This window comes from Neolamprologus brichardi, chromosome 1, assembly GCF_056152115.1.
Source record: "Neolamprologus brichardi isolate AB-2024 chromosome 1, ASM5615211v1, whole genome shotgun sequence".
Lineage (NCBI taxonomy): Eukaryota > Metazoa > Chordata > Actinopteri > Cichliformes > Cichlidae > Neolamprologus > Neolamprologus brichardi.
The window spans coordinates 31,077,962-31,150,050 of NC_142104.1; the positions used below are offsets into that span (position 1 = coordinate 31,077,962).

General features: G+C 38.7%; 4 protein-coding genes across 4 annotated transcripts; 1 reads left to right on the forward strand and 3 right to left on the reverse strand.

Annotated features, from left to right (window-relative positions):
- The first annotated feature begins 6,585 nt into the window (after positions 1–6,585).
- cd44a (CD44 molecule (IN blood group) a) lies at positions 6,586–10,329 on the forward strand. Its single transcript, XM_035909149.2, has 5 exons — positions 6,586–6,768; positions 8,015–8,815; positions 8,909–8,971; positions 9,061–9,139; positions 9,229–10,329. Exons 1-5 carry the CDS (start codon positions 6,696–6,698, stop codon positions 9,404–9,406), a joined length of 1,194 nt encoding a protein of 397 aa, XP_035765042.2. The 5' UTR covers positions 6,586–6,695; the 3' UTR covers positions 9,407–10,329.
- Positions 10,330–11,663: 1,334 nt separating this feature from the next.
- slc1a2a (solute carrier family 1 member 2a) lies at positions 11,664–26,161 on the reverse strand. The gene is made up of 11 exons (XM_006793777.2): positions 26,127–26,161; positions 23,256–23,395; positions 21,349–21,501; positions 19,271–19,521; positions 19,067–19,175; positions 18,334–18,460; positions 17,452–17,685; positions 16,565–16,759; positions 15,985–16,119; positions 13,427–13,637; positions 11,664–12,519 (listed from the first exon to the last, which is right to left on the reverse strand). The coding sequence occupies exons 2-11, from the start codon at positions 23,383–23,385 to the stop codon at positions 12,448–12,450; spliced, it is 1,617 nt and encodes a 538-aa protein (XP_006793840.1). The 5' UTR covers positions 23,386–23,395; positions 26,127–26,161; the 3' UTR covers positions 11,664–12,447.
- Positions 26,162–36,921: 10,760 nt separating this feature from the next.
- On the reverse strand, positions 36,922–48,271 carry pamr1a (peptidase domain containing associated with muscle regeneration 1a). Its single transcript, XM_087844769.1, has 11 exons — positions 48,187–48,271; positions 46,975–47,145; positions 46,681–46,806; positions 43,127–43,241; positions 42,390–42,607; positions 41,173–41,370; positions 40,858–41,052; positions 40,533–40,599; positions 39,537–39,802; positions 38,148–38,488; positions 36,922–37,497 (listed from the first exon to the last, which is right to left on the reverse strand). The coding sequence occupies exons 1-11, from the start codon at positions 48,269–48,271 to the stop codon at positions 36,922–36,924; spliced, it is 2,358 nt and encodes a 785-aa protein (XP_087700895.1).
- Positions 48,272–61,567: 13,296 nt separating this feature from the next.
- On the reverse strand, positions 61,568–66,242 carry slc35c1 (solute carrier family 35 member C1). Its single transcript, XM_006793776.3, has 2 exons — positions 65,586–66,242; positions 61,568–64,026 (listed from the first exon to the last, which is right to left on the reverse strand). The coding sequence occupies exons 1-2, from the start codon at positions 66,103–66,105 to the stop codon at positions 63,446–63,448; spliced, it is 1,101 nt and encodes a 366-aa protein (XP_006793839.1). The 5' UTR covers positions 66,106–66,242; the 3' UTR covers positions 61,568–63,445.
- Between the last annotated feature and the right edge of the window lie 5,847 nt (positions 66,243–72,089).

Genomic DNA, 72,089 nt, shown 5'->3' on the forward strand with positions numbered 1-72,089 from the left:
AGAGGCTGGGTGAATTGCATGCTCAACCTTTGGTTGAGCCATTGGTTGCTTGCACTACTTGCACTTGGTTGCCAGATGTGAAAAAGTGCAAACCAATCATTAAGATGATGCCACCTATTTTTACTCTTGTGTGACTTTGCCACGAATAGCAGAGTTTTAGACAGTATCATACACAACATGCATTTAATCATTAGCATGTCTCTTTATAAGAAGTACTTTCACCCGTTCCTTTTCCAAAAGGGTCATCACAGTGGCATAAACTTTACACCAAATGTTCCTGATGCTGTTTTCCCAATTCCCAGGTTTGGGTCTCTGTCCATAATCAAACAAAGGCTTGTTCACTCGTAAAGCAAATGTGTTAACCACTACACCACAGAGCCATAGTGTTTGTATGTTTTACTGAAAAGCATTGCTTAAAAACATAATCTGCCCTGTCTTTAAAGGGGAAAAAAAGATAATCTCTTACAAGAAAATACATATGATGAAAACACCTCAATAGTTTTTAGGGAATTCTGCTGATTAAGAAAACATGAGGAAAAATTTCTGCCGCATTTTAAAAAGCCTGAGCCAGTGGAGCAGAGGTTTGGAAACAGGGTTCCTACGTGAGACCATAATAAACAAGCTTTTTACGCCAAGATCGAAATATCTTTCAAATGCAGATAAATAAAGCAGCAAAAGAGCGGACAACTTCAGATTTGTCCAGACTTGGCTCCCTCACCAAGCTATGAGAATCTGAAAATTTCATCATGCATGGCCCCCGCAGTCTTTGCAGTCCAAAAAGAATATTAGACTAAAACACAGTTTGCCAATAAACCTCATACCAACTGTGAAGCATGGTGTTAGAAATTCTATGAGTTGGAGTCTCTTTGATTTCACACAAACTCCTGGCGATGTTGGGACAATCAGTTGAGGATCTTGTCAGCAGCTGTCCTTTCTCACATGTAGCTCACAGCTCACAGATAGTCTGCTTTACACGCCTGGATAGAACCCGCAGGAGGCAGGACACATGACGCCCACTCGCTCGCTGTGAATTTACTAAATGGACAATTACCTGGACTATTTTTACATGGGTTCAATTAGACATCACACAGACTTTGAAGTTGTGAGCTGGCGGGGGGAAAGACCGTTTAATGTCTGAACCAACTGAGTCTGACATTTGCATTCTAACATACAGCTCTGCTGGGTAATGTCTGCAAAAGTTCAAGGCTGCAGTGCATGTGTGAAAGTGGTTTCAGGTACTGGTCCGTCATTGATTCATCTATAAATTAGGCCTCATATCAAAGAGAGCTTGAAGATAATGCGAGGCCATATTTTTAAAGTATTTGACTGGAACTTTCAGCAGAATAATGACCCTGAGCACACCAGCAAACAAGCTACAACAAGAAACATTTTTGAATCACACTGAAATGTCGTGGGATATTTAAAACCTTTAGTACATGAAAGAAAAGAAAAAATAGGGAAGGAGGAATGGCTGAAGATGTCAAAGTCAAAGGTCATATTAAAGATCTATAAGATAGTATGTTTGGTAAAGGGCCTGTCTCTTGATTTTATTTATTTATTAATCAAATATTCCTTTTGGTGTACCGACAGTAACAAAGTAGACTGGCAGTTTGTTTGTGCAGTTTCCATGATGTGATGACTTTTCCCATGTTACTTCACAACTTAAAGGAGTGGCACCCTACCTGCCATTTTTTGTTTCATGCCAGGTAATGTTTCATCACATGTTCAGTGAAGCACATAGTCGGCCAATTGCATGTTCAGCACAAAAAAATAAAAATAAAAATGCCTGCCTAAACAGAAACAAAAACACGATGTACTAATTTAGAACAGGTTATATACATGTTCCTTTTTCTGAAACATTTCTGTACATCCCTACACAGCAAAATCTCCAGTGTTAAATTAACACTGATTTTCTAACACTGGAAAATAACTCAAAATGTTAGAAATATTCCAGTGTTAGAAAATCAGCACTGCTCAGTGTTAGTCATTGTAAATCTTGAAAACTGACTAGGTTACTTTTAAAAATACAACACTGTCAAAAGTGTTCATTTAACACTCAACAGTGTAATATTTAACACTCAAAAGAGTGGACACATATAGACACTCTCTAGTGTTAATTTAACACTGGAGATTTTGCTGTGTACCTAAATAAAACTACTGGCTGGTTGATAAGGAAGAAAATTATTTGGCAGAGTCCCACTCTATCTGCCCTCCAGTTAAACTGCTTTCCTTCTTGTTGCTTCCAGGCAATATGGGGCATCTCTGAGGTTGGAATGTCATCCAGATAGGGTCACAACTCATAACTGTATACTTCCTCAGAATTGTTAGCAGGTCTGATCCGTTTTCCAGCGAAAATTAACCCATATAACAGAATTCCAGTCCGGAGCTGAACAAGGAAGTAATGGTTAGACAAAGCAATAGATTTTTTTGTTGCAAGAGAAATGTGAAACAGAAGAGGAGAATGTCATTGCCTTCAATATACGGCACTGTGCAAAAGTCTTGAGAAATCCATCATTTCTTTATGAGCAAAGCTTTAGTGAAACTTGCAAACATTCATGGAAGTACTGCGTTTGTGCAACTCTGCAGTAAGGTGAAAACTACAGATCTGTAGATCAATACTTGTAAACCTACAATAATTTGAACCAGCCAATCTGTGAGAGACACATGAACTGTTCACTCTGGTGTCTCAGAGACACTGCCCAGTGTTATATAAACAACACAGAAAAAGGTGATCTGCAGTGTGTCCAGTCTATGACATCAGCAGCAGAAGCTTGAAAGTCAATATTTGGTGTGATCAGTTTTATTCTTCAGCACAGTCTGAACTCTCTCAGGGAAGCTTTCTTGTCATTTCTCCATGCTTTCTGAAGAACATTCAAAGCTTTTCTTTTGATGTTGGCTACCTTTTGTTCCCTTCTCTAGGTAGATGTTCCCACACTGCTTCAGTAATGTTGAAGTCCGAGCTCTGGGGAAGCCAATCCATGGCTCATATTGTTTCACTGTGTGTGTTTCTATCGAGGTATGCTTTTACTGCATTGGATGTGTGTTTGGGACCATTGTCATGCAAAAAAAAACCCCATATTTTTCTATGTACAGAATTCCATTCATTTTGACAAGATCTCAAACCATGACAGAGCTGAGAAGACATTCACTGTAGTACCTCATTCCTGACCTCCTTGATACATGTTGCAGATGATATGAGCCAACAATTTTTAATTTGGATTCATCACACCATGGCTTTTTGAAAGCACCCTTCCACTGAGGCCACTTTCTGATGAGGCTGCAGTGAACAGTACATGGATCAACTGAAGAACCAGTGAAAACATTGTTCTGTTTTCATTTCCCTAAGGACATGACTTTTGCATCTACTGTATAGAAATTGGTTTTAGACCTGACACTTTTTCTTTTGTCATATGCTTCTCTAGTTACCTCAATTTTTTAGAGACAGTTGTAGAGACTCATACTCTGACTATAATAGGCAATTTAAAATCTCCTTTCTGTCACGGCTAACAGATGGATCCAAGTGCAGACGAATACGGGAGGTTCAACGTTCCAGCGCTGACTACTCTGTGCCGCAGCGCTAAATAGGCCAGAGGGACGCTGTCTGATCAGCAACAGGCACACTTTTTGGTGCATAAATCAACTATCAAATCAAAGTCGACTGAAAAAAATAGGAAAAATATTATTTTTTGAAAGATTACTTGTAATAAAGTGAAGTTTAAAATTTGTTCTTTGCTAGGCTTTCTGTTATGTGTAGAAACAACAGTTGTTCATCCATTTAGTTGTGTAACTTTTTTATGCATGAATGATTCACAGATCAGTCTTAAGTGGCTTGAAAACAAAAATGGTAAAAGGACTGTACAGAAAATGACTGAAATAGTAATGTCCAAAGAAAAACTTTGAAGCCTGGAGAATTATTTCTCATGGTCATTTTAAACAGTATTTTTTATTTTGATGAGCATGTACACATAAGCAAAGTTTTTTTAATTTTACAAATCTTAAATTCACAAAGTCAATTTTTATTTATTAGGGTTTTTGTTTTGTTTTGTTTTTTAGAGCTCTTCTTCAGTTGATCATATTGAGCATTATTGTTCTTTGTTTCGCACCATGGTATGTTAAATCCAAACACAGCGTTGAAAGCTTGACTTAAAATAAAAGTCATGCAATCATGGTTTTAATGTAAAATACAATCAGTAGTTATGTATAAGCGTGTAGTCATGTCTATACAGTGGAATTAAGTGCAGAGTTATTTATGCATAAAAGTTTTAGAAACATCCAGTAAATATAGTTATTCCATTTCAGTTAAACAAAAATGCTTATGGAAATGAATTCAAGAGTTGCAGTGTGTAGGTCACTGGGTTTGAATGCCTTGGGATTTTGAAGAGGGGAACAATGGTATGAAACATGATAACAGTAAGGCAGAGGGAACAAAGAATGGTTGCTAATTGGTCTGAACAAACCCAGTGAATATGCCACTTGAAAAAAAGCCATGCTGTTTTGTAATTGTGCTACTGTTTGTCCATTCATGTATCCCCACCCCAATATTAAGGGCTCCTTTAATATTGTCTTAAGGATGATGAAACCCATAGTTGGCTTTCATAGGTGTGCTTTAATGTTTTCCATATTTTGCCATTACTTCAACTTCTCCAGAATCCTTGGGCAAGATGCTAACTCCAAGTTGCACTCAGATGAATGCATATTTGTGTGACAGAAAGCACTTACATAGAAAGAGCATAGAAAAAAGTGCTGGTGTGAGTGGCTGAATGAGGTAAAGTGCTTTGAGTGCTCTGATAGAGTAGAAAAGCGCTATATAAGAACCAGTCCATTTACCATAGCTATAATCTGAAAGCTCAAATACTCTTAAAAGCTCAACTGAACAATTTAATCGTGACTATAGTTCTATCAAACTATGTGAAAGACTAAGGCTTCCATGCATTGTACCTCATTGTCAAAGGAGCTTGCAAAGAAAAGCGTCTGGACTTCTTTAAGTTACTTGAAGACGTTTCACCTCTCATCCGAGAAGCTTCTTCAGTTCTAAGGTCAAATGGTGGAGAGTCCCAGATATACACCTAGTGGGAGTATCCCCCCACAGAGGGACAAAAGGACCCCCTGATCAGGGGGGACGCTTTTCTTTGCAAGCTCCTTTGATGACGATGACCTGGATGACTGAGAACCTTCACAGACATTGTACCTCATTATTATTGAATCACTTGCACCGTCTGGTTTGTGTTTTAGCCTGGTGATTCTTCCTACTGTGCATCGTAGCTAATAAATTGTGAAATTCCATTCTTAACAGTAACAGAAACAAGCCTCTACTGGGTGTGGAATACGAGTCTGGACAAGAGCTCACCCACACATGCTGAGTAATTCATGACGAATGTCACAACTTCACGAATGCGCCAGAACACCTGAGGCAATAGTCTTGCTGTGACGCATGCATCAATTTCCGTCAGATACCAGCATATCATAAGTGCTATTATACACAGCACACACTGCCTGCAGGAAGGTGATATTCAGCTGAGATTGTAACAAAAATCTTCCTAGTGAAGTCAAAAATTGGATATTAAAACTATGAAACCATGCCAACAATGTATTGCCTTGTTTTGTTAAAATGCCAGGCTTCTTCTGTGACATGGGAATGGAAGATAGGATGATAAGAAAGTACTGATAAAAGATGATGTGTTGTCTCATGCATCTGTAGAACTGCACATAATGTATCATTTGTCTAACTGAGTCTTGAGCAGTTTCCAAGCCTCTCTTCTGTCATCAACAGATTTTTCCATTTCTGTGAAGGCTTTTTTACATGGTACCCAGAGTTTCACCTGAGTTTCCCTATTATTCACCTGCTGGTTGGATTGCATTACATAACACCCGAGCAATCAGTAATGATCCCTTGTATGTTTTTCTTTTCTCTTGCATGTTTCTCGCCTGCATTACCCGACATGGAGAGATGTAATCTTACACTCATACACTCCTTTCAAACAAAGGCAACAATGGCTAGCTTTATTAGGCTTTTAACAGATTCAAATGTATCAGATTAAGTATCTTTCTTGTTAAAAAAAAATCCACATGTCATACTTAAATGTAGGTAAATGAGAAAAAAATTGCACCTACCCCTTCAGTGACAAGCTCAGGTCCTTGCAAATATTTTATGCAAACTGTATTTTTCCATTTCTTATATAATCTTAGTAGGTTTATAGATTAGGATACTGATACTGTTTGACATTTGGTGCATATGTTTGTGCAGCACTTTCTTTAAACATTTTCTGGCCCCTTTAAAACACCACTGAATCTAACAGAAGTCCTACACACTAAAACATGTTCTTGTTTTGCCTTCATGTGATACAGCCCTGCAATAAATGATAACCGAATCCCATCATGCAACACATTTGTTATAACTTTCACTAGGCAAGGAAAATCCTGAGCAGGAACTTTGCATTGATGTAATTCTGACATGAGTGCTGTGCCTGAGGGAGAAAAAAACCGTGAGAAAGTGGATGAGGAAGAAGGCGTGTCAAAAGGTGTGTCTGAGCTCTTGTGTGTTTCTGTGACGCTAGCTTTTGTGCTGATATGACCTGCTGCTGTATAAAAAGGCAAAGGCATGATTTATCTGGCTCAAAGTATCAGTTCACTGTGCAATATAGTTCCAGCTGGCTCATAGTTACTTTCAGTCCTTGATTTTAGCACCTTTCTCTATTATGAAGATGAGGAATCTTCTTTTGGGACTTCTTCTGGGACTTCTTGCTGCTGTTCATTCAACACCTGTTAATAGTAGGTGATATTTTTTTAAATAAGTATTGTAGTAAATTGTTTTTAGCAGAATTTTCAGCTTTTTTATTTCAATGTGGATTTGTCTTTGACAGTTAAACTGTAAAAACAACCACATCAAAGCTATTTATTAATTGATGATGAATGATGCTGTATAAAAAAGATTCCATCGCAAGATTTAGGAGCAAAGGGTTCTCTTTACCCCGTGAATCAGCACCCTCCTGCTACTACCTAAATTTCTCTTTATATTTGAAGTATGGCGCTTCCGTAACGAGTCACATTTCATTGTTAGTGCACAGGTCTCACTGGCAGAGCTCGATTACACACAGAAGTCTTTGTGAAATGTTCTGTTCCAGGAGGTGCATTAATGAATTTGTCTTGAAACCAAAGATCAGCGAAGAGCTGTTGCACATGTAATCTCATAGGGTGTTCCCTATGAGATTACATGTGTAACAGCTGAATGTGACTGGGCAGAAATGTAGAGTGGAGATGTGTGATTTGAGCTGAGCCGCTTTCTTTTATTCATCCTTCCTTTCTTTCTATATAAATGTAAACTATACATAGTTTCATTGGTTTACTTACACTATTCCATCAGTGTATAAGTGGCATTTAACAACATAAAGCATTTTAAATATGGGCTACAAGGTTAAGGGGGACCTTTGGTAGTAGAACTGCTAACAACTCAATTCATGCTCCAAGATACTGCTAATGTAAATTCTACTTGAAAAATACCAAGTAGTTGTAGATGTCAGGTAAATATAAGAATGAATTAACTTATAAAGTATCTTAAAAAAGAAATATTTGAGAAAAGAACCAATTAAATAAAAAGTTAAATGTTTTCTATTCACCAGCAATTATAATGGTTTACCAGAAGATATGAGACTTCCTTCCTTTGTGACACAAAATCCTAACAATGGCTTAATACTTTTTGAAAGACAGAAAGCAGTTATGTTGGCCCGGTTTATTTGGCGTGGTATTAAAACTGATGCTTTGATGGAGCTGTTTCTCTTTTGTTAACACACTAATACACGAATAGTCACCTAGGTTAATTATTACTGTCTCTCACCACACCTTATCAAAGCGGGTCACATAACAAGCTAACACAAGACTTTGGGCTGAAGCAACATAAGCTCTGTGTGGTCCTTTTGTGTTTAACAAAGCTTGGTAACTTTCCTCCCTTCTCATGTCAGAGCCAGTAGGTAAACACTTAAGATGATACATGGATTTTTTTCCTTTTTCTTTGTCCTAGCTGTGACCCAGAACCCTGCCAACCCTGATGCAGGCTTTCTCAAGGATGCCATGACGGAGGGGTTCATTGTTGGTCCATCGCCTACGCTTACAACTGAAACACCCAAAATAAGTGCCACAGTTCAAGCATCACAAACACCGGTTTACAACTCTGAAGATATGACCGAAGGAAGTGCTGCTGGAAAGATCAGTGACATCTTAACAACGTCCATCTCACCGCATGAAACCACAACGCTGAGTATTTCAAATGCTCAGACCTCTGGATTCATAGAGAGTGCCGTGAATGATGGCAGTGGTTTAGGAGAGACCAGTGACGAATCACCGATCGCCTTCACACTCGATACCACGACAACGAATGCCACAAATGCGCCGACTTCTAACTCCACAGAGAGTTACATGTTTGAGGGGAGTGCTGTCGAATCAACAATCCCCATCGCATTTGATACCACAACAACAACGCATGCTCCGACGTCGGACTTCACAGAGCATTACATGTTAAAGGGGAGAGGTTCAGGATATACCTCACCTTCCCTCTTTAGCCATACCACCACAACATCGGTGACAAGTGAAGACCAGTCAAGCAACACTTCAAACAACAACGTCCTCTCGCAAACTACTGATCCTGCTGTCTCTACCAGTGACGTCACAACAAACGTGGATTCTGGTTCAGGGTCTGAACTGGTTTCTAAAAGCACCACTATGACATCTGGCTCGAGTGTAGAAACTAGCACTGTATCATCAGAACTATCAAAACAAAATCGAAATTTTCTGCATCGGGAGAATAATCAGTACAATATTAAAGGTAAATATTGTGTAATTAACAAAAAGTACCTGTATGTTAAATTGTTATGGTGTATATGGAGGGGTTTACAATTCTATTTTTATGTGCAATTAGCACCACAGACACAGACGCAGATGACAAACACTGAACCGACACACAAAGGACACGTTACACCCGGTGAGTCAGACAAAAACCACACTTCTGCACAATTAATACACAAACAACACTCATTCCACCTTTATAACACACCTCTCCCATATGACCAGATTGGATCATCATCCTTGGCTTTATCGTTGGTGTTGCAGCACTTGTAATACTCTGTGTTGCCATCGCAACCAGACACAAGTAAGACTCATATGTCAGAAAAACGAACAACATATCTGAGTAGATCTTCTCAAAGCACAGAATTTTAATTAATGTTTTTTATGTTGCAGGTGGAATGGACCAAACCAGGCAAATCTGACAGTGGCTTCAAATAACCTCTCGAACCAGAAGAGGGAGCGAGAGATGGAGACTTTCCTGCCTAATGAGAAACCCAAGGAGAATGGACATTCAGGGGAGTACACTGTCATTCCCCTGGAAGATGTTCCAGAATATGGTCCCACATACTGAGATCCAGAAACAAACCTTCAGAAAAACAGAACCATGAGACTGTGTTTCAAGCACAATAATTTAAAAGAGGAACAAAATTGTCCAAACTGCCGAGCAAAAGGGGATTTGTGGACTCTCACACCCCTGATTCTTGTCTGAATGACAACAATATGTCTTTTCTTTTTTTTCCCACTGACTTTGAAAAACTTTGATGACACCTTTAGTTGCAGTAAATTTTGATTAGTCTATTTATTGCATTATTAAGTTTTTTTTCTTTCTTTTTAAATTTTTAAATTATGTGTTGGTCAGGTAAAGTGTGGTAATGTCATTTATTTCAAATGGAGCTAAACTCTCTACAGTGTTTTTTTTTTCAGTTTTTCTTTGTAATTCATGTGGTTTCCTTTTTTCCAACTGGCCTTTTCTTTTTTTCTTTTTTTTTGTTAAAAGTGTCATTTGTTACAAAGTTATTGTTTCTGTAATAATCTTATTGAAGACTGTGTTGTGGACTGTAACTTATATTAAGCTGCTCTGTTGTTTTTGTTGTAGAATCTTGGAGTACTGAATGGTACTCAGCTCACTGAGTCTAGTTCCTCTTGAGAGCCTGCACAGCACTTCAGCAGTGGTAACATGCACTTACTGAACATTCATATGCTGTACTGCATCCTGCCTCCTATGAGGAATAATCACAATGGTAGCTCATCAATAAACATTTATTTGCTTCCAATAATCTTTACACACACATGCATTAAAACATTTATACACTTTCGGTCCATTTTTCAGACGAATATTTTTGCTCCTGTGATGTGATCGTGAAGCACAAATCCCTTCACTCTTACTTCCATTTAGCCAGTCAGAGCTTAGCATGATGATGAATGTCAGACACAAAAAAATATTTAATGCATTCTCAGACAGATATGTGTACAGAATCCCAAACAAAGATACAAAATAGGAGTTTAATCATCTAAAGATGGTACAAGTCTTACATCTTTATAGAAAACACTTGCTATGGTAGGCCAGTTGACTAATAACATATCATCAACTAAAACAATGACCAATAATAAATTAAAGAAATGGAGAAGCATAAAGAGAATCAGTGACAAATGAATGGCTTACTGCAGTCTTTGCCTTTAGAGATACCCTATATGGCATTACCCATATTCTCACATACTGAAAAACAAGCTTGCTCAGAACCCTTAAGCAACCAAATATGCAGTGGGTCAATAAAAATTTGTACCCACACTGACAAATAGTGGACTTTTCCCCCAGAAAACAATTTGCAATCTTTCTTAAAAACAAACACATGTAATGGATTCCTTGTTAATGAATAACCCTAAGGTCACAACCTATTGAGATAACTAATGGCCCATTAAATAAATAAATTAGCATTGTTCTAGCATAACTGCAAAGTTGTATATCATTATGGTCATTATATAAATTTTTTACATAGCAAAAACCATTATGATGACAAAAATATCAAGTCTATACATTTGATTTGTACACTTTTTACCTAAAGAGAGTATATACACAAAGTGCAAGCAGGCACTTTTATTTATATATACATATATATATATATATATATTTATATAAGCTTCTGCTTATATGAAAAAGAAATGAATAATCTAGTTTCATCTAGTTTTGAACACCAGAGTGAAACTCACAAACATGTACATACTGAGCCAACATCCAATGACCTTGTTGTTACAGCGTCAGATTTATGCGAGTGCTGGAGGCAGAATTTAGCGTGCACTTGCCAAACAGACGTGACCATAGCTAATTAACTCTAGGTGTAATTACAAGCTTGTTATTTCTATCTAAATCTGTTTTGTAGATGCTACAAAACCTTGTGAAGAAGGCCCAGCCATCCTCACTCACAAAACTTCTGTTACTCTTTTCTATTCTAGCGCGACAATCCATACTAGCTTTCATCCATGCTTCAGTGATCATGATCATACTAACTGCACTCTGCAGGTGACATCATCAAGGCAAGGTTGTCATATAGTAAAGAAATAAACGGTTTGAAATAAAACACTGGACAATGCACTGGTCTGTTGAGAGTTTGAGAGACATCCCCACTTCTTCTCATTAAACCTCCAGTTTTTTGTTCCTTTTCTTTTCGTTAATCTCCCCCACTCTCTGTCAGAAACACACTCGTACACACATGATTTCTAGGACACAGCAGACTTTTGATTATTAACAGAAACTCAGTTATCCATACATTAAGGACATACATACAAAAAAACAAAGAAACAAACATATGGATAAATAACTGGGAGGACACCCTTTATGTAATCTATTTGAGCTTTACTCTCAGCAACACATTATGTACTTTGTGTTGCTACATTTAGAGGCCACACTCTGTGCTTTTAAATCCTAATCTTCACTTATCAGCTCTGACCTTGTGTGTGACATCAGGGAATAATCCTGAGCTGAACAGTCAAAGGTTTAACTGCCATGACCTTTCTTTGCAATTCAACAACAAGACACTCTGCTTTGGTTTCTTTTCTTTTCTTTGCCATAAGCTTACAGATTGTGAAACCGCTGATGGTATCAACAATTCAGCAATAAAATCTGTCAGATTCTGATGCCTTTTATATCACATGCTCCTCGTATATAAGTTAAGCAGCAAGGGCATCAGTCACACACCCTCCTTTAAGCTACAAAGAAAATGGTTTGGTACAAAAGAAACATGACATGTTGCACAGAGTAGAAGAATTTGTTTGCGTTGACAGGACAGGTAGCTTGCAGCAGCACCAAGTAAGGCCCTGAGTGTTGTCAACTGAATGTTGTCTCTACAAGTGCATGGAAGTTTATTACAGTTTGTGCAGAAGTTATACAAGATCTGATCTAGGGTGAAGATTTGATCCATTCAGTTACCCAGATGAATAAAGGAATTTTCAAAATCTGTCCGACTCCTGTTAACCTCCCCTTAATGCTTTCTTTTCTTATCTTTTATGTCTTCTTCTTAATATGATTGCTTTTTGTCGTTGCTTGTATTTTTGCAGTTGTGTCGGCAGAAAGTAAAAGTAATACTCATGTAAGGTGCAGCGGCATCTGAATCTGCTTTACCCGCATTTCCATGGGTCTTCCTCAACAAGAGAGAATTCTGCAGTGTTGCCATTTTTGCCCATGGTGACCTGTAAGCAATTATCAAGAACAACTAACTGTTGTGACCAAGGCACTGTTACCGACAGACTGTCAGTGGTTGGGAGCAGAGAAACCATTGCTTCATTACATGTTGGCCATTGACCTTGGGGCTGAGTTTAGTTAGTCCCCGACAGACAAAAACACATTGTCATGCAGCGATAGTCAAGTACATTAAGTCATTTTTTCAGAGTTGGCCATGTATTTAATGGATTCTCTCCCCAACCAAATTACAATAATGATATTCATCACTATACAGGCAATGAACGTGAATAATTTTTTTTTTCTGTCGTTTGTTTAGAAATCTAGCTACAGTATAGACAGGAGGCATGAAATAGGCATTTCTTAAATGAATGCATCACTTTGGATGATTGATGATGATATGGAAAAAACAGCAGTCTTTATGTATACCACTGGCTAAAATCACTTTAAAAATATGGTTAAAAGTTTAAAAACTAATAATTTGGTCAGGGCTACCATAAATACATGTCCAATTAAGTAAGCAAATGAAATAAAACAGAAAAAAAATGCCACATGTACGAGACAATGAATTAGATTAGTGTTGAGCCTTTAAAATAAACTGATTCAGTTTTTATAAACAATAAGAACAATGTATGATGTAGAAGTGAACAAATTTTGATAAACCTGGTATCACAAAAACTGCTTTTTCATATGATCAACAGGTGAATAAATAAATATAAAAAAAATATTTATTTAGCTTTTCACCACTTTAAAGACGACATTTTTCAGTCAAGAATGACTTGTACTATTCACACAGACACCAATACGCCAACATAGGAAGCCACAGAGAAAAGAGTAACAGACAAAAAGAAAGACAAACACACAGCTGGGAAGGATGCGCTACATACAGGTCTCTATGTCCGTTAACGTGAAATGTACCTTGCAGTCGTCTATCATCACTGAGTTGTGGTGAGCGTACACATTCTGGTTGGTGTTATTTTCAAAGAACGATTGTGTCTTTGCCATCTCAAAGTCGTCCATCCGGACCTGCTGGGCGTCAAAGGTGTCAAGCTCGTCTTTGGAAAGGTGGTACACGATGCCTGCTCCATAGGAGTCCCCAACCACATTAACAGAGGTACGGAAACGATCCCTACATGTTAAAAAAAACAAAAAGAAAAAAGCACTAGATGAATAAAAACACCATCCGCACATCCATCCATCCATCAACTGTCTACTGCTTATTTGGGGCCAGGTTGTGGGGACATCAATCTAAGCAGTGACACTTATATCTCCCTCTCCCCAGCTACCTCCTTCAGTTCATCTGGGGGAACACCGAGGCATTTACAGGCCTGGGTCTACCCTGGTGGCTCCCTCGGAACTCCTCACCCAGGAGATGCCCAGGAGGTATCCTTGTCAGCTCAAATCACCTCAGCTGGCTCATTCTCGAGGAGTAGCAGCTCTACTTCGAGCCCCTCCTGAATGACTGAACCAGCCAGCCTTCATAGAAAGCTCATTTCCTTACTTGTATTTGTGATCTCAGTTTATTGTGACAACCCAGAGCTTGTGACCACAGGTGACAGTTGAGACGTAGAGCAAATGATAAATCAATAGTTTTGCTTTTATGCTCAGCTCTCGCTTCACAACAATGGACTGTTACAGCAGCACCAATTAGTCTGTCAATTTTCTGCTCCTCTCTCCCACCACTTGTGAACAATACTCCAAGATTCTTAAAATACTCCATTCCTTACATGAAATCACTTTATTTTGCTTTTAGGGAGTTTTAAATGATGATTCTTTTTATCAAGGGAAAAAAAACCTAAACCTAATTTGGCCTGTATTAAAACACAACAATTTCCCTTGTTAAATCATGAATTAAATGTGATTAACCACATTTTTGGTAAAGCAGGGTTCAGTTTCACTAGTCAAACCGAGGCCTCATTCCTGCCACTCCTGATAAATCAAGAAAGCTCATAAATAAAAGCCATGATATAAAGAAGCAACTTAGAAACAAAGTCACTGACGCCTATCAAGAGTTCCAAAGCCATGTCTAAGGCTTTGGGACTTCAGTAAACCACAGTCAGAGTCATCCACAAACGGAGGAGACTTGGAACAGTGCTGAAGCTTCCCAGGAGTGGCGGGCTGACCATAGTTACCATAGTTATAGAGGTCATAAAAGAACCCAGAGCAACAGCTATATGACTAGAGTCTTCATATGCCTCAGTTAAGGACATAGTTCAAGATGCAACAGTGAGAAAAAGGCAAAAATGCCATACATGGGAGAGTTCCAAGGCGAAAAACGCCTGCTGACCAAAGACAACATAAAAATCATCTTGATGAAGACTTCAGAGAAAATATTCTGTGGACTGATGAGATGAAAGTCTTTGGAAGCTTTGGATCCCATTGCATCTGATATAAAACTAACTCAGCATTTCATAAAGAGAACATCATACCAACAGTTAAACATGGTGGAGGTGGTAGTTTGATGGCCTGGGGCAGCTTTGTTGCTTCAGGACCTGGGCATCATGTCATAACTGAACCATGAATTCTGCTGTCTACCAGAAAAAAAAAACAGGAGGAGAACCTATGGTCCATCAGCTCATGCCCTGAAGCTCAAGCTACCTTGAGCAGCACCTCTGAATAGCTAAAAAAAAGAAGAGAGAAAACAACCTCTGAATGCAAAATGAAGGCTCTGGAGTGGCCCAGTCAAAGTCTGGACTCTTTAGATGCATTTAGATGCTTTGAAATGATCTTAAACAGGCTGTTTAATACTATAGCTGAATTAAAATAATTCTTCAGAGAAGAGAGAGCCAAAATTCCTCCAAGGCAATGTGAAAGACTCTTGCTGTCAAGGGTGGCAAAGCCAGTTATTAGGTTTAGGTAGGTAGGTAGATTTGGATAGCTTTTTTCTTCTTAATAAATGAAAGATCATTTTAAAACGACACTTTTACTCCAGTTATCTTTGTTTAAATTTGTTAAAGATTTGAAATGCTGAAGTGTGACAAATCCCCCCAAAACAAACAAACAAAAAGATATAAGGGAAGGGGAAAATACTTTTTCATGGAGCAAATGTGTAGGTGCTAGAACCTTTGACATTTACTGTGGTTTACTGTGGTTGTGTTTCTTGAAACAATACAAATATTTCACTGTGTGACTCAATTAAATGGTTTTTCATTAAAAAACTTAAAACCATAACAACCACAGTCATAACAGTGATTACACATGTTAGAGGCCAGTAAAACAAGCACTCTACTCTTTTAATATTAGCAAAAATGTGTACATACAAATTAAATGATTACTTTAGCATATATGCTCAGGAAATTTACAAAAAAAAGATTACTTATTTCACTACACATGATAATATATAGCGGGAAGGATTTGTCCTTATTATTGTAACATCTAAAACTGCTTACATAAAATTTAAAATGTAAGAACATTGAATGGTATTAGAATATGTCTGCATGCTTTTGTCATGTTAGCAGTGTTGATGTGGCGCTCACAGAAGCCAGTCGACAGCAACCAGGAGGCTGATGTCCTGAGTGGGCAGCCCTACTGCTGTTAGGATCAGAAGCATGGTCACAAGTCCAGCACTCGGGATACTAGCTGCTCCAACACTGGCCAAGGTAGCTGTCATGCTAAATAGGAGAAATTTTCAAGTGTAAGGTTTTAATACACACACATCCTTACTATCTGTACACAGCTAACACCATATACTATCTCTACACAGGTTTTATGATGACAAAAGTATTTTGATAACTAAGTATTGAAACTGGGAACTGTAAGAGTGTACACTGTCTAAGTAAATTTAAACCACAACCTTATTCTACACAATGACTTTGCCTGTAAAGTGCAAGGGGATAATGCAACAAAAGAAATAATGTGTTTTAGTAAGTTTGGACACCAGGTCCATAGGACAAGCTTTTACAAGTCTGTGGACTGTGGTTTGTTCTCCCCTGTCTCCCCAGTTTGGGTTGAGAAATGGTGACTGTGTAGGCTACAGCATGACTGACATTGCTTTTATACTAATCAAAGAACAGAGGGACTCCTTGTGTCCTATGGATAGGAGGACTGTAGGCTTACCTTACGGTAACAATCTGGCCCCAGTCGAGGGTGATGCCATTCATCTGAGCGATGAAGATGGCAGCAACAGCCTCATAAAGTGCTGTGCCATCCATATTGATTGTAGCTCCTACCGGGAGGACAAAGCGTGTCACTCTCTTGTCGATGCCCAGGTTTTCCTCTAAGCATCTGAACGTAACAGGCAAGGTACCAGCGCTGTGGCAAATAAAACAAGAAGAAGCTTGTTAATATGACAGTCATGAACGCCATGGAATGAGATTCAGCTTGCAAACTGTGCACCCAATTTGGGACTAAAAACGTGCAGGAATAAAGAACTCTGCAACAAATTATAGACTTTCTGTTGAGAATTAATTTGCCTGAATCACTCTTTATATTGCATTAATTTTTAAATTTAATTGCACCATTATTTGATTCATATAAGGGCTTTCAGGCGTTTTACTTTTGAAAACAATCAAAAACTTTAACTTGTTTGAATTCATTTTTAAGACAGAATATCATAGAAATAACCACAGCTGTGACTCCAAACTTGCTTGGCTTCTTTCTTCCAAGGTTGTGGAATGGTGAGCTGGAAGGAACTGGGAAAAAGCTGAGCTCACCTCTGTAGAGGGAAGAGTGTATCTGGTGCCATTAATAAAACATGGAGATATTCCATGTGGAAGCAAAGTGAGAAAGTGTTGCTAGCAAGCTAATTCCATAGTTATCACTCCAAAAAAATGGTTGATTATTTAGCATCTGTGATGGAGTATTTATAAAAGTATTTATAAAAGCATATATCACATTGAAAAACAAAGCCTGATTTCTAGACAGGGATACTGTGGTCCTCTGAGAGTCAGAGAGTCTGAATTCTACAAACTTTCAACACAAACAGATGCAAAACTCCCTCATACCTGGACGCTGTTCCGAGCGCCGTGACCCAAGCCTGGAATATTCCCATGAAGAACTTGTAGGGGTCTTCTTTTACTATTATAAAATATATCAGTGGAAGAAAAATTCCTCCATGGATGATAAGGCCCACTATCACAGTAACCATGTACATTCCCAGTTGTCTTGCGACCACCTCCAAGTCAGCAATAGAGATGATTTTTCCACAGATGAGGCAAGCAATACCAACAGGGGAATACCTGAAGACAGAGTGTATTTTGGTTATAAATATGTCAGGCACAGGAAAATATAGTATATAGTATTCAGCTTATAAATATAAATATATATATATATATATATATATATATATATATATATATATATATATATATATTTATATATATATATATATATATATATATATATATATAAATATCTAAGTATATATATATATATATATATATATATATATATATATACATATATAAGAGAATAAATTGTTAGGAATAGGAAACACAGTTTTGCTTTGATTTAGCAGCATGTTGTTATTCAAGTGGTTTCATAGTGTACAAGGCTCCCGTATTTACTCGAGAGTCTCTTTTCAAGCTTTAATGTTCCCCACAATAGAAGCTTTAGGCCAATCACTGGGCTTTTCAATCCAGATAATGAAAGTATTAAAGAGCAAAAATACTTATTATGGAAACCAACGCAACCTGTTGAAATGCATTAGGAATATCCCTTCAGGGAGTGGTGTTTTAGTGTTAGGGGCTTAAAATGGAGTGGGGTGAACTGCAGGTGGGGGGCATCTACTTTCAAGTTCTGATAGCTTTTTTTCTGCCTTTTAAAAATTGGGGCCTGCAGCTGTTTTAACCTTGTGTGGAACAGTGCTTGTGATGAACTGAACTTACCACATAATTGCACCAACGAGCCTCATAACAATCTCATTGAGTACGTTGAAAAACTCCAACATTAGCTTGGCCTTTTCGCCCATTTTCCCCATAATAACTCCAAAAGCAACAAAGAATCCAATTAAACCTGTAAGACACGGAATATGATAATTTAGTATAAATTAATAGAAAGTTAATCATTTTACTTGCTCGGAGGAAGAATTATTCAGACATATTACTAGACAGCAAAGCAACATTCTGCTATGTACAATACCTAATTTTAAAATATATAAAGTACATTTGTATGTATTGTAGACTAAATCTAAATTGACAGGCAACCAATCATTCATTTTAAGTACTGTACAGAAAGAAAGGCTGTCCTAGGTGTTGGGAATGTTCAAAATACCAAACTAGAGCATTTAGTTATAGCACTAATGAAATGAAATGCAAACTAAATACAAATTAAAGTGTTTAAAGAAAATTCAGCCAATGTAAAGTTATAAGACTGTCCTAAGTTGGTAATAATGTTAATAAACATGAGCACAATGGAGAGGTAGACACCCTACATCAGGCGCCCCTGGTGAGGAGCTCAAAAATCTGTGTTTGCAGACACTGATGCCAATCAATGCCTTTGTGTTATCTGAATGTTTCCCTTTGATGATGGAACTTTTTTTTAAAAAACAGAACTTTTGTTTTTCATCAGTAACCCTGCTAAGTGATTCCATTTATGCACTGGGCGTGCTTTCAAACCTACCCAGGACATTCATCCCACTCTTGAACTGAAGTGACCTTTTGACTGTGAACTGCGGAGGTGCTCTGGTCCTGTTAGTGGGTACTGGTACTTTGGTGGTTACTGTCTGGATCTGGACAGCAAGCAAAGAAAACAAGAATCAGTTGGAGGAACTGACATGTGAATCACATTTATGCGGTGGATGAAGACCATCTGTGAAACCCCTACCTGCTGGAAACAGGCCTGCACTAAGTTCTCTGGGAAAAGATTTCGGATGAGATCAAATAAAGCATCCACACTGGACACCTCATCGTTCTTCTTTCCCTGTCCAAGATTGGCCCTAAGCTTGGGGTTCCCGGGATGGATGGCCAGCACCAGGACTACTCCTAGGACAGCCGCAATCACCGTTGTCGACATATAGTACACCATGGCCCTGGTGCCTAGTCGCCCACTGGATTTGGCATCCAAACCAGCTAGTCCTGTTGGCAAAGTATGTTTTACAGGATATAATAATATTTACTCAGAATGACAATAATGAATCAAAATAGGCGCTAAGATGTCATTAAATTAATCTGTTTAAATTAATTGGCTACTGTAACCAAATTGCTAAAGTCCTTCCAATAAGAGCAGCATGTGGCATGTGAGCTCTAAAGTCCACTTTCAGCTACATTAGGATAACATACAGATGGGAAATAAATCAAGTGATTTATAAATATTAAGTATGAAGTCCAGCAAGGAGTTATGTCACAGAGTGCCATTAGAACAGCTCAGCTGCACTGTGACAGTCTCAAACTCTGAACTGAAACTGAACTTGCCAATGATTGATGTTTATATGAGTGCAGTAAAGAGTGCCATCTAGCTTGACATGTTTTCATCATAAGATAAAGGTGAGGACTAAGTAATTTTTTACTGATGGATGCGACTGTGGTGGCAAAATCAGGAGGAGTGAATATAGGAATAAAGGGTTAATGTTCTTACTGTAAAACTGCCATTTAAGTATGAGCAAACGTACAGTGCTTAACAAATTTATTAAACCAAGTATCATAAAACGAAGAAATCACAAATATTTCAGACATCTGTAAAAAACACATTTAAAACGTAATAATTATATTACTATTTGTTAGGCAAACAACAAACTGAATTCATGTTTTTCGACCCGAATTTGAGCCAAACTTCTCTGAGAAGTCTGACATTATCAAGCATAACGTTCAACCAATAAAAGTTTGCTTTTTAGGAATGGAAGTAAATAAATGCATCTTGATATAAAAAAAATAATCATAATAATCATGTGCTTTACTATTTTCTGTATGTTTACTAAAACACTAACATCATTGATAACAAACAAATTATTTGATTTTATAATTAAAAATATAATTTGGATTTAAGAGCATGCGCACACTGGTGGATTAACCATTATAGAAACATAAAAACTCATTTGCTTTATTGGTATTGCTAGTTTAAAGCAGCTGTGGCCATAATTAATTATTAATTATTAATAATTATTAATTAATAAAAGCACCGTATCAGTCTGAGAGAACACATTTTGCAACTAAAACTCACATAACTGCTGTAAATAATGATGGGGTGTACAAAAGCAGACATTGTGCCACAGAACTGAATTTTTTAACTAGATACTGATACAGCATCAGTTTGCTAGTATTATTTGCTAATATATTGGTCAGCAATATTTAGTTTTCTTAAAAGTAATTCTATACATAATATCTCATGTTGTAACCTCGGATATTTTTGAAATGAATAAATATAAAGCTATAACACAACTATAAGGCATAAAAAGGTCAAACACAATCCTATATTACAGTCATTCTCAGTTTGTTAAAAAAACACCTGGCTCACAGGGAACTTACTGTAACTATGTCTATATGCTTCACACCAATGCAACTTTCAGCTCTATTTTTTTCTTTGCACAGTAACAGACTGCGGCTCATGCATTCACTAAAAATAGATCCCAGTGTAGAAAAACAGTAACACCTGTGTACTTGTTCAGTATGAAATAAACAAAATCTGTTCTGTGGCTCTTTTTCCTCCCACTGCTCCCCCCCCCCCCCCCCCCCCCCCTTTCTTCTTCTTCTCCTTCTTCTTTTTTTTTTTTTGCCAAAATGTAAAAAAAGCAATTTTAAGATCATTTTTTCCCCAGTTTACCAGGAAAAAAAATACACCCACTCTCACATCTCTGCTGGTGCGACTCAACTCCAAGGTAACAAGTAGCACCGTTTGACCTCATTTCACGACAGTTGTCAGCAAATTCAGCAGAACATCGTATGTTCGAGTTACTGTGCCTCACCCACCTGTGACCAGACTGGAAACAACAAGAGGCAAAATAAGCATCTTCAGCATCCTCATTAGGATCTCTCCAGGAAAAGCAATGATCAGTATAACATCAGGAGGGAGAGGTGATATGTGCCGCAGAAGCATTCCGGCGATGGAACCCAGAAACACACCTGAGACAACAAATAAAAAAGAAACAAATCAAACACAGAGCCAGTCATTTGTTTAACATCACCTGTCCTCCCATAGTCACTGTGTCATAGTATTACTTGTAGAAAGGTGATAAAGTGTGACAAAGTGTGAAAAATCAGACTTAATAAGGTTGCTTATATTTCACCTTACAGCAGCTAATAAAGTAATGACACCAAAAATGTTATCACCTTGACTTCAGTCTAAATATTTTTCCAATTATCGTACATCTGTAAAAAGTTTGCAGGGGAAAAAAAAGGATGACATAAAAGTTACTGAAGCTTGTAAACGTTTCTTCTTATACACTGAAATTACATTTCAAAGTTGGTTCCTACTTTAGCGTTTTGCACAGCAGTCTAAATGCAATACAACCTAGGCTGTCATGGCTGCCTGCTAGTTTAACATCAAGAAAGAAGCTGTGAACATTTATGCATTTTAATGGCACTCAGGAGCACACAGTGAGAGCACTGATAGAGCAAGAATTAAAAAAGGGGAAAAAAGTATTGGCTGCTTTTTTTTACATTGAGTGGAGGAGATTTTTTTCCCTCTTTTTCCCCAAAGGTGATTTTCTTTTAGAAATGCAGTAAAGGTCAACTGCAGCTGCTTCACTGGTCGGAGCCAGGTGTTGCCATTCTCCCCTGACTGCGTAACCTCGGGGCACACGATGAGAAACACCTGCCTCTTATCTGCTCTAACAACTGATCAGATGTGGGATCAACAACAGGAGGTTCCATTGAATAGAATTGTATTTATTTATTTAATAGGAAAGGTATTGATTTGTTTAGTTGGATTTTGTACTAAGAAGGTCAATAGACTCTGTGTACTTTAATGGGGACTTCTGCTAATCAGAAAATATCTGTGAATGACGTTAACATGGCACCGAGCTTGAGCCGTCTATTGTTTGTTTAGTTGTTTGTCAATATTTTCTTTTTGTCTAAAATTTCCTTTACAGATAGTTCTCAAAAAGTGCACAGTACAGTCTACAATAGTTCCATTTACACAACACAAAGCTTTTGCAGCATGAGGAGAACAGTGATGGCTATGACAGTCGAAATATCCTATAGCTTCTTTTTTTTTTTTTAATATTCTTCCATCACGCACCAAAACATTGGTCTCATAAGAAAAATGGAAGGAAGAAGTTCCTTCTGCACTCCCTGGGCAGCGTTTGGCAGTTGACACACAGTGATGGATTGGTATGTCGACATACCTTGCATGATGATCCAGATAAATCTAAGTTTGTGTAAATACCATCATGACGATTAAACTACCTATATATATTTTAATAAGTTCCCTGTCATAGAAGAGCCCAATAAAACAGACTGGAAAAATCAAAACGATCTGATAACATTTTATTAACCTGGCATCATACCTTACAGGATGTGAGGCTTTATTTGCTTTATTTATTTATTTATTTATTTATTTATAGGGTCACTTCACAGGCTATAACAACTGCTGGAAACTCAATCTTCATTGCAGATTTTTATCTTTGCCCTCCTGCTGGCAACACCTGCTCTTTTCCATCTGCACTTGGAAACCTGCCGTTCATCTAGAACACAATTTCTCTCACTCTGTTTTAAAATCACCCATGAAGCATGTATCCAATAGGGACAGTTACAGTGTTTTTTCACATCTGTAAGCTAAAGGTCTTGGACAGCCTAAAACTGCACAGTGTAAATGTAACCATGAATAAAAGCGTATTGTGGAGGAATTAATGTAAATAAAGGGACTTTTAACTTACCAAGGATGGTGAGAGTGAGAACCATGTTCTTCATAATCTTATCACAGAGGGTTCCACATGGATTCTCAGGTGGGTCGACCCCTGGTCCCAGATGGCTCTCATCCATCCTGACCTCAACTTGCTTCTGCATTTTGTTGGCACTGGAACAGGTAAAGAAGGAAGATGTTATAATAATAATTGAGAGCCATCACGACATCTCCGCCACACTACTATGTTTTTAGTGTAAAGCAGAACAAATGCTTAGTAAACAAAACTGCATTGATTTGTAGCTAAGAGAACACATAATCAACGTTTAGATTGCACTCAGATAAATTGTAATTATAGCTGAAATGCAAGAACACTCAAGTGCGATGTCCGCACGTGTTAATGCAATCTCACATACTGAAAACATATAAAAACAGTAGTGTGTGAATAGATGAGAAGGCACGTAATGTCCTTGGGCTCTTTAGTTGAAAGCCACTTAAAGATAATGCTGTTGTCACTGTACTAGCAACTACTGCTAATGCAGTAACTGTCAGCACAGATGACGATGGGCTCTATGAAACTCACTGTCCCCCCACAACCAGTAGCTCCTCATTGCAAATGATTGACACCATAGAGGGGGCTCATGCCCATCTACTGTATACACTCAAGTTTCAACAGTCAGAGGAAGTTGCAGTTAGAAGAAGTAACATGAATAAAACCCAGTGGGTTGCAGGCTCAAAATCTGCGAGGAAATAAGGAAGAAATTGTGCTTGTAATTGATATTACACTTCTGGACAAAAGCACTGGGTCACCGACACACTACACCCACAGGAGTTGCTCAGTCATGGAAACGCATACCAGAAAGCACCCGATGCACGGTTTTTGTGCTGATGCTAATACCATAGGAGGTTTTATGAGTCTGCAGTTAATGAGTCACCAGAGCTGTGGCGACTTCACTGTCCACTATGCAACTCAGCACTCTGTGTGTTCTCCTGCTTTGCAATTAGACCACTCACAGTTAACAGAGAGTATCTAGCAGGGAAGAAATTTCACAAACTGACTGGTTGCAATGGTAGCATCCGCTTATGGTACCTCACTCAAATTCAGTGAGCTCTTTAAAATGACTCATTCTTTTACAAAATTTGTAAGGGCAGACAGCATGGCAAGAGGGTTGGTTTCATCAAATGGTAGCAAGGGGACTGAAAACACCTGAATTCAAGGACTAAGCCCAAGGGTGACCCAGTATTTCTGTCCATAGAGAGTATGCTGAAATACTATCTGATAAGAGAACAGATGGCTGGATCGACTGATGCTTCTATGCTTCTGACATGTTTCTTGGTTCGGCTCTGCTGGTCAGTCTCTTGTCTCCAGGAGCTTTTCTATGTGGAGTGTGAATGTTCTCCCTGTGGCTGTATGGGAATATTCTAGTTTCCTGTCACAGTTGGAAGACATGCATGCTGAGTTAACTGGTGATTCTAATCTGGGTAAAATACTACCTCGATATTTAAACAGAGAGCAATGCTCTGTATATATATGAGTAACTTGGCTTGAGGTTTAAAGGTGTTTGAGTGGTCAGCAAGTCTAGAAAAGAGCAAGTGGCTAGCTAAGTGCTGGAGTTTTCTGCAGCTATTGTATAAAAACACAAAATGTATATATTTGCTTCACTGATTCATTTTTAGTTTTGAGGATATTTTCTTGGACATGGTGCTTTGTGTTAATTTCAGATAATGAGCTCATCCATCTGACTATGTACTTCTTTATTTTACTACCTTTTGATGCCTCTGAAGCAACAAGTATCTCAGGTTTGTTGTGGTCTGGAGTAAAGCCTCTTTGACTTAAAGATCAACTCTCAGCTGTACAGCCTTTAAATCCTGTAGAGCACAGACGTACACAGTTATGCAACAGCGCGTGCCCGTGTCATTTGGGCAACCATGACCTTGATGACACGAACAACTGGAATGATGTTTTAAAACAATAAACTCTAGAAAAATCCCTTTTCACCTACTAGTTAAAGTATTTTAAATATCCTGCAGATGAAAATTCACGTGTAACAGGAAAGACAAAGGTTCAGTAATGTGTCATATATGTATATCTGCTAAATCAATAGCATATTTGATGATTCATTATTTTAAAAAAAAACCCTTCTGTCTGAGACATGTAAGTGGGCAGGGAACATGCAAGGTAAGGACAGAACAACTGCCAAGTCAATCATGCCTGTCTGATACACTGTGCTCTGGCATTAATGACACGTAAGCCTTTTAAAGAGGATAAATTTAGCACTTCAGGCATTCAAGTGATTGAGTTATGCAACAGACAAGGGCTTCCCAGGAAAAGTCAAAGTGTCACCACTACCTACCTAAAACTGTTATGCATGCATGTGAATGCTAACTTAATTTAAAGCTTGGTATTCAAAGCGAATTTCTTCTTTTCTGCAGAAGGAAAAAATCAAAAGCACTGGACAAATAACTGGATGTGAAAAATGTGTAAGCAGGGTTGGACAGTGACCTCACAAGTGAAAGGTCTTCTGGAAAGTGCAGGCTAGGCTAATAATTTTATGCTTTTAGCATTGAAAGAAACACACCCCTTCACTGTGAGGTTGATTCAGAGCGAACTGAAGAATAGAACAGCAACAATGAAAAACGACGTTATCTACTAAAACATCACCAAGGACAGCAGGACTACTGTAGCTGTACAACAGACAAAAGATTGTCCTTATAGCTTTTGTTTCTTAAATGCACTTACTGTATAATGCATCAAGCCCATGCATAAAGTTGCATGATCCTTTGGAAAGTTTCACAAAAACTGCTAAAAAACATATGAAAAAGTATTTTGAAGGCACACCGTTCACTGCCGTTACTCATCTCATGAACTACCACCACATCACTACATCCTGCGAATCGTGCTTACCAGTTGGTTTGTATGCTGCTTGAAGTTGGAATTGTACTTGTAGAGAGGCACTACACAACTACTGACTTCAGTGAAAAAATTAACAAAATCATGGCTCATGCATTGGTAAATCCTCCAATCAAAGCCTCGCCAAAAGACTTTTTTCTCCCTTTACACAAAAGCACCTTCAGTGCTTAAAATTCTGCAAATGACTTCCTCTTTAGCAATTGATGTACATCCACAATCAGATGCCTGTTCATTCAGCTGCAGGAAGGTGCATAAAGGTAAAGTGACTAACCTGGAGGTCTGACAGAAGCCTCCCAGACAGGAGGGGTGGAGTCACCTTGCTAAGATTAGCCAGAGAGTGGAAATCCTCGTCGCCATCTTTATTTTGTCCCTTCTATTTTTGCATTTTTTTTTGTTTTTGTTTACTTTGTATTTGAGACAGAAAGGTTGCATGTATAAGTCCTTAGGGCAATGCAAATATGCAAAGTCTATTCGAGAGTATATAATTAATACTTTCACATTCAAGGGCTGCACAAATGCCATTCTGTACAACCCCTTTTACTCATAATGACAGTACTGTAGATGTCATCATTCAAAGCCTGCTTTTCATGGCTGACACCTTTCATAATAGGAGTACTTCACAAGCTCTATTAACCAGTTTTTTAAATGTAAATGTACAATTTTGTGGAGATTAGGTAAAATCATAAGCATGAACGTTTTACATAAGCAGTGCTGCTACCGTCTTTCCCCCTTGAAATTTTCAGCTTCATATGGCTCATGCTGCTATGTATTTATATCAGGTGCTGCATTTAATAATGGCTAATCAAATGTGGCCCGCTTATTAGTACTGCCTTATGGCTCGTTGCAAACTGATTTATTTGTAACATGATTTCGCTTGAATGTTAATCGCATGCTTCATTAGTACATTTGTTCAATAAATTGAAGGGTTTATGTCACATTCTCAATTAATATTAAGCAAGAAGTTTAGAGTAAACAAAAACTTCAAAATTAGTCAGCAAAAAAGCTTGAAGGAGAAGTCATTTAGCAGAATAAAGCTGGTTTATTAGAGCATAACGGAAAAACTGATTGCAGCTTTCGTGTCATTTTCATTTTGGAATATTTAATCAGACACAAATTAACACTCGTGTTTGAGTACGATTTTGTGTCTCTCGTCAATTTTAAAGGCAGTTTTAGCATGTAGGGAGCGTCTGTCGGAGTCACAGCTTAAAAACAACAAGACTGAGATGATTTTAGGACTTTGTTGAAGGAAAAAGTAAATCAAAGTAAATTAAACCCTATATATGTCTGTTATAATCCAATAACATAACACTGAATGTTTCTATAATTCTACCGTGTTTAAATCAAGCAAACTTAGCATAGCAACACCAGCAGCGGGTTATGCGTTTATTTGAGGTATCTGCAGAAGCTCGTGTGTTAAACACAGCTTCGACATTGATTGGCCCCAGTCTGATTGTTCTCTTGCTGAAAGTTCTTTTGGTCCAACAGGGTGACATGGACATGTTACATGCACTCATTGGTAGCAGGACTCCAGCATTTGTTTTAACAAATTAAAAAGAAACATAGAACAAAAGTGCTGGAGTGATTGACTTTAGGTGGAAAAGATGATTACAGAGATGTGCATGATATCAGAGGAGCATTTTAACAACTTTGATAGTCGTCACACTGGCGAGAATCAAAGGAGATTTTTATTCAAAGGCTACATAGCCGTTCTAAGAAGTTGGCCTATTTTCCGCGCAGTTTGCAGAGTTGCTGGTTATAAGACAGAGTGAAGATTCCAATTACGGAGCTGCTCTCAGAGCATGAGCCAGGAGAAGAGATGGAGTCAGAGCACATGGCAAAACATTTGTTCGTGCAACTCCGGACCTAGCCCCGCCTTTTTCTCCTCTCAGCAACGAGCCCGCCTCATGCCGCAACACCTGACAACACAAGCCACGCTTAGACTGCAGGTGTCTATAATTAACTAATCTGTCCTGAGCCGCCCTAATCCAGTGCACATACAATGGATCAGGCACACTTGGAGAGCAAGTCTTAAGCTGTCATAGAATAAATTTCATAAAATCATTAAGATATTTTCTTTGAATTCCACAGCTATATGGTAATATTATCAGATTTAGAAAAAATAATAATAGTAACACTCACTAATTATAAAAAAGAGCAAGCTAAGAACACCAAGCCCCACCCTTATCACAACTACTACTGCCCCTTCCAATCTACACAAATACCAGCCATTCTTACGTTTGCATTCACTCCTGACTGCAGTTTGCAGTGCAGACGCTGAATTTCACCGCAAATAACCACAAGTCTGATTTTATTTTTAATTGTAATATTTGGTTTTGCAGTTTAATAACGTGCACGTTAAAATTGAAGCAATTCCAAGTGTCTACTTTTTGCATTCAGATGTGCTAACTATATTTGTGCTGAGCTCAGCTATCTAAAGACAAATTCAGTAAACCAAATGCCCATTTTATAATTGAATAAATGTTTATCTCAACTTATTATTTGATGAGCAATAACATCAAGTGCGTAAAATTTAGAACAACTGTTTCTTTTAATCTGATGAAAATAAAGCAATAGAATGTAATGTTTCATAAAAACACAGCTTGTAAGAGAATTACTATCAAATGGTTTCATTATTGGTTTAATGTTCATTAGTTAATCAGGTAGCTATTGTGCATATAACTGAAGAGGATAAATCAAAGCCCAGGAACTGTGGGTTAGGGTTTAGCAGTAATTGTTGTTGTCGCTAATGGGCCAGAGAACGAATGGCACAATGAGTTTTGGAGTATTTATATTCAGTTGCAAATGTGCAACACAAGATGCATAAATGCTCATTTTATATTTTTTTCAGGAGTCTGCATGGAAAATAAAGGCTTAGGTGGTGAATTGAAGTTTAAGGTCCGAGCAGAACACCAAGTGTGAGATCATGGGTATATACTTTGTCACGGATCCCAATTTCACTGTTCAGTCAGGCTAACAGTAGCAGATCTGATCAAAAAGTAGACAATTACATCACCAAACAGTCTGAATTTATTTTTTTTCACCCCAATCACTTTTAAGGTTTGGTTGAATGAGTATTATGGATAAAGCATGGTGGCAGCATGGTGGCTGGTGGTTGCAGCGATTAGCATTGTTGCCTCAAAGCAAGAAGGTCCTGAGTTCAACTCCACCACCTGGTCAGGGTGTTTTTGTGTAGAGCTTGCATGTTCTCCCCATGTTTGCGTGGTCCTCTCTGGGTACTTAACTCCCACAGTCCAAAGACATGCAGTTAGTGGCATTAGCTTAATTGAGGATTCTAAACATGCCCATAGGTGTGAATGGTTGACGATCTTTCTGGGTTAGCCCTGCGTCAGATTGGTGACCTGTCCAGGGTGTACCCCACCTCTCACCCTATAGTAACTGGGATAGGCTCCTGCCCCCCTGCGACCCTGATGAGGATAGGTGGAAGAGGATGGATGGACGTGAATAAAGTATGTTTTTAACTAAAACCAAAGTCAGTGCTTCACAACTTATAATAGGACCCCTGCTAGTATGTTCTCATATTTACGGGACATATTTTAACCAAATTAAGAAAGGAGGCATAATTGCCTCTTTTTTTCTTTGTAAATGCTACAAGGTCAAAGGAATACAAGTCCCCACACGCACTGAGGCCTATTACATACAGTAGGCATGCAGAAAGAGAGCAATTTAACTATTTTTTTTAATCTCACAAGTGATAAAAAAATAAAATTTCATCTGTCTTAAAGAGTACTGTTCCAAGATTGTTAACAAGTGTAAGCTTTACTGTAGTGCTTATTTCTACAAAACACACATTAAGTGAAAATGAGTAATTTCAGTAGGATTTTTTTTTCTTTTTTCTTCTTGGAAGAAAATAAAGTCCTGCACAAATAGCGAAAGACTAAATGTCTCATCAAGACAGATGGTATTTTTACTGAATCACATTGCAATGTCCGAGATAGATATGCAGAATCTGTTCTATTCAGAGAGTCAAAGGAATACTAAATCAAAGCACTTTATTTCTTTTATGCACCAAGAAGAAGTAATGAGGTAAGTTATGTTTTTTATTTGTCCTTTGAATTTTCCTTTACTATTGTGTGTGGTTTTGCCTTGACCACTCATTTGTATTCTGAGCATTTTCAAACTAATACAGTTAGTGTATAGACACCGCCAATCAGTCACGTCTGCTCACATCCTGCAAATACTTTTATCAAGAGATTCTGTATAGAGAGCAAACCAGAGATAGTCTACGCAAAATTTTCACTTAATATCCCAAAACATGACATCTGAGAAATCCATCTTGTTTAAAATATGTGTTGTTAATAAATAAATAATTAAAAATAATAATTTAAATCAGTTCATGATAGTTTACTACTGTAACATCCTCAATTGTAAGTTATGACTGATGGACTTACTGATTTATTTATTATTTGTTGTTTTTTTAACAAAGACATGTATTTGCCTTCAAACTGCAACAAGCTAAATGTCATATAGAGTGAGTGTTGTCACTGGCTAACAGCAGCCCATCATGCTTTGCATAAGCATGGATTGCAATCATGATGTACCACTACGACTGATGATCATATTTCAGTGATGATTTTAATGACACGTGTCTCGTAAGAGCAGGATTTCAGTTGGATTCGAGCCAGGGCTTTACTCCAGCTCCTGATTATGAGAGTTAATTGCTCTTACTTATGCAGGAGATGTACAATTAAAACATTTCAGATCGGATAAGCGGCTCTTGACTGGCTCTGCCATCATGCCCTCCACTTCAGAATGAGAAGCAGAGGAGGAAATGCTGTTTCTACTCAGACTCATTTCACAAAGTCCTCTTTTCCCTCATCGCACAAACTCAGGCAAAATAAAGCTAAATTATGCACATGCGCTTCTTTCCTGTTCTACCAGGCGTTGGACAAGAAGACTGATATTATTTTTTTTGTCACTTTGCATTCAGATGCTGAAAGTGTGTAGTCTGGCACTAGATGCAACTGGCACTGATAATAAACAACCCATTCATTAGTTCCAAAATCATAAGCATACCATGTGTCAGGTTTTGTTTTGTGCTTTTTTTTTAATAAGGAGGCATCATGAATTTAGGAGCTGATGAAAATGACCTCTTCCCACGCTGGACCGGTGTGACGTGTTTTATAGACAGTGATGACATTTTCAGTATCGCATCTGGTCTTTTAAAATCATTTCAACATCTGTTACCAACTGCACAACTGAAGTTCACTTAAAGAAAACTGGGAAAAAAGTCTAACATGAGTGTTTGCATCTGTAAATTATAGTATGGCACATGTCAAAGTTCCTCTTGGTGCTTTTCAGCCTTCCTGTACTCTCTGTGCTTACTGAGAGTAATTGCACTTTTAAAGGTTAACAGTTTCCCTTATGCCTGGGGCCCTGAATAGACAAATGGAAGAGTTGGAATTTTAAACCACCAAAAAGATTTTAACTAAGCAAAAGACTTAGAGGAGGTATTGATTTAATTGTAGAGTAGAGAAGGTAATTCTACCCATTTATGAAATGATTAAAACAGATTATTGTTTCATAACCAGCTCGCAATTCTTTGCTATTGTTTTTTAGTAAGTCAGTAACTTCTGCAGATGCTCATCCGAAGCATCCCCATATCATAGCAAAGAGATGAGAGATGAAGCTCTGATCCTTTTGCATCTATGGAACTTTAGTTAGGTTTAAATATACAGTAGCTGAGCGTCACCTACAGGAAAAAGATGATGAAGTTCTCAGTGATTATAATAATACTACTTGTAATCAAAGGCTACTTAAATCTTTCTTGAAAATTTCACACACAGCGTTAAGAAAAAGGAAGTTGCTACTCTGAATGGTTTTAATAATGTAGAGTGTTTTGCAATCTGCTTCAGCTCAAATGTGCTTGGACATGTAGTCCCAGACAGGAAATCCCTGACAGTTGTATCTTTGGCTTGATCTTTTACCTGTAAATGTCATGGCATTTGCAAGGACTGCCAGCCAATAGAGAGTCCTTTAATAAAACTAAAACAAATGAATATTAAAAACTAATAGAAACTAATGTATAACAGCCATCGAAACTACTGAAGCCACCCTGTACAGGTTTGGCAGTCAGTCACAGGGCTGATTTATAGAGACAGACAACCATTCATGCTCACATTTAGACCTACCTTTGCAATTTAAAGCTGCCAGCCAGACTTCCATGTCTTTTAACTATGCCAGAAAACTAGAAGAAACTGGATAAAACCAAACCCAGGACATGGGGACATTTTAAGCTGCATATATGAAGGCTCCAGTCTGCCAGGAGCCAACATAAATGGGCACTGTGTGCAGAATTTAAGGTATTTGCATGACTGCGTCCAACTCTTCTGTTGTACCAGTTGGAGGATTTTTACGTATTTCAGTGTATTTTCATATTTAATCAAATACTGCCACTTTGTTAAAGGCACTGGCATCTCAGAGATGTGCCCAAGATATTTCAGCATATTCTGCGTAGGCATTGGTGCAGTAAACCAGGTCTTGGCAATAGTGAGATGGGTCTGACTCCAAACTCATCACATTTGGATGCTTGTTGAGCAACCTCTGGCATCATGTTTAAACACACTTTGTGGCCTTAAGTGCAGAAGAAAAAGGGCACATTTAAACCTAAACCACTAGAATTTTCTTAAACCTAACCTTTAACAGTTTAGTTAAAGCTGTAACAGCAGCAGCCACATTTCCCTCCTTCCAGTGGTAATATACTAACAAAAAGTTGATAAATATTTTAAACCAGACTATTCTACAGCACTTTTGACCAGGGCCCACTACTGCTTCGTCACCCTTATTAGCTTACACACCCTGACAGAAGAATTAAAAAAAAACATTTTTTTTTAATTAAACTAAAAATAGAAGTGGGATTTGCAGTGTAGCCCTTTGGGATATCCTTCTGAACGTCATCCCCTTGCAGCCCTGTCTCGAGTTGAAGAGTGTGGTGGGAGTCAATCGCACAGAGCAACAAATCTTTAATAATGCACAGTTGGCCAAAAGCAAGCAGTTTTGCATTCCTCTAAGAAACTGTCAGCTACATAAAATGCATTATGATTTGTCCCTCTCTTGAGATGTGAGATGTAAGTGATTCATTTTGTCTTTTAAAAGGATATTTGTTTGTGGCTTAATTCAAGGATGGATGATTTTCACTGGCTAGGCACTTTGTCAGTATCCACTGCTGACCTACAACAAACAATTGCCCTAAGAGCAGTGTGGGAATACAACCAAGCACCAAACATTACATTTAAAGTATACCTAGGACTCTGTCACAGCACTAAAAAAAACACTGTTTGCAGATTTTTCTTGCCAAACAGTTACAGACAGCTTACCTCACTGTGACCAAAAAGAACTTTTCCTGACCTTGAGTGGACTCCATATGTAGTGACTTGTACACAAACCTGCTTTCCAGTTACATGCCTATGAAAATTTCCTGTAAAACAAAGGAGGGTGTTATTATTCACCTCTCCTCTTCCTTAGATGTAAAGTGCTCACCTGTGGAAGTCTTCTCCTTGATACATTTATCGCCTTTCCTGCTCAGCTTCTTTGTAAATTTCTTTAAAACTGAAACAGCATCAAGATTCTTTGGAGAAAAGGTAGCTGCTTCAGCAGAATCCACCTACTCTAAGGTATGGAAATCCAAGCAAGCTAAACAAACACGCACATGCACAGTGAGCGCACTGATGCACGCACAGAGGGCTGTGGATTTGAGATTAGAGGTCAGTACCTCCTCTCAGGTGTGGCTGTGGTGTTCTCTCTGCTAAAGAGTAACAGATGAGCAGACTTTCCACCCATTTTTAGCCTCATGCCATCATACAGTAAAATGGAAACCTAGGGAGACCTGTGACATTGCAAAACTCAAGGTTTCCAGTCAAATGTAAATAATAAGAGAAGGGGCTATGAGTGCATTTGCAATATTTGTTGTTGAGTAGGGTGGGTTTCTCGACAATTTCTGAATGAGCAGTAGATTCTTTTATGCGCTACAGTCTAAGGCATTATTAATATGAATATTGCATTTTCTCTGGTATCTCAAGATCAGAACTGCAACCATAAAAAAGACGGCCAGCAGTTGCTTTAATTCTTGCAGTTCTCCCTGTAAGTTGCAGAGACCAACTACTGTGCTGCTCACTGTTTAATTAGCCGGCCTGAAAGGTGTCCTGCACAAAGCCGTAGAGAGCACAGCGGGTGTCTGTGTCTCAGGAGTAAGAGCTAAGTTTAGCAAATCCTCTCAGTGTGTTTCTCAATGACAGCACATGTTGGACGGTCTTGCAGAGAAACTCACGAATGCATAACCTTACACGCCAACATGCTGCAGACACACAGGCACTGCTCATAGTGTATGTGCTGTGACAGATACAAGCGCACACAGTGTGCTTCCATGCATCTGGACACATGCACAGATTGTAAATAAGTGCAAATACAGGGAATTGTTTCTCAATGCATTTTCAAGTACTGATAATGATGACGTTACTAGATTTCAGCTACGAAAAAAAGCAAACGCACGCCTATTTGCACAGCTACACTCATCTTTAAGATGGTCAGAGGTATCAAGCCTTAAGGTGGCAGAGATTCAGTAACTTGTCAAACTTTACTTGGGTGAAAAGAGCGAACAACAGGGTGGAGATTGTCACTGGGCTCTTTTGCTTTGAGAGACTAATTGAAGTAGCTCTTATTTCAAACTCCTGATTTGTGACAGTCAAGTCCATTTGAGTTTTGAGACAGACTCTAGAGTTTGATAGAGAGAAACATTTCCTTAAGATGATCTGTGAATTACAAAAAAGTAATAATAATAGCAATTTCTTTTTTGTCTGTGATAATGCCATTAGCATGATTATACGCTACACTATAACCAAAGGCGCCAATATTCTTACCTGTGACAGTCAAATAATACTATTTAAACATCAGAAAGTATCTTAACCCTCTCTGCCTCTGGTATCAACACAGCCTGAAGGTATGCCTTTTGTCATTTCTCCCAAGTACATCATTCTATTATTCAATTTTTTATGCCTGCCAGTGGAGCAGGGCGATATGACCAAAAGTATTTATCACGATATACATTTGAAAATTTGCAATAACGATATAACTGACGATATAATTGACACCAGACAAAATACTTTACAACTCCACAACTTTATTAGTGCAAAAAAAAAAAAACGGGATTATAAGGGGCACTGTCTATTTTCAGAAAAATCAAAGGATTGATTTTAAGTGTGCTGTATTTTCCAAAAAAACACGGTAATAACGACGGCCCGCTAGCATGCTCTACCAAAAATAGTGCTTTGTTTGTGTATCTGATGGACGAAAGCTAAACCAGTTCCACACCACTGAAGTTGTATCATTTCTTACAAACCAATTCTGGTTAATCCGTTTCATTCAACGATCCGCTTTAGCCCTTCTCATTCTCCGTGGTCGCCATGCTTTTTCCGCCATGTGCGTATGAAAACAAAGGCACTGCGCATGCACGTTTTACCCATATTCTATCGCGATATTTCATTTTCTTATCGTTGCCCAACATTATACTGGTATTACCGTGAACGGTATGATATGGCCCAGCCCTAGCTGCCAGTCAGTTTGTTCCTGATAAGTTAATATAGGCTGACTATTTCATTTGCAATTCAAATAAGTACTTTATAATGACTGAAACAATGTGCAATAAAAAATTATAATAATAACAACAATAACAATAACTTTATTTGTGGAGCAGTGTGTTTGAAAAAGTGCTTATACGTGTCAAAACGTACAAAACACGAGCATATATCATACACTCCTTCCTGTCACACACTTCCACACATTAGATCGGAAAAAAAAAAGTGTTATCAGCAAACAAAACACAGATTCAGCCACCTTGATAGGGTAGGAAGGCTCAATCTGTGTGCAGATGCAGCTACAACCTTAAAAATGTGGTGGCCAATAGTTATAAAATAAGAGCATGGAACAGTTGAAAGACCCATATTCAGAGAGGCTGATAGGTGGAATTGGGTCTCAGCAGGTTTACTGTATATTTGTTTGTAATTAATGGAAAAAATAAAATGAATTTTGAATTTCACTGGAAGACAGTGATGTTAGTTTTTATTAGTAGCCTACTTGGTATGTTCTGGACCAGATGAAGATGGGAGGACTGCCAAATGTGAAAAGTAAGTGAAAGTAGTCAAGAAAGCACTGGATGAGCTTTGAGATGTGAGATTCAAAATTTAAATGCTGGTCAAAAGTACTCACAAGGTTCTTTGCAGATGATTTTTGTGTCAAATTGTGTGATACAATTATTTAAACACAATTAATTTCCAAGTTGATAATAGATTGTAAATATAACATGATTAAAGTTTACTTGAAATGGCAAAAAGTTAAATGATGCAGAAATACACATTTTTAATGCATATTGTGCAATTTATATTGTAGAAAAGCACATGTTACATGTTTCACACAATGTACTTTATAAATCAACTAGCTTTACTAAAAAAACAAAACAATAACTGCTTGGAACTAATGTTTTAGATGTCAATAATTACATAACCACGCATGTTTTGAGAATAAATAGGTCAACAGTTGTCTGTCTTTTTTATTACAGCAATTTATTCTTAGAAGCATGAGGATGTGTTTTATATGGGAGTGATCGCTGCAGCTGCAAACACATAATAGAGTTCTAACGATCACATGGTAGCATTAGGTGCTTAAAACCAGTTTAGTTTAGTTTGTTTTGCATAATCAGCAGCACTGAAATATACAGAACACAGATTTAATTATTAACATGGCTGAAATTCTGCCTTTTATAAGATTGCACCAAAAGCACCTATTTCACATGTTGCTCTATCCAGTCTTGAAAGTTTGCAATTTGTGTGTGAACTCTGTAACTCGGTTGGTTGCAGTTGTTTTTCTCAAAAGATGTTGCTCTCTCTAAACCAAGCAGCTGCCAGCCTGCACTAGAGGCTCGGTGAGTATCCTCGTGACCTGACAAGACAGCCCTTGTGGATGAAAACACAGCTGGCATGGTTGTGATGCCTGGAATAACAATTGGGCAGGGGCTCTGAGGACTGGACGGTTTGCTAATGACACACAATGAATTGTCACTGATCGCTGTGGTATGTGCCCCTCCTTGAGCAAATTCTCTTTCACAATGAGTAACATCAGTCAGCTCAACAAGTTTTGTCAGGCTCAAGGTTGCAGAGTGGCCCAGGTGCCTCGGATTGTTTGGTAAAATCCACCTCGCGGTGTAAGCCTCCTGCGCAGTCACCTCCCCTCCTTGCGTTTTGGGTAGACACACAGGCAACACGTGCTCTCTGATCTTGGCCTTGTCTTTTAGCTTAAGCACAGCCACATCAGAGTCTGGTGAGGAGAAAAAATTTGGATGGACTACTATCTCTGAAACCTGCTGGGGCAGAAAGAGAAGATGAGGGAGAATTGGAAGTTAGACTACTGAGTTGCATGCCAAGTTTTGTTGTTTTTGGAATACACATCAAGATTAGATTATATGCATGCAAGATGTGCAGAACCAAAGAAAATATAGCTGCATTCCATGTAAGCTTTAAGTGCATATCAAATATGCACCTTATCCACTTTATACATTTACAAACAAAAATATATCCAGAAAATAACTTCAATTTAATTAAGACTGATTTTTCTTTTTTTTTATCAACTGTTGTGCTGCAGAATTTATAAGCATTTCTGCACTTTATGACTTACAAAAAAAGAAAAAACTAATGTAAGACCACATATTTATGAGCACTGTTTGGTCATTTTCAGGCCAAATGGTGGCTTCTAGGCTTAATGTGGGGTGAAAGTGAGATGACCATTTCAGCTGGTAGTTTGGATGATTTAAAAAAGCATTTAAATTCGCTCGGCTTAAACAACTTTGGTCTTGTTTTAAATTTGCCATATAACCTGACCTGCAAAGGATTTACTGATATAAAAAGGCATTAATGAATATTTTTTATTTGCATATTACATGCTCATCCATTTAGACTGCATTGTTTAGGCAAGTTTAAACAGTAAAAAGTTGTCATGCATATGGGACTTTACCCTCAGGTGGTGCTGGCTTTTCAACACATCCCTGGGTGTATGGTATTGCTTGCCTATGATAACCTTCACATGTTCAGGCTGAATGGGCTGCTGCTTGTTCTTGTCTACCACACACTGAGCCACCACCAGGACTCTATGCTGGGCAACAAGAGCTCCACTGCAGGCCAGGAACCAGAATGTGGACTCCTCTGGGGCCCCCTGCTGGTCTGTTATGATCCTTCCAGGGGACGTGTAGGTGCTCACAGTGTGATCAGGTGGTGAGCGGATATAAATGGCTGCATGCCACGGCCACTGAGCGTCGGAGAGGTTCTGTCTGCTGAAAGCGTCAAATTTGCCACAAACTGTGACATCAGAGAGGACAAAGAAAAGGAACGTATTAAATTTTACAGTGCAGATGTGAAAGTGGCTTTAAAATTAGAATCTAGCCCTTAAAAAACAGACAGGTAAGAAAGATGATCAGTTGACTTCCAGAAATGTCAAAGAATTATTTCAAAATGAGTCTGTAACTTTTTTTCCTCAATAAGATGTCACTGTGACCAAGATGATTCATTTAAAAGTGTTGTGTAACTGCAGAAGAGTCACAAAATTGCAATATAAATGTTACAGAATGAATCTAATACCTGCGGTAGGTTGCTTCTGAACTCAAACAGATCATCATTATTTCATTTTAGTCAAACTACAATCTTTCAGGTGTAAGAGCTAAGTTCACACATCAATTTAGCTTACTTAAGAATATACTTCTGAAATTTGCTAACAACGCTGGAATGTATTGGTCAAGAAGAAAAATAAAGCCAAAAAGTGCAGTTCCTCAAATGACCACTTTAGGTTGGCTTTTAAAAAAAACCACCAAATTCCTACCATTTGTTTCTGGAATCATGTTATGAAGCCTCAAGATGAGCGTTTTCACCATCACCATCTTTGTTGCAAAAAAACTTGATATTATGAGGAAAGGCTAACGGGTAATGTGTGGTTAAAACTGGTTAACTGTATGTAACTAACACCCTGTCAGATGAGTCTGTTCCTCACTTGTAGTCAGTGAAACTAATACTTTTTCTGTATGTTGTTAAGTATACATTTGTCTTGCATGCAAAAGACCCCTGGTTTGAGACCAGGAGGAGACACAGGGTCACAGGCTAGCATACTCCTGGAACTGTACCAGCCCAAAGCCAGGATAAATCAGATTGTTGATTCAGGAAGGGCACTCAGCATAAAAGCATGTGCAAAATCAAACACCTGCTTTGGTGACTCTTTGCAGCTAAAAGTATCATCTCCATAAGCACGAGTTAGCTGGTATTTGTGTCCAATGTACCAATATGGTGTTTTATATTTCTCTGTTTTTTAAGAGAGATTTCACTTAACAAGCCAGGCGTAAACTTTTGCTGATCTCACCTGGTGAGCAGGAAACATAGTGCCCACTCCACCTTCCAGTCTTCAGACAGGTGCGTCGAGAGCTTCCTTTGTTTTGATAGAGAGGTGAAGCACACTTGTAGTCGATGCTAGTGTAGACTGGGTGAAAACCTCGAGGTATCTCGGCCAAAGTGGTGTCATCATTTTTCTCTCTGGACAATCCACCGGATGTTAGTGGAATAAAGCCAGCGGACAACAAATCATCCACGCTGTATCTGGATGAGAGGTGAGTCTGGTCTGAACGCTGTCTAAAAGAAAGAGATAGTTTGCCTTTACAGCTCATCTTTTTAGTGTGATAAGCATTGTGTGTTTTTATACATATACATACATCTTGTTTAGCTCTTATTTACCCATATACAGATTTGTTTATTCATTGTTTCAAACTGATATTTCCAATATTTTTTGAGCCTCCAAATTCTACCAACGTGCTCCTACTACTGTCCTTTCTTATTTTGTTTTAGAGTTAAATAACATTTTATTTTCAATGTGTGGATTTACTCAATCATACAACCAAGAAGAGAATAACCTATGTTTGCTTCAAGTTCTACTAGTGCTTAGCATCTGGGCATAAGGGGCATAAATGACTTCTTCTCTCACATGCATGCTACATTGCTTTTTTTGAATATGCTGCACTTAAGTGGGTGACTTGTTTTACAAAAGGGTGTAACTAGTTTGGTACAACTGAAAACCTGCAATCTCTGGTCTTTGAAGCACCCGTGGCATGAATATGAGCAAAATTCAAAGATGTGTCAGGGCAATACACCAGATAGCTACGTAAACTGCTCTCACTGCTATCAAATCAAAGAACACGGAAGAGGAAAGTCTGTCGGATTGTTCAGTTTTTTTCCTCACAAAGTAAAACCATCACAGCAATTTGTATAATGACAAAGTAACATAAAAAAATCCAAAATAATGACTTTAAGTGTGCAAAACTCATACATACACACATATAACATAACGCAGTATCGCAAAATTTACCTTAGCAGTAGGTGTGGCTTCACAACACTTTGCCGTACAAGTTCAGACACTCTGGGTTCTCGACAGACTGTGAAGGCAAATCAAACAGGTGGCAACGATAAGTAGATGTGTATGTAAATGATTCTGCTTAAAAATATCAGGGACTTAAATACTGTAGTGACAAACACATAAGAATGTCTAATCTGTCTTTATAAACTTCCCAGTTTACAATATATTACAACGTAATACTCTATACTCTATATATTTTGTTTTCCTCATGTAACAACGAGGAGGAAAAGCAGCTACAACCTAAATCTTTCTTCCTTTTTTTTTTGAAAACTGTTACCTCTAACACACTTTGGTGACCTGCTACTCCAGGATCCATTAGAGAGACAGGTACTCTGGTGGTTTCCACTTAAAATGTAGGAGGTTTTACAGAAAAACTCAATTGTCTCAGCACCTCCAGCTGAGTCAAGAGCAGGTCTGTGATATCCGTGGAGCAGTTTGGGTGGAGGAGCGCACCGGACCAGGCTTGTTGGACCTGTATGCGGTTGAGACAAAAGAGAGAAAAATGTCTTTCCTAACTGTCAATAATAGTGTGCAAACACCATAACAGAACACAACACGCGCCATGGGAGGAGTTAAAACACACAAAAAAAACCTTTTACACATGAGGGAGCAGTGCCACTCCATGTGCCATTAGGTAGACAGGTCCTCTGCTGCATGCCAATCAGCCTGAAAGGTGGATGGCACCGGTAGTTTACCAATATGAGCTCCTCTTCTGGACCATATACAGGCAGCAGGTATCCATTCACTGGTTTGTCTGGTGCTGCGCATGCTACATTCTTGATGGCTGACACTGTGAAGAAATTTTCTGACTGTGATAAATGAAAGATAACACTGAATAACCAATAAACATAACATTTATAAGGGTGCACATTATTAAATTGACATAATATAAACACCTAAAGTAACTTGTATATCTATCGATAGATTGTATCTATCTGTGTAAATCTCTAGGATGGACAGATAGATAGATAGATAGATAGATCTTGTAGGACTATGAAGCTCAATGTTGCACTAGAGATTATTATTTATAATAGGGCATCTTCTGCATACATGAAAAAATCTTAAATCATTCTCTGGATACTTCCCTCTATTTTTTTCCAACAGAAATATTACTGAAGACTGCCATAACTCTCATTCATGCCGTGGTGCTTTGATATGTTGGGATTAGGAAACCACAGTTGATGCCCAATGAGGGAAAAGACTGTATAAATGGGACTGAAGTTAGATGCATGATTTGCTTTAAAGGCAGTAAATGGGGCAGAGAGGAGCAGGTATGATAAATCTGTGTCATTGACTGTCCGTCTCACATCACTGACCTATGAAGGAGGCTGAACAGACACAGGTGAAGAGGGAAAGTAAAGGTACGTGGACGAAATGTGCTGCAAAGAAACAAAATACATGAATAGTGCCATGTATTTGTTATATGTATATGATAAAATATCAGTCCTAACAGCTTTGCAGTAATTCTTCCCTCTAATTATAATAAAAAATGCTTTTTCTCTAATTTGTTAACTGCCTGTGTGCACACTGAGCCTAACACATTTGTAGGGTTTGTATTGTTTGTTTTGTATGTGGATTACAGAGAGGAAAAAAACCCTTTACACAGAGCATACGCTGACTCATATACCGTGATAACAAAATAAAAGGAATGCCACGTATCGTAATGTAATGTAATCCAATATAAATCCAGTCTGCCTCCATGGACAGGCTTTAAAACATTATAATGCATTATAATGTTAAGTGTTTGTGTTATATTGTCTGTTCTGCGGCAGTGTGTATGCATTCACATTGCTTATGATTAATACCTACCTGAAATTTCCTGAAATGTAAGAACAAAACCATCAAAGTTATTATAGCCATCAGAGGTGAAGAGAATGTGTAGGAAGTTCCCGGAGCTTTTTATTGGAGGAGGTAACTGATCCCCACAAAACCGACCAATCACAGGAGAAGTCAGACTGTCACCATCACGGACCTCGATGTAATCGTAACGACAGCTGTGGTCAGACTCCAAACTCAGCAGTGAAAATCTGCAGCAAAACAAACAGAAATGATGTTTGTCACCTGATGTGAGTTAATCCCTATGCCAAGTCTGATGTATAGCACGTTAACAGGACAGATATAAAGCGGGATGAATGAGTTATACTAGTTAATGGCAATCCAAAGTATAGATTTGAAAGAAATTTCTATATCTTATGTTAATGTTCTACTATGTATTTTTACTGAAAAGTACATTATTTTCCCAAACAAACAAAATGATACCATTTGTTTTGTAACTGTTACCCTGCTTTGAGCCTAAGAATGTCCTCACTCTAAAGTACGCTCATCTCCAGTTCTTTTATTATTCCAACACAGTCAATTGCAGCCACCAGATTGCTTGACTCTCTCCCGTATCATCTGCAGCTCAGCAGTTCTTTATTACCTGAGGTCACATTGATCCCTTCTGAGCCTTTCAAATAGAGACTTAACTAAATCTTTTCTCTTTGATCAAATCATGTGCCTTCAGTGTTGAATGATTTTCATATCAGATCTTTGGAAAAGTTACCTACCTGAGCTGGATACTGCTCCCCCTCTCCATTTGCACTATCCATTCACATCGAGCATTTGTTGGGTAACTCTCCAGGGCTATGTGACCCTGAGCTCGCTGAATGATGCCTCCACATGCTACCAAGAAGAGAACTATAATTACTTATACTTATACCCATTAAATGTGTACTTATCTCAGTGGCACTGAGCATTTTGACTGTTGCAAGCTAAGCCCCATAATTTGACATGCTGTGTAAGAGGGCAGATAATACCAACAAAAAAAAAAGAAATATACATATATGTGCATGTGTGTGTGGGGGGGGGGGATTCAGATGGTTCTGATTATCATCATCATGCTGCTATTAATGCTGTTAAGAAAAAGCAAGACGAGATACTAAAGCCTTTTTGAATTGATGTTGACCAGTCTTCGCTAAGGGAATGGGGTTGAAATGTTTAGAATTTTAAAAAAATATCCCAGAATAAGATCATTCAGTCTATTCAAGGAGTTGGTCAGACTGTGTAGAACATTCTGTAAAAACCCTGTGTAAGAGAGAGATTGCCCAATGTCCAAATGCCTTCTTTTGTGTAACTCAGAATGTTAGAACATGACAGAATAACACCTGAGTGGCAATTTCCCCAACGCCATTAAATGTGGAGAATGGAAAAGTACCATGTGAGTGAATAGAAGGAGTGGCAACTAAGTAAACCGTTTTACTTTGCACTAATATCAGCTTCATGTTGCACTGAGTCTCACACTACAGTTGGTCTAAATTATTACGTGGTGGTTGTTGTTGTATCTGTATCTGTAGTTGTGTATATTCTTTTTTTTTAAGTAGTATTCATCCATCTTTTTTTTTCTTTTTGTGAACTTGAGCTCTAAGTAGACACTAGGCTGCATACAGTTGTAGGCAAACCAACAAAAAGCACTGTCGCCACCAAATGTCCATAATGTGTATTGCAACGAAGGTTGTGTCATTTTGAAAATTCTTAACCATAGATCTGATTATTAAACAGCTTTGCCCGTATATCCTTTGCTGCATACATGAACTGTACATACTTTGGAGATGCTAAAGACATTTATTTTACATTAAATGGTGGTGATGTTTCCTCTTGATGTTTTCTTCCTTTTAGACAACACTCTGAGCCACAGGATGTCATAGGGTACCAGCATCTCAGACAAAAACAAAGGTTCTTATGTTCCTTGGAGACATGTATTAAGTAATTTAATTAATTTAATAAAATAGTTTACTAAAACTATTTTATTGGCAGCACGGTGGCACGGTGGTTAGCACTGTTCCCGCACAGCAAGAAGGTCCTGAGTTCAATTCCACCATCAGGCCGGGGTCTTTCTGTGTGGAGTTTGCATGTTCTCCCCATGTTTGCGTGGGTTCCCTCCGGGTACTCCGGCTTCCTCCCACCGTCCAAAGACATGCAGCTTGTGGGGATAGGTTAATTGGATAATCCAAATTGTCACTAGGTGTGAATGAATGTGAGTGCGAATGGTTGTCTGTCACTGTGTGTTGGCCCTGCGACAGACTGGCGACCTGTCCAGGGTGTACCCCGCCTCTCGCCCTATGACAGCTGGGATAGGCTCCAGCGCCCCCCGCGACCCTGAAAAGGATAAGCGGAAGTGAATGGATGGATTGATGGAGTTTACTAAAAGGACAAGGTCTCAAGGTTATTAGCCCTGCGACAGACTGGCGACCTGTCCAGGGTGTACCCCGCCTCTCGTCCTATGACAACTGGGATAGACTGCAGCACCCTAACGCCTCCTCACCACAACCCTGATAAGGATACTTATATATTAAGAATGGATGGATGGATGGACGCCTGTTATTCAGTCATAAGTCACTTTTACTTTTTTTGTTTTACCTGCCTTTCAGCAGAATTGTTGCATTTGTGGCAACAAGCACTGTCAGCATCAACTCTAATGAATTGTAACTAAGGCCAGGGTCTGTGTGTGTGTGTGTGTGTGTGTGTGTGTGTGTCTGCACAGTGCTATTCAGCATCCTGTATGCAGCTTCTTCCACAAAAACTGGGCTCTGAGTAACAAAAAAGGAGAATTGAGGATTGTTTTCATCTTAGTCCAAAGAAGAAATAGAAGCAGTGAGATGAAATATCGTTATGCACATGTTTCTGCTTGGCATTATTCGCGGAGCAGCTGTCTGTCTCTTAATATGATTGCATGTATTTGTACTTCTGTTGTAGTAAATAGTGTTAGCTACTTATCATGTATGCAGGGGGATGAATAATAGGACTTTTCTGCCTCACTGTTCCATGTAAATGTCAGATCATGAATATGATTTACTGGGTTAGTGCTCATAACTGGTATCCTGGTGCACATCTTATCACAGTCACAGAGAATGGAGCCCTTTGGCCAATAAAGAAAATAATTAAGTCAGTTTGTGTCTTAGTTATTTCTTTATTGGTTGTGATAGTTCTTTTTAGTATTTTTAGAGTTATTTGAATGAATTTATGTAAAGTCTTCAGGTATGTATACAGTTTGTATGCAGTGTATTCAACTGAGCATTGCAAACAAGCCGGATGGTCCCACTCTTCTTTAACCCAGAGCGTCCATGTTTTCCTAAAAGAATCTCAAATTTAGATTCATCTGACCACAGAACAGTTTTCCACAGTCTATTTTAAATGTGCTTTGATTCAGAGAAGCTGGGATCATCTTCACATATGTCTTTAACCTGTATCTGCAGATGGCACAGTGAACTTTGATTTCCGGAAGTGTTCCTGTTGTGTGTTTTTAATGCACTACTGCTGGGGGCCAGAAGATCACAGGCATGCAATATTAACTTCTTGATCTTGTATCTTATGCACAAAGATTTCTCCAGATTCCCTGAATCTTTGAATGGGATCTTCTGACTCTTTACAATTTTACAATGAGCAACATTATTTTGAAATTGTTCCAAAATTTGCAGATTAAAGTTTTTGCAGACTGGTGAACCTCTGCCCATTTCAACTTCTGCCTCTATAAGATGCCCTTTTTATACAGATAAGTATAAAAAGTGAGAGTACAGACTCTGTCAGGGATGCTGCCTTCATACAGAGTCATGTTGCTGACCTGTAGACAATTAAACTAACTAATTATATAGCACGTCTCCAAGTATTTCTTTTTAGAACCAGTTACTTTTCCAGCCTTTTGTGGCCCAATCCCAACATTTAAAAATGTGCTAATCACTTTTGTGAAATAATAACTCATCAAAGTTTAAATATTTGATGTCTTCTATTGTGAATAAAGTGTGGATTCAAGACACAGTATTGCATTCTGTTTTGATTTACATTTTACATAGCATCCCAATATTTCTGACTAAATATAAGACACTACACTGGCAAATGTAACATGAAATGAAAATCCCTTAGAGAAAAACAACCTGGGATTGTAAAGATGCTATTACAAAAAAGATCAGCACTCGACTTATCTGTTCATTTTCACTTCATAATGTAGGCTTTGCATGATCTCTGTTTTCCTATCAGCAATCACATTTAAGAATATGATTCATAATATTAGACATTTCTGTAGTTTGGTCAGGCCTCACAGGAATACTTCATTAAAGCACTTACTCACTTTTACAATCCCCTCCACTCCAGCCTTGACGGCACTCAGTACAATACTTCCCATTCACGAAGAAGTCATCATTAGCTCTCCATGTTCCATTGTTGCAGGTTTTACAATTCTCAAATAGACTGCAGCCTGGAGAGAGACAACGGCAGAGCAAAAAGTAATAATCGAAAACATTTTTTAAGATAAATTGGAACTCCTAGTCATTTGCAGTACAACAACAGCTCTGATATTTTTTTCACAACAATATATCATGTAATACGTTTTGTTTAGAAAAAACAGAAAAGGACAAGAATTTACCTGGATGAACAATACAGGGGTCGCATTCATCCAGGACATTGCGGCAGCAGGGAACAGTGTAGCCTACCCTTGAGCCTTTTGATGGACACCGACACTGGATCAGGTGGTACTCACAACACGGGCGACACATCACGTTCCACTGAGAGCTCGGGCAGTTGTCTCCCCTCAGGGCTGTGAAGGAAAAGTAAAATATTTAGATTTTAAATCTAAGAGCTGCCAGTGGAAACCTCAGCGTAAGTAAAATAAGTAATCATAAATTATGTGTTTGTGATTGTAGAAAAATAGTCAACAGTACCAACAAGTCCCTTTCAAATATTGTCTGATGAGGCAGATCAAACTTCCAAGAACATATCACATGACGGAATGGCACCATATTGATCTTTCACAGCAGGTAAAAAACATCAAAATCAAACAGAGCTATACGAGTATACAGTGTGTGTACACCAAATCTCAGTTTGCCCTTGTTTAACCTCCTAGGACCTGGCATCCACATATGTGGCCATCACATTTTGGGTTATTTAGACCAAAATACTCAATTTTACTCTACAAGGGCCTGATATCCACTTACGAGGACATTATACTGTTACTGTTCTATCGAAATTTTAAACAAATATCTTCATATGTGGCTCTCATTTTTCTTAGTAACAAAAATTAGGTAAAAAAAAAAAATCTGGTAAACCTAGTGTCACATTGATGCTGATCATATTGAGCAGCTTGAGAACAATCCAAATACATCCCAAAGTCCAATTTACGATGCTTCATTTGGAGCACTAATGAATATACCTGCTGTATAATGGTAGTTTTCTCTCAAACAGAAAACTGCAGTCAATCAATGAAACATGTTTCTCAGGTTATAGCTCCCAAAGGGCTACAAACAATTACAGCTTTCCCAGGTTTAATTCTACTCACAAAGGCAAATGAATTCAACTGTAAAAGTATCCCAGCTTTAGTCACTGGTATGCCTGATATCTGTATCTGTGTACGTTTTACTCTTGTTTCAGTAAGCCACACTGAGTGCATAGCATGAAGTGACTGAAGTCTCAGATGAGCAGAAGAAGTGACTCATAGTTATAAAATAACTCCACAATTAGTCAGCAACTCAGTCAGCTGGCTTATTTCTTGTTAAAACTTTTTTTCCCCATAAAGACACAAAAGTTCACGAAGACGGTCTCATTGGAATTTCAGAATCAGAATATAATGTATTTTACTTACCGTGTGTCCAGCCCATTAGACACAAACTGAGATTTAGGAAGAGGTGGAAGATTAGGGGGACGCTCTTTGTGAGGAAAGGAAGCATGGTAGCTGCCAAACAGCACGAAACCTCCCGAGAAACTCCAAGAAAGGAGCAAACGCTTGATGATATCCACAGTATCCTGGTCTGTCTGAAGTGTAACTGGCTATAGACGATTCATTTTCCTGTGTCAGCACGGTGGACGGAAATCTTTAACCCATTCCTTCCGTTGTGCTCTCATCTTGTGAAAGATTGCATTTGGTCTGAAGTTGTGCACAACTGTACTGGGTCTGCAAGCAGTTCCTGTTCCTCTCCTCTTGTTATGAGTCCGGTATGTGTGCTGAGTAACAATGGAAAAATATTGGCAAAGGTAGTGGAAAGTGCATTTAGTGGGAATAAAAAGACGATAATGAGAAGAACAGCGGAAAGTGATGAAGAAAGTGCTGGCAAAAAATATCCATCAAGTAAGGTTTTTAAGGGAATCTTTCTGAAGCTGCAAGTTAGACACTCAAAACCAGTTGTTTTTGCACAGAAACACTTCATGGTACAATTGCAGATTTTCATGTGCATCGAGCCAAATGAGTTTACTGATAGTTCATCATGCACCAGCTGTCATACTAGACGTGACAGCTTCACAACATCTTGGAAAACGAATAACAGATGTACTCTCTAAAGTTGTTGTGAAATGTTTATGTGCCTGGAGCTATGAGGCTGACAGCTCATCACCGCCTACTTTATGTCCGAGGCTTCTTTTCCATCGCCTAAGCTTTTAGTATTTCCATATTTAAGTATCTGTTTTCATGCTTTCCCTTACAAGCAGGGCGTGAACAGACAATTTGAGACTTTAAAAGACATGAGGTAAACTTGTTGTGATACCTAATATTCTACATATTACAACAAATTTAACATTGCTATTAAATTATTTTTGTTCTTTTTTCTTTTTTTTTCTAAATGAGTTAGAGCATTGAAATTATTCATCTTGAAGATGTGGATGATGTTGCCTTTCACTTCTTTTATTTTATAAATAACAATAACAAAAAAAAATGGTTTCATCACATATGTTGATATTAAGTTGATCTACAGTACTTTGCATAGATTTTACATGTCATGTTTGAATGTTTTATGTTCCTTTTAGTTGCTGTAATGGTTTTTGTATAGTTGTCTGTGGGACTTTTCTATTGTTTTTTGTTAAAACGTTAAATAGACTGGCATAAGAAAAGCTCAGGAGAGATAGCATTCGAAACTTTTAAAATTAAAAATAAGTAAACTACGCTTTTATTTTTGAAAATCTAACTCACTGAGGGGTTTTATTTTGAAAATCTGATCCATTTTGGATGATCAAATGTATTTTCTAAAGTTAACTCGTAAGTCGTAAAATGGCTGCGCGGCAGGCAGATTTGGACCCAGACTCAGGACCCCTGAGACAAGGAATTAATTTCAAACTCAGCTATAGTCCAGGAAAATCACAGGAAACAACCCAAAACATGCACAGAGCAGGAAATTAGCAGAACAAACTGAAAACCTGAAACCATGTCACATAACCATGAGGGAGGACACAACAAAGGGAAATGCACGATTCAGACAATAAATACACACCAGATACCAGGTACAGGAAACAGGTGAGAGAAGAGCTAACACTAATCACAGAGGATGAGGCAAGGAAGTAAAACTAAATACAAAGTGAGATTGACAGAAGAAATTACTGGTACAGAAACAGAAAATCAAACAGGAACATTGGGAGTATCTCAGTTCAGTATCTTGACCAAGACATGCAGAACAGAGGAGCCGGAGATCCAAACACCAACCTTTCAATTGGTAGCCGACCAGCTCTGCTTTCTGAGCTCCAAAGGAAAACTTCTTGCACTAAACTGAAGGCTTTTGTTTTTAAAATTCCACTCATTTTAAAATAAACTGGTGGCTTTTAATTTGAAAGTTTGAAAGGCTGCTGCTCCCTGTTGTCACTGTTTTCCATCATTCATCAGCATATCTGTGTATAAGGCAGACTGGGAAGCTTTAAACTGTAAATATCAGCTTAAATACTTGGAGCTGTGATGATTTGCCTTTAAACTGCAATATATCAACTAAAGTCAGATAACTTACTCAAAAATATAAGCATTTCTGTTTCCCACAAATTATGTCTAACCTCAAACTTGCAGACAGTCAGGGATGCTGGCAGGCTGGAGAATAAATAACTTTAAATTGGCTGAAATGTGTCAAAGTCCATTTCAAGCAGCTCCATGTATATCAGTTATTTTGAAGATCTAAGGCTTTAACAACTGGTTTGGCTTCACATACAGTATATGTTGAACAAAAGGGTTAAACTGAGATTTGAAATGTCTGAGACTCTGTGGTGTCAAGGTTATCATGGATGACACATCCAATATTTAAAGTTGCAGGTTGTATATATCGTTAATGTATTATATTAATTTTCATAGAAGTGTTTAAAAAGAGAATGAGCTGGAAATACACGTATATCCAAATAAGCTACACATGGCTATTGTCTCTATAAATGTGATTATATTTAGCTTAATGAATCAGGGCTTTCTCTTATAGATACATTTGCACGACTTGATGCACTTGTGCACAGTTTGGTCCAGTCAGCAAAAAGTTTTTCAACATTAACATTTAGTGAATTAAACTCATGCTGATTCTTATATTAGTTCTACGAGAAGACTGCCACACAGCCAACTCACAACAAGCTTAAATTTCCTGACAGTAGGAGTCATTCGATAAAATCCAGTTCATCTTGTTGCAAAAGTAATGTAATGAATCTTTTTTTTTATTCTTGAACATATTTCCAGTCTTACCTAGCCTGTTACTGAGCCTGACATCTCAACAGCCGTGTAGGCAGTTTCATTTAAAAGAAAGAACTGAATCATGTAGTGCAGCTGTAAAGTACATCCCAGGTTTTCTGGCAGTGAAACTGGCCTTTACAGCTCCGTCTCTTATATTATATTATCCCGTGGTTACATGCCATTTGACTTTCTGAAGCTTCTGTTCTCTGTCCGCGACTCAACATCTTGACTGGTACATTGACTCAAATTTTAAAATGACACCACAAAATTCATTCTGTGTTTGCTAGGTGCCTGTCTTTTTAATTTGGCACAAGGACAACAGCTAAAACTGTGCAGAAAAAAAAACTGATGAAGAATCTAAAGTTGATTGGTCAAGCTCAAGTAGGTCTTTGTTTTGACTATTTTTTTTACATAACTTGAATCTAAAAATCTAAAAATTAAAAACACCGTTAAAATTCCAATTATCCAAAGTTGTCCTGTGAGCCAAACTGGAGTCTCTGCTTTGTCCCCTGCTTCTAATGTTGTACACTCCTGGTGTAGGGTCTTTACTGTGCAGTATACAGCACCTTTAAGTTCAAGGTAATTTTAATTCTCATTCCAGCCATCTTAAAATGCACTGGAAAAAATTTATTCTTCTTACAGTCGGTGCAAAAATTGAAAAACCACACAGGACAAAGTGAACAATATAATACAGAGACAGTGCAGTCAATACCCAAATTTTAAAAATGATTAAAACAGAAAATGACATAAAAAAATAAATAAATGCTATGGCCAGAATAAAATATATGCGATGTAGAGATATTAAAACAATCAAAAGATTAAACACTATGATTAAATGTTAAGAGGTAGATTTTACTGTGTATGTTATAGGGAGCGGAAAGAAGCTATTGCACATGTTGGCTGTTTGTGATTTAATGGAGGAATATCTCCTACCAGATGGCAGGAGATTAAACGGTCCTTGAGCGGCCTTTGAGGAGTCTCTCATGATGCAGAGAGCTTTCTTCTTGCATTGATCCTTGAAACTGGTTTCCAAGTAGGGGAGTGAGATCCTGTTGACCCCTTCAACCATCCTCACCACACACTGCATAATCTTCATGTCAGTAACCATGCAACTCATCAGGATGCTCTCAATAGTGCTTCAGTAAAAGATGGTGAGGATTGTGTATATATATATATGTGTGTGTGGCTGCGCGTGTGTGTGTGTGGCTTCAGCATCTTAAGTATGTGCATCCTCTACCAAGTCTCCTTGGCCAGGCGTGTGGTGTTGAGTTCCACAAGAGAGCCTCTCTGATGTAGACAACCAGGAATTTTGTGTTGCTGACCCTTTCCACAGTCAAGCTCTTGATTTGAAGTGGAGCATGCTCAGCTTTTGTTGTGTCCACAATCAGCTCATGGGTTTTGTTCACACTAAGAGACAGATTGTTGTCTCCACACCAGCTCCACCACTGCTCTGTCAGATGTTTCATCCTGTCTGATGATGGGTTTTATGCTGCTGCATCAAACTAGACGAGCTAATTTGTGCTAAGAATTTGGCAGTGCAGTCGTGTGTCACCAAAGAGAGCCTTGAGGCGACTGTTGGTGTGATTTGGTATTTGATATATACCAAATATATATTTTTTAAAAACTGAATTGAACCTAATTTAAGTGAACATGAAAAATGATCCCCTACCCCACCCTCTGCTACAGTTTCAACTGAGCCTGGTCATTAGCTTGCTAAATCCTTGGCTATCCGTCACTCTGTCTTTACAGCTTTTTGTTAGCAACAAGTACGAAAATCTCAATGGTTGTAACTAGGGATGCACCGATACCGATACTGGTATCAGGTATCGGGGCCGATACTGTAAAATATGTGTGTACTCATACTCATAAAAGTTAACCAGTACCATGAACCGATACCAACTTATTTCATTAATCAGAGGGTGGCTTGTCATTTCTGTTGTAGTTTTTTAGATTGGCCACTAGGGGGACATCCCGCGCTAAACAGGCACAGGGTTAGGCGAGTGAGACTGGCGGCTCCAGATAAAAAAGAGAAACTGGAGGCTGCTGTAGCTAGGCTAAACAAAATGTCAGCAGTGTGGACCGGAACAGCCAACTTTAACTCAGGTTTTGGAAAAGCGATGAAAAATGTCAAGAGAAAATCCACGGGCAGTTTAAATAACAGAGGCTCTGACTCATTTTATCTCTCTGGATGACCAGCCAATGCCGGTCGTGGAAAACATAGGATTGCACCGTCTTCTAAGCATACTCGAGCTGCGATATGAAATTCCCAACCGCCCATACATCAGGGAGATAATGGTGCCAAAACTTTCTGAAGAGGTAAAGACAAGCAGTGTGTGCGCGATGTCAGTCCTCAGTTTAACGGCACAGTGGACTGATGATCCACGGGCAGATGAGGAGTTTATTCGTCAATACCAAATACTTTCTTATTTTGTTTCTTTGTTTACAATATGGACACTCTGCAACAATTTAAAAGTTTATTTTATTCTCAAACCTAATTTGTATTTATTTTATTCCAAACAGAAGTGTTTATTTATTATTCTGAAAGCTCGAGACAGTGCTGAACAGTGAACAATAGTTCAGTGATATTTTGTTAAATTACAATGTGGAGACTCTGCAATAATTTAACAGAAGTGCTTATTTTTCACTTGAAATTTATTTGTGGTCATTTTTATTAAGATTAAATTTTTTATTGGCGGAGAATAAAATAAAACCTGTCTTCCAATTCATTGCATTTGTGTGTGTGTGTGTGTGTGTGTGTGTGTGGTAGAAGTATCGTTTTTTTTTTGTTTTGTTTTTGTTTTTTCTTTTTTCCTGCCTGTCCCATTTGGTTCTTTAGCCGTCAGAATTGTTGTCTGAAGACCAACAAGGATACCCAATGGATTTATTTTGCCAAATGGATCATCATGGCATTGCCGTATTGGTCCATTTGATCGACCTTTGTTTTTATTATTTATTTTATTTTATTTTCAGTTGTTACAGACGGGACAGACATGAGTGAGGGATAGGAAAGGGAGAAAGAAAGAGGAAGGAAAAGAAAAACAGAAGGGGAGAGGGACAGTGAGAAAGGGGGGGAAAAAAAAATATCTCCGGGATCACCTGTTGAGAGAAAAAGAATAGAAAACAAGCAAAAAAAAAACAAAACAAAGCAACATACTATACACAACACCATCGCATTAATCTAGCTAAGTGTAAACAGCAGTAAATACTAAATATTGAATGTTGTTGTGCAGCACGCAGGACAGACAGCGTACAATGTGCTTTGAAGTAGCAGCCAAGAAAGGTGTGATTTAAGTCTACGAACAGTGAACACCCGTGTGCACACCTGTGTGGATCGGCGCGCTTGTATTCAAATGGTTTCCCCATGTAATGGTCTGCAAGAGGATGTAGAGAGCCATAGCCCTGTCCCCCAGGGCATGAAGCAGGCATGGAGGAGATCCAGGCCCCAGACATCCAGAGGCCCCAGAGTGCAAGAGCCCAAGGAGGACCACCGGAGGGGCATCCGTGCCACCTTCATGGGAAGGGCTGAGGATCCCCAGACGAGGGGTCACCCAGTAGCCACCGGGCAGAAACTAGAGGGGGCTGCACCGGCGCGCCCGCCGGCTCCGCCGGCAGCCAGCTGTGCCAGAGTGAACCGAGCCGCAGGCACAGAGGCCGGAGGCCCGAGGGCCCTCCGCGCCCCGGAAGAGGCCTGACCGAGCAGCAGGCGCCAGGCCCCGCCAAGTAGCCACCGGGAGTGAGCTGGCACATGACCTGAGCGCCCAGCCCCGGACACCAAGAACCAACAATGCACCGACCCCTGAGGGCATCAGTCACCGGCAGGGAGTGTGGTGAGGGGAGATAGGCCTCCACACTTGGAGGGCCTGGGAGTTCCCAGAGAGGTGGAGTCTAAGACCCGACCTGACATATAGACACAGACAAACAGGCACACACAGACACAGACATGCATTCCCACCCTCATGCACACATATACAAACACTCAGCACTCACCCAACGTAGGAATAAACGTAAATGGACATGTACACACAATCACACTCCCCAAACATACTCTATACCCCGGGTCCAGGTATCCTCGCCCCCAGAGGGGGAAACGGCACCCAGACCCAAGAGATGTTACCCTTCCCTCCGGGGTGGAGGCAAGCAGACCGCCCCAGGCTCCGCAGCAGCAGGGAGGCCAATCGGACAGCCAGCATCTCTTCCCAGCCCCCCCGCCCCGATGGCTAGTAGAGAACGGGGGTGTGTTAAGACCCCATACCCTCCTCCTCCCGCTCAAGTGTAGTGTTGCTGCGTGTTGCTCTAAAGTGTATTTAAAACAAGGGAGAGCATGGTGCTGCTGCCAGAGAGCAGCAGGTGTTAGCACGGCCCCTCCCGAGAACCCTCAATGTCTACATGGATTTAAAATTGAGAGGTGGGCACCGGCGCCAGAGGTAGGTTTGAATACACAGACCGTCTACTGGACGCCGTTAACGTGCCCACCCTCAAGACCCTATATATAAAATATATATATATATGTGTGTGTGTGTTATGAGAGTGTAAGTAATGTGGATGTCTAAGTTGTGAGATAAAATTGAGGCACAGGTGGCCAGAAGAGGACAGAGGGGGGGGGAATGTCTCCCCTGCACCCTGGTGACACACCCGCACCCCAAAGCCCTACCTGTGTGGGTGGGTGTGGTGGAGCGGGAAGAGGGAGGCAGCCGGGGATGGGGAGGAAAAGAAGGGAGGGGAGGGTGTCCCTCCCTAGGGCCAGCTCCCCCGCTGACCCCAATAGGCACCCCCGTCCTCTGGTATCCACCAAGGCAAGGGAGCCCAGGCCCATCCAGACCGGGGCCTACGGCAGCAGCACCGCCAAGCCCCACAGGACCCGGGGCAGCCCACCCTACCCCACCGCAGAGGAAACTGTACCCACCCCAACATTCAATCATCTCCCAGACTACACAAGACACAGACACCCAGGTTAAGTTTATTCTTCACCTCTCCTATGTCTCTCCCCCACCTGCAGAGTGGACTCCTGCAAAGATGGAACAACCTCCCTGTATCGTTTTTTGTACTCTGTATCGGCAAGTACTCAGATCCAAGTATCGGTATCGTATCGGTTTGAAAAAATTGGTATCGTTGCATCCCTAGTTGTAATGACCCATCTCATTTTAGGAAAACAGATTGGACCTCGCTTACATAATATTCCGACTCCTTACGGAATTAAAAGTGAAGGAGCTGTGTTAGCTTTTATTGCATGATGAGAACCTGTTTCTACACGTCATGATTTTTGACTGAAAACATCAAAGTAGCAATTAACTCTGCCATCAGTGAAGTGACAACCACTATTTGACCACTACTTTGAGCAGACAGACATGAAGAGGCCTGAGTGATTTCTTATGATACATGCAGCCTTTGAAGTGGCAGTCATGGCTGAAGATTTTTTCCTCATTCTGTCATGTCAAATCTGACCTAGAGAGAAAGAGATGAGGAGTAGGGGATTATGTATTCCGCATTATGGCACAGTTACAAAACTTTCATCAGTGCCACAAGGCCAAACTCACTGTTGAAATGAGTTCTTGACATCAGAGACCAGTGTTTTTTAGCTCATGCAATTATGCACAGTGCTCTTTCAGCTATTTTAGCCCTCTGTTGCTCAGTGAAATATTTCACTTGGACGTCAAAGACTGTCTCATCCAACCCCGCTCCGACATCCACTGGCCTCCATCTTGTGACAATAACCAAACTACCCAGTGAAACACAGGGACCTCTCACCATACACTGTAAAAAGGATTGTGGAAGACATATGATAGCGATACACCAGTTACATGAACCTTGCTGTTAATGTCTTTACCACAAGACTTAAAGATTTCATTTACAACTAAATTAAAATGGCAATAATACATTTAAAAAATGTTTTTTGAAGAAAGTTCCTTAAATACATGAGACATATTGATCAGTATGCCTCACATATTTAAAGAGTTATTCATTTGGAGCATTGAATGCTAGGGTTGGGGACTGAATTAGATGGATCCTACGGAGTACTAATTCATATGAAGTCATTCAGTGCCAAATTTCAGTATAAGAGGACATCTAGGCTAAGAACTACAAACACACATGGCAATGGCGGCAGCTGTGGGCCAAAAGCAGTCTCATCTGTGGTAATGCTTTTTAAAATTCAACACAGACTACAATCTCTGCAACATTTGTAATGCAAAATGCAAAGCTGGCCACAACGCATCTAATCTAAGGAAACACCTGGTCAAACAAAATGCATCTGAAAGCTGAGGAGTTTAACATATTCGATAGCTTGAAAATCAAATTCAGTGACTTCCAGCTAACTTCAGCATGTCCGTCAGACGTAAAGCAAGTTGAACAGATGGAACGATAACAAAAGTTTACTGAGAAATCTCTTTCAGCTAATTGAGCTTAGCTAAACTAAGCTAAGCTAAAAGAAACTTTTTCCACTTTGTTAGTTGATGAAAGCACTTACATAGGGAAAGCACAGGAAAAAAGTGTTTGCATGAATGGGTGAATGAGGCAAGCTGTATAAAGTTTCTTTAAGTCCTGCAAGTAGAAAAGTGCTAATTAAGAACCAGTCCACATAGTGTGTAACCATCTGACTATAATGATTGTAGAGTAGGAATTAATGTCTTTACCCTAAAGCTTGACTTAGACCTACCTACATAGTAAATGGAAACTCTTTTTATCCCTACACCGCAATCTTCCACGGCGTTGAAGTCATTGTGGCATCTGTTGATCCGATGTGGTTACATAGAACGTTGAGGCATAGGATTAAAATTGGGTTCCAGTTATGCCGTAAGTTATAATGTATATTTGACACAAAGTATAATTCATGTGTCACTCCTCTTAAACGCGTTAATCAATCTGGATGAAATTACTATATAAACTGCCTGGGGTACCATGATTATCAGCATCTATATATCTTTAGGGAATTGCAGTTTAAAAAGAAGAATAAATATTTCTATTATTCATTTTTGGGTGTTTGTGAACAACCATTTTTCCATCTGACTAAAAACAGTAATATGTATAGTAGTGATAAAAAGAATAACATTGTAGACTAACTCACATGTCTGTGTTTTAATACCTTAGCAAAGCAAACAAGCAATGCAGGCCTGACAAAAAGTAACCAATGATAGTACATTACTCTTTAATACTGCACTATGCAAACACTATGACTGTGACTTCAACATGACCGGTATTGTCAGAGAGTGACCAAGGCAGCTGAGGGGTATGCTACATGGAAGGTTCAACACAGCCAGGCTTTCTTTGGCTCGACAAAACCTAAGTCCACAGCCGGTGATATTGTAATGGTGATTATCAACTTTCTCCATTAAACTGGGCCTTCTGCTTTAGGATCTGTGTGTGCTCACATAAAAAGGAGTGCTTCACGTGCCACATTACTCTTTGTCAAAATAACCCGGCACCGCCAGTGACTCCTTTTACTATCAGATGTTTTGATGATGATAAAATTGTGATAAAAATTTATAAAGAATAGAACAAATAAAAAAGTAAATCCAACTCTGCTGTAACTAAGAGATTAATGCTGCATAAAATTGTTAATCTTGAGATTTGACACGCAGAGTGATGAAATTAACATTTTAATTCAAGCTAATATATTGATTTTAATGCTGAGTGCACTGTTGGTGATGCTGTTTATTTTTAACATGATAGCTGCACTTTAGAGTTCAGAATCTTTAAAGTGGGTAGATTTAAACATTAATGACTACTCATTGTGTTCAGCTCTGACTGTCCCATACGGTGTGAAAATTGCTTTAGTTTCTCAGCAGATCAAAGGAAAATGTGTTTTAGGTGAACAGATATTCTACTGCATGACGCACACACACACACACACACACACACACACACGTTGTGTTTCCATCACTTCTGGGGACATTACATTAACTTCATTCATTTCCTGGAGACTTATCCTGACCCTACCCATCACAAGTCCCTGCCTGAACCTAACCCTAACCCTGACTCAAGCCTTCACCCTAAAATTTTATGATTTACCTTGCAATTTGTCCCCATAAAGTAGGCGAGACCTCACAATGTTTGTAAACAGATTTTTGTCCCCACAACAATAAATAATACACGTCCACACACACACACACACACACACACAATTACTTTACCAACTGACCCCTGAGCGCCCAAGTGTCAGCTCACTGTCCTCACTGTCTGAGGACAGAAAGTGCACATTCCCTTGTTTTCCTTCCATAAAAGGTTTTTACATCCATGTCCTGTAATTACCAGTAGATTGTAAAGTAAAATGATCATATAAATGCACACAAACACATCTCTACACACATATGCTAATGCAGTATATTGCCTGAAAAAAAACTAGGCTAACTGCACAGTGTTGCCTTGAGGCAACGAATGAAAATTAAGTTTTACTGTATAAATAAATTTTAATAAGTAGAACAAACAATCAAATATGCTTCTTAACATATTCATGCACATACAAGTATTTTTATAACATTTATTTCACTATAAACATGTAAAATAGTGATCTTTATCTTACCTCCTAATGGAGATGTCTCTCATGTAGTGCAGCTTGCAGAAAGGGACCCCCCCCCCCCCCCCCCCTCCAAATGAAAGTCACACCACCTTCAACTCATCATTTTATTGGAAAGAGATGTGCCTGGTAGCATTATTTGAGAAAAAAATGTTTTGGGTTTTTTTGGGTTTTTTGAAGGGCCAGTGTGAGGCATGAAAATGTGGTTTGCTGCCTCGGGGCAACACTACGCAGTAGAGGGTTAGGGCCAAGTACAAAACACATCAGTATTTTTTGCATCATCAGCTGAATGCATGTAAGTTTCAGTGCTACTGTGAAGCAGTCTTAGCGGCTACAGTGTTACAGCTGGGCTTCATCCACGATGTTGGTAACAACTTTCACATATAAAGCATACTGGCCCAGCAGAGAGTCTGTATAACGCAACATGCTGTAAATAAAAGAATCAGTGAAAGCTCAAAACTCTAAACATGACTTGCTCCCATCTAGTTTATGAATTCAGCATAAGTTACCATGGTGATTTTTCCTGGTGAAAAGAGAGCCACTTTGATAGAAGGTAGAAGAAAACTGACTTTAAGCTCTACATAGCTTTACAGCACACATCTTTGGTGTTGTGTTTAAGAATTTTCAATCAGAAAATATTGACAAATTTTGTAAGAAAAAAAAAAACAAATTTGTTATTTTAAAATGAGTAAAGTACTGAAAAAAGGTTATTGAGAGATACTAGAGAACTATGTAGATTTTTCTTCTTTGGCTCTCGGAGGAGGCGGACACACTTTTTCTCCTCTCCCTTATCTTCCCTGCTTATGTCCTTGTCTAGTCTCGTGTTTTTTTTTTGTATTTTCCCTGGAACACTCTCTCACAGTCTGTTCTCTAAAACCTAAAAGAGGAATTATGGATTGAATCAACTGGTCCCTAAATGCAATTGACACCCCTTTCTCAACGAGAAGTTTGGGCTTGGGTGAGCCTGAGTGCTGAAGATATCTACCTATTCGGAACCATGGTAACAGGGTTCTGGCTGATCGGAGCTGGCTTGGCCCTGACTTATCAAAGAATTAAGGAAGCGGAACCGGCTGTTCAAACCCCCACAAGGCTGCCCGCTGGGATTGGAACGATGGGAGAGGCGTGAGTTTCTCAAAATGGGCTCATTGAGTCAGCACAGATAAGTTCTTGGAGAGGCTACGGCTGCTGTGAATACTCAGAATAAGATCTCTGACTGCAGACTGGATACATCTCGGAAGGGCTCGCTCGGAATAACATCTCTGAGCGCAAAATTGGATAACATCTCGGGGAGGCACACTGCCGTGAGTTCTCAGAAATTGGCTCCTTGAGCACAAGAAATGACAACATCACAGAACGCAAGTATGGAGAAGCTCGTGGCTCTCCAACGGGAGATTGAGAGACCAGTGTTGGACTGTAGAACTGCTTTGAAATTCATATGAGCTGTTCACACTAAAGTAAAAAAAAATAACATCACTTCATGCGGATACCCTCTCGGCGCCAGCTACAAGGCTGGAGCTGAACAAAACACCCTGATAACGACTGTGTTTAGTCTGTTCCTTCCCATTCCATGCAAGGCAACCTGGGTTGGCTGGAAGACTGTTTAGTTAGCTTAGCAGGGCGAAGGACACTGTCTCAGCTGAACTATGGACACACACACATACAAATACTGATACTGATAAGCACTCACCGACGCATCACCCTTCCTACCCCGGATCCAATGCCACCTCCAACGCTTAAGATTGCAGCGGTCCCAGATCAGATGTACACACTGGAACTCTTTCCCATGTTGCTGTCTGTGTTTATTGTGCTATGGTGTGTTGATATCTGTGCATTTCGATGATTTTTTTCCTCGCTACCTAGCCTGACCTGTCTCCCCAATGTGATGTTTGTGTATTGTATGTACGGTCGGCAAGGTCTGTCATCTCGGTTGTGGGCAAAAGACCTGCAACTGACAAATAAAGGCTATCTCATCTCATAAATAAATAAATAAATGTACTGAAAATGACTAAAGTTAATCATATACATTTAATAAAGAAACATTGTTTTACAAGAGTCATTTCTTAGCTTTTATTCATTCATATCAAAGAGCTTTATGTTTCAGGGAAACTTCTCCATGTGCCAAGAATCAGCCACATTAAGTGGAAGAAAATATGTCACAATGACTGATCTTCTTTCCCATGTCCCAAATGAGCTACTGACATGACAACCAGGTTCATTTATCCCACAGGGAAGTGAAAGGGAAATGAGGAAAATTAGGCTGGCCTTTAACATTTTCTTGAGAAGTGTCACACAGGAAATGATGTCAAAACTCAAACTTTGCTACATTTGCTCTGGACTTTTAATCTATGATGATCTATGGAAAATGTCTGTATAAAAACTAGTGGTGCAACGGATCAAAAATCTCACTCAATTTTCGGATCAGCAAAAAAAAAAAAAAAAAAGACAAAAAAAAGACAAAAATTGAAATTGAACATTTAATTATTTACTTATTGAAGTATTTTTTGCCTGTTAAAAACATTCAACTCTAGACTCATTCCACGCAATTATTAAAAAAAATTATGGTACAATATAGGGCAGTACAGTCTTTGCATCTACCACTCAATTCAATTCAATTTTATTTATAAAGCGCCAAATCACAACAACAGTCGCCTCAAGGCACTTTATATTGTAAGGTAGACCCTGCAATAATACATACCGGTCATTATATCGCACTCTGCTGTGATATAATGAGCTGTCACGTAGCTTTCCGTTGCCCTGGAGGTCCATCCATTTGTAGTAGTTAGGACAACAGAAGTTGCCTGGGACAGTTCAGCCATAACTTAAATCTTCTCCTGCTCATATATGCTTGGAACGATCTTGCCACTAAAGTGGACGCGAACGGGACGGGATATCATAGCGTGGCTCAAGCACGTTCATCATAGTTTAAACCACTTGTTTTGCACAACGGAATATGGCCTCCAGTCTGCAGCTAAACACCCCAGTAGCTTTTGTAATAGCTTTAGCCCGGTCGGACTGGGCAGCAAAGGGCTGCTTAAATACCGCAAACTCCTCTGCTCCTCTACTTGGACCGCTAGCGCTGGCCATAACTATCACTTGACAGACCCACCACGCGCACCATACCCATACTTTTTTTCCCTTCTTTTTCGAATCTTCGGATCACGTGCGTGCCGAACCGTGGAGTGGGATCGGTTCGGATTACGGATCAACCGTGATCCGTTGCACCACTAATAAAAACTATACATTTCATTTGTCAACTGTAAATCAAAAGAGTACATGTGAAAACTATCATTTCATTAGCAAAGACACCATAAATTACAATCTTTCATTCTGTTAAACTTAAATGCTGCAATGATTTCATGACACCTTAAAAAGCGAGATCACAAATTATACCTCACCAAAAACCTTTTCAAGTAGCTTCTTTTGAATAAACCAGGTGCAGTTATAGAAGTAAACTGTGGCATATGAAAATGCATATGCACATATTCAAACAGGTCCTTTTCCTGATCTGCTTCACATATGTTTGGAAATGTGGTTATGAAATGAATATATCTCATGACAATATTTACTTTTAATTTCCAGTATTATTTAGTTCAAAAGCAAGTAGTAAATGGTGTACAGTTCAAAACTGTAACAGACTAAAACATTCATGGACTGCTTTCCTTAAGGATAAAAAAGGCCTGTAGTAGATCAATCAGAGTTACACAAGGTTTCTGATTACCTTGTCCCTCGCATCTTCAATAAACTTCAACAATTTACCAATTCCCCTCACCTCTCGACATTTGTCACATAAAAACAAACAAAAACAAAAACAAAAAGACAGGTTCCAAGAATATCATAATTAACTTACTTTCCTTTTTCCTCTGGAATAAAAGTTACTTCATTTGTACTGTCACAACATTCTCAGCCCACATAGATAAAACGACAAAGTTTATTAACTTACAACACTTGGTTTTCTTTATCCCCTGAAAGCAATTTTTCCTTTGCTGAGTCCTGAAGGACTGTGTTGGGACTCTTCTTCATTTCTAGACTTTTTACCCAAGTATAAGCAGACGAACCACCAAGAACCATCATGTTACTGGTCCACCACAGCAGGGTTTTAGTGGAAGAGTTGTACACTACTGCAATGACGGTCTGTGCACAGGCCTTTGCAGTCCCTGAGACATTATGCGTGAGCGGGCTTGTATATTTGATCTGGAGCCCTGTAACATAGCCTATGGCGAAACCAAACACTCCTCCGAGAGTCATCATTCCCCAAAAGCTGATGTCAGTGAGACGGCTGAACTTGATGAGCTGGCCCAACTCTCCGAACACAAGGATGAGAGGGAGGAAGAGGACGCAGGCGTTAATGTTGTTATAATAGGACAGTTTCCAGATGTTTCCATCCAGGGCAGGCATTACCTTCTTAGTATAGATGGCATTGAGAGAGACGCAGGCACTAGCCAGCACCCCAAAAAATATGCCTGTCCAGGAGAGGGACCCTGTGATGCCTTCCTGGTCCACACCAAGCCAGAAACCACCTGGAAAGCACAACATACAATCAAATATTTTAAACACTTAAATATCTAGCATTTCATTTTTAATTTACACCCATTCAGTGTAATGCTATCCAGTCACTGTAACACTGCGTGTGGCAAAAAACCCCCAGCTCAAAACGATGTGACAAAGGATGGAAACTGCACAGTCTTAGGGTGATATGAAGTGTTGCAATGTTTATATGTTAACATACACGAGGTATGAGTGTATGCATGTGGTCAGCGTGAATTGGGAGGTTGAGCAGAGCAGAGAAGAGGCAATGAGAGGTTCTGGTAAGGCTGTTTCATGGTGCCTTAAGTCCAGCCTGCTCAGGTGTGCTACATTAACTAGGTCAACTCCACCCACCAGTTTCCTGGAAGTGATTAGAAAGAGAAAGCCAACATGGAAAGTGAGCCCTGTGGCTGTCACATGTGGTACAGCTCTGCACACGCACACAGTTCATGTCAGGAAACAGGGACACACCAGGGAGTTTATTTTCCACTTCCAGGTTATTGTAAAAACTGATTTTCTGTGACAACCTGACCTACTTCTAAGGTGCATGGAAAAAAAAAAGAAAAAAGAAAAAAAAAAAGAGTGTAATCTGACAAGGTGAAAACTCCATGGCAATGCCCATTTCTAGGCTATCCCAGTATGGAAACATTTTGAATAGTACAGTATTAACACTATAACTTTTCCCTCCCTAAAATTTGATGCAGTTCTCTAAAATCGAGTATTATCCAGGCTGTATTTACAGCACAGCAAACTAAAAACTTCTATTGGCCTGCAAACCTTCTGAGTGTTATATTTCATATTTTCTTCGTTTCATACAGTTCTGTGCAAAAGTCTCAAACAGCCCTTCATTTCTTCACATTTTGCAAGCGAATTGTAAGTAGGTGCAGAAAATTTGCAAAGATTTGCACATGGGTCACCATGGCAGGCCTGAATTGTCAAATCATAGTATGGCAGTGAGTTTTACAGAGGAACGAAAAAAGCTGCCTGTCAGCAGCTAGTGAGTAGTAACAAATGCTTTGTCTTTTGAGATGTGGCGAGATACGACAGACGTACAAAGGTATGTCCAGGCTAGCAGTTATCCATGAAATGAACGTAAATTTTTCAAGTTCTCCACTCACAGCACCGTCTTCCTGTTTTTACTCTTGTTGCTCCCGCCTCATAAACGTTTGGCCAATTTGCAGACTGAAAATTGTCACGTGATTTGTAGTGAAGCATTTCGCTTGGAGTTTACAAACTCACGAACTGATTCAGACCAGAGTAACCGAATTACAGCTGAGAAAACGCTCTAGTTTAAAATATATATATATATATATATATATATATATATATATATAGTCATTATTATTATTATTATTATTATTATTATTATTATTATTATTATTATTATTATTATTATTGTTATTATTATTATTATTAGGCAGGACCGAGTGTCCGTTTCCACCACTGTTGGTGTTAGCTTTCTGAAAGGAGGAACTGAGTGCAGACTTATTTACATTCAGTGACCAATTATCACATGCAAATCATTATAAGGAACATGTCAGGGTAAACGCACCTAATATGATCCCACAGCACGCCAGAGCCCTGAAAGACGTGGTTTGTTTCAGGATAATGTACGATAACAGCACATTGAAAACTGTGCTCAGAGAGCGGCCGATCGTGTAGAAAGCCACCCCGAGATGTTTCAGGCACAAGTTGTTGAAGGTGATCATGCCGATGAACACGATGGACAGCGGCAGAACCTCCCGGGACAGCTTCACGTCAAACCTGACCGAGGGGAAGTTGATGAGTCGGGGGCACATTTTTGATAGCAGCTGCATGAGCCAGCAAAGTGCAACAGTGACCACACACTGATAAAAAGTGACGAACAACGGCGCGTCCAAGTCTTTGTTGTCCAGCAGGTGATTATTGAGGAACACCATCGTTATCGAGATAAACCAGTATAGCGCAACCACAACTGCTATTCTCACTGCTCGAAATACGAAAGTCTGTCTGGATTCGTCCCGGTCCATCATTTCAGAACCGCTCAATGCCATCCTCAAGATGCTGGAGCGCTTCAGCTGTGTCCTGTTCATGAGTGCAGATGAAGAAAACGAACCTGAGTAAAAGCTGGGACATTTACATGAGCTAATACGCCGCTCAAGACCAGCAAACTGACTGTATGAAAAAGCCAAACATGACTGCTGTTTGGTCAGTGCCGTCAACAAAGAGATTTCCGATCTGACTTTTTCAAAATAAAAGCCAAATTTGAGCCTGATAGAAATAGTTTCGTATTCCCATTAAAAAGACTTTGCAAACAGATTTTATGTTTTACTCTGCTTTAACAGGCTAATTGCTAATCTTTGGCTTCTGTTGTTAAAAAGTGAATACTGTAAATCGTTATTATTGTATTCTCTTCTTTCATTAAGTGAACATTTGCTCTAAGCTTTACTTTTACTTTGAAAGGCTTCAGCTCCAACCGGAAGAGTCATTAAGCGCCACAACTTCCTTAGTTGTGTCCCAATTCAGGGTCTGTGTCCCAATTCAGGGTCTGCACGCTTGAAGTACGCGCACTACGCATACTACGTACGGTGCGTACGAGAAGTGCGGAAGTGAGAGGCCTGTGAAATGGGACGGTCTAGCCTCCGTCGCGCTGTTCAGGTTGCCTAGCAACCATGATACTAACCGCGAGAAACGTTATATTCAGCTTTGTTTGACAGAAATGAAGGAGAAAAAATGTTTTGTTGGTCATTCATTCTTGTCATGACATCACTTTGATTAGTTGAGTATCTGAGGCTGAGACCACAGGACTGTAAAACATGATTGTTGGGCTTCATTTCTGTACTGAACAGTCACTTCAAGATTAGTTAGTAAATAACAATTAGCTAATGTTGTTCATGAGACCAAAATCATCTCACTGTGGTAATGTAAATATAATATGGCCAATATTATATGTATTGTCAGATTATTATGATATATATATATATATATATATATATATATATATATATATATATATATATATGTGTGTGTGTGTGTGTGTGTGTGTGTGTGTGTGTGTGTGTGTGTATAGACTAAAGATGTCAGACTAAAGACATATGCCCAGTTTGTTCCTGTTTTTTTTTCTATTAAACTGGGGCTTATTCCATATATATACACTAGTACTTTCTAATAATTAAAATGTTATTACACAAAAATTCTGTGTTTTTGTTTTTGTTTGTTTTGTTTTTTTGCATTTAAAAAACCCAGCACATTAAAAAACCCACACTTACACAGGAATTACATTCTTCAAAGCCAACCATTTTTGGACAGTTTCAATATTTTCTTTTTGGTGAACTGGTGTTGATTTTTGGTAAATGTCTGCAACCTTATTTTTTTAATCTTAGTAAGACCATTAATTATTTTAAAATTAATTACATCTATAACTCCTTTTTCTACAGTTTTTACCATATATCGTTTGCCAATGAGATATCACTTATTGTTTCAAATTAAATTATAAAGAATTTGATTTATCTTTTTAAAGTTTCTGTTTGATACAGCTAAAATCCATGCTAGGTAAACAAGTCATTGGATTCCTTCCATCTTTATCAAAATTCTTCCAGAAATTGAGATACATTTCTGAAACCAGCCATTTATTTTTTTTTAATTCTTTTGTAAAACAGAATGAACATTATTACTTTCCATATCACTATGATTTTACAGACAGTTACCCCTAAATATTCAAGCAGAACATTATGAATAAAGCTTAGCTTGTTATCATGGATTGTTAGAATCACATATTTTTTCAAATTTAAATAAAAACCAAATGCTTCAAAAGGCATTTCCCAAAGTTAATTTTCCTTATAGCAGAATCAACTTCTTCAATTCTCAATTTGAGTCAATTAAGTCAAATTTCTTGTTCAGATCTAAATCAATCTGGCAGATGAATCATTTTACATTTTTAAACAGTTCTTGGAATGAGACACTGAAAATTAAAAAGAGTATTGGTTTTAACTAAATGTACATAATTTATCAGTTATTACTTTTGGTTCTTTGGGGTTGCATTCTTTCTAATTTACTGTAATAGGAACAATTTTGTTTGTGTTTTTTCCCCTTTTCTCCATCATCTTCAATCCACTTTACTCTGGAATGAATTAATGCACCCTGAGGTTTTATTAATACAACTCATCTAATTTTGATTGTAGATAGGTTCCTCCTTATGAGTATCTGACATCAAAGTGATTTTACAAAAGATATTGATGTCATTTAGAAGGGGTTTTTTTGTTTTCTTTGGCTTTTACTTGTTCTCCTGCCATAGTCAGTGGAGTATTCTCTCACTTTATACTGAAAATATTTGAATTTCCATCCATAAGAATGAAATTCACCTATTTCTTTAATTGAACATCAGATTTTTTTCCCACAGCGATGCAATACTCCCATCATTTAGAAAATTTATTTTGAAATTCAAATGTTCTAGTCAAAACCTTAATTCTGCTTCAGGTTTTGAACTGACAGTGACCACACAGTGATGAGTAGTGGGAGCTGTAGAGATATTGCCTTATGAAACATATTTTAAACAAGAGGACTAAAAGAGCCCGACTCCACCTGAAGGGAAAAGACTTTAGTAAAACTGACTTTTTATTCTGATGTCAGCATTGTTAATATAGAAATAGTATAGTATTATTTATATTTTTGTGTCATTATGAAGTCATATAATGTTGTTTTGGGAAAAAAAAAACATGTTAAAGAATGTTCTTATGTCACTCAATGACTAATATATTGATTTAAAGTTTGGAGATAATCAAATGGAAACTAAAACTTTCTCCTACTTCATGTGACCCCTGACATTTTAGCTATGACCCTGAGGAATTACTTACTGGCTAAAATCTTTGGCTTCTATAAGCTCTAAGAGTTTAAAGATATATATATATATATATATATATATATATATATATATATATATATATATATATATATATATATATATATATATATATAAAAATTTTGCTACACTTTATCACATTAATGTGACATCATCAGGCATTGTATAGCAAAAAAAATAAAGTGTGTTGTAAAGCTGTCTCCCTGCCCTTTCATAAGATATATTACTTGATATAGTTTCTTTAATTTTCCCAAGGTTAACTTTGCCCTTGCTAACAATAAAGTTAAACGTCAAATGTTTAACCCGTCTAGGTAATCATGTCCCCCCGAGGCCCAGTTTAATTGTTGTGGAGTTTGAATATCATCCATTAAAAAAAAAGTGGGTATAGAATGTTTTTTTTACTGATTTTCACATTTGATGTGAAATTTGGTGAGTTATTCCCCTTCACCCCAACCGGTCGCACCAGATGGCCGCCCCTCCCTGAGCCTGGTTCTTCCTGTTAAAAGGGAGTTTTCCCTTCTCAATCTCACCAAAGTGCTTGCTCATGGGGTTCATATATTTGTTGAGTTTTCTCTGTTTTCTTTGTATTATTGTAGGGCCTTTATCTTATAATATAAAGTGCCTTGAGGCCACTGTTTTGATTTGGCGCCATATAAATTACATTTGCTTGAGCTGTTATTATTACAAAATTTGAATATGTCATCTACAAAAAGTGAGTCTGCTAGAATAAAATTCTAACATTGGACCTGTTTGAATTTTAGAGATGAAGAGATGAGTTTGAAAAGATGAAGTTTGTGCTTCAGTCATGCAGTGAGTGTTGTTGCTCATAAGAGGCTTATTATTATCATTATTATTATCATTGTGAAACAGATCATATAAATCTCTGGATGTTAGAAGACAGCTAATAATATTTGGTGTTCTTTAGATCAAAAAACAAGATTTACATAATAGCAGTCGGCAAATTCTACAAGTCTGTTGATTATTCAGCATTTACTTCACTATAGTGGTGCACAGTTCTTAACACTTTCTAAGCATACTAGTATACCCTCTGCAGTGATTGCTTCACTTGACGCCACAACGTCATCACACAGCCATTTCTATTTTACCTGCTGCAATATTCTCCTGAATAATAGGTGTCGCCACTCAGACAATACCACCACATAAGTGCTGATATAGGAAGAGAAGAACTCAAGACCCCCTATTGCTTGCTCATAGGGGGTCATATGATTGTTGGGTTTTTCTCTGTATCTATGAAGCGCCTTGAGGCGACTTTTGTTGTGATTTGGCACTATATAAATAAAATTGAATTGAATTGAATTACGGATAAAGTGGATGAAGATGGATGGATGGATGGATGAATTGAATTGAAGAAGAAGCACACTTTGCAGGTTTGTGGGGGGGTTTGTGTTTTTTTTTTCTTTTCCCTGAAATCCTCAAGTTTTCAAACAGTTGCAGCATCTCCCTCTGTCCATCTGTATATTTCTGAGCCTCTGTACTGGAATATCATTAAAATAGCTGACAAATCTGTTTTCAACCCAAAAGGTTGATTCTGTTCATCTGGAGATTCATCCAAGTGACTTCTTCAGACTGAAGAAGTCTCCGGAGTCTGCACTTTGGGTGCTTCATCTCACCATCACTAGTGTGCAGGCAGGAGTGGTGAAATGGAGCACCCAAAGTGCAGACTCCGGAGACAAACGTGAACTCAAACAACTTTAATGCTGAACTCAAATAGATATGTTAGGGGTGCAACGATACTCGTATCGATATTGAACTGTTCGATACAGTGCTTTCGGTTCGGTACGCATATGTATCGAACAATACAAAAGTTTTAATTTACTTTATCAACTTTTCTTCTGACGATGCTGTCTGTGTTGAGAGCTCAGTGGATCTGCGTTCGACTACTCCGCCTAGACTGCACTGTCGAGCGCAGATCCACTGAGCGCAGCGCAAGCTAGCAAGACAGAAGCTAAGCTCGTTGCAACATGGCAAATTGAACCTCCTCCACCCTCATTCAGATCTGGCCTTTTTTGGTCTTCATGTGAAGTATGACCCTGAAGGTAAGCGCGTCATGGACAAAAGTAAAACAGTATTCGGATGTGCCACACAATGCTCAATTACATGGGTGGGAACTACTGCATTAGCGCAGTTTGCTCGTTAACGTGTTGATGCCGTCCAGCCCCGCGCACGGGGTGATCCGCGGTAGCTCGTTAACGGAGATTTACCATGTTGTGGCGTTAACGTCATTTCAGATTAACACTGACAGCACTAGTGGGAACACATGACTGCACATTTACTCCGACATCATCCTAGTGCAAAGACAAGAGGAAGCAGACAAAAACAACAAGCACACATGCTACAAACTTTACCCGAGTCATTTAGACAGCCGTTAGCACATGATTCTCCTTATGGGGACCTGGTATGTTTAATATGCTGCTGAGAATATACCCCCGAAGAAGCATATAGTATAGCTTTTATTTTGGAAAGAGCCATTTCTCTGTAATAAACTCTCTTTTCCAAAGATGAGTGATTTCTTGATCAGATAGATTTATTATTTTATCCCTTTGTTGTTTCAGCAACATTAAATTAAAAAACTGTACATTTGAGTTAAAAAATATATTTATAATTTTAATACATGGCAAATTAAAAAAGCATTAACATTTTTTTGTATCGAAAAAATATCGAACCGTGACACCAAAGTATCGAACCGAACCAAACCGTGAATTTTGTGTATCGATGCATCCCTATTTAATGTATATATTTTTTTGCTCTTATTTATGAAGTACCTGTTATCCAGTACTGATAAAAAATTACTTTATTTATTAATTTTAGGGTTTGTTTCGTTTTTTGTGCTACATTACACAACATCAAAATAGCCTTGTCAAAAATGGCAATAGCGTTGGCATTTTTGTTATTTGTGTTTTGTAATTTTTATAAAAAACCTAGAAAAAACTTCTCTTTATCATTGATATATTGCGAGGCGCTGTAGACACCCAAGTTTGTAATAGTGTAGATTTTTCAAAACAATACCCTGATAGCATCTACTGAAACTCTCTGTGAAGCTTATATCTCAATGACCTTTACTTCAAGGTCAGAGGTCAACTTTTCTGAAAATCAGAGGAGTTTCACATTTATAACACAGGTATGTCTACTAGGAGGCTGAAGGGTAGCACTATATATTTATAAACAATCAAAAACAACAATTATTACACAATTTATTTC

What these genes read in the sequence shown, in the direction of transcription:
- pamr1a (XM_087844769.1), bottom strand. Translation starts at nt 48,271, where the DNA reads ATGCTTCCTTTCCTCACAAAGAGCGTCCCCCTAATCTTCCACCTCTTC. An exon ending in CCCCTGTATTGTTCATCCAG is followed by an intron (nt 46,807 to 46,974) that starts GTAAATTCTTGT and finishes GTCTCTCTCCAG; the next exon opens with GCTGCAGTCTATTTGAGAAT. An exon ending in TGCTCCCTCATGTGTAAAAG is followed by an intron (nt 41,053 to 41,172) that starts GTTTTTTTTGTG and finishes AACCGCATACAG; the next exon opens with GTCCAACAAGCCTGGTCCGG.
- slc35c1 (XM_006793776.3), bottom strand. Translation starts at nt 66,105, where the DNA reads ATGAACAGGACACAGCTGAAGCGCTCCAGCATCTTGAGGATGGCATTG. An exon ending in GTGCTGTGGGATCATATTAG is followed by an intron (nt 64,027 to 65,585) that starts GTGCGTTTACCC and finishes TGTGCTTTCCAG; the next exon opens with GTGGTTTCTGGCTTGGTGTG.
- slc1a2a (XM_006793777.2), bottom strand. Translation starts at nt 23,385, where the DNA reads ATGCAGAAGCAAGTTGAGGTCAGGATGGATGAGAGCCATCTGGGACCA. An exon ending in CTCGTTGGTGCAATTATGTG is followed by an intron (nt 17,686 to 18,333) that starts GTAAGTTCAGTT and finishes CTCTGTCTTCAG; the next exon opens with GTATTCCCCTGTTGGTATTG. An exon ending in TGATGATAGACGACTGCAAG is followed by an intron (nt 12,520 to 13,426) that starts GTACATTTCACG and finishes AATTGCTTACAG; the next exon opens with GTCACCATGGGCAAAAATGG.
- cd44a (XM_035909149.2), top strand. Translation starts at nt 6,696, where the DNA reads ATGAAGATGAGGAATCTTCTTTTGGGACTTCTTCTGGGACTTCTTGCT. An exon ending in CAAAGGACACGTTACACCCG is followed by an intron (nt 8,972 to 9,060) that starts GTGAGTCAGACA and finishes CCATATGACCAG; the next exon opens with ATTGGATCATCATCCTTGGC. An exon ending in GCCATCGCAACCAGACACAA is followed by an intron (nt 9,140 to 9,228) that starts GTAAGACTCATA and finishes TTTATGTTGCAG; the next exon opens with GTGGAATGGACCAAACCAGG.